Consider the following 72,089-nt stretch of genomic DNA (forward strand, 5'->3'; position numbering starts at 1 on the left):
GGACGTCACCAGCCTGCTGACTGGTCTCACTAAAAAGGGGGCACCAGATCCGGTCCAGTGGACGGAGCAGTGCCAGCAGGCTTTCTCTGAGGTAAAGGCTGCACTGTGTGGGGGGGCCACTGTTACACTCCCCTGACTTTTCTCTCCCCTTTGTTTTGCAGACGGACGCGTCGGACAGAGGGCTGGGGGCTATTCTGTCCCAGGAGGTGGAGGATCGTCCAGTGCTGTACATCAGCAGGAAGCTGTCGGTGCGTGAGGGCCGCTACAGCACCATACAGAAGGAGTGCCTTGCCATCAAGTGGGCGGTCCTCGCCTTCCAGTACTACCTACTGGGATGCCCTTTCACCCTCTGTTCAGACCACGTGCCCCTCCAGTGGCTCTACCGCATGAAGGATGCCAACGCGCGGATCACCCGTTGGTATCTGGCACTCTAGCCGTTTAAGTTCAAGGTGGTCCACAGGCCGGGGGCGCAGATGGTCGTGGTGGATTTCCTCTCCTGTCGGGGGGGAGTCTGCTGCAGGCCGGACGGCTCCCCGGCCTGAGTCGGGTAGTGGGGGTATGTGGCAGCGGGGGCGTGGTCAAGCATTGGTCTGTGAATGGAGGGCGGAGTCAGGGAAGGTAAGTGGCAGAATCACTGCACTTGATGTAAGTTAACCTGTGTTTGTGTGTCTTCCCCAGTGACCGCGCCCTATAAAAGGAGAGGGAGAGAGCAGAGGAAGGGAGCTCTCTCCCCAACCAGAACACTTGTGTGCACTGCAAAAACTAGCCATCCTAATATAAGGAAAAACATAATAAATTTGAGAACATTTTGACTATAATCAAGTGAAATAATCTGCCAGTGCAGTAAGATAATTACACTTGGTAAAACATCTTCGAATAAGTTGGTTGCAATCTAGAACTAGGTTTAATAATCTCAAAATTGGTGTCTTGTTTTCTTCTAATAAGAAATGCTAGATCGTTTCAACTATTTTCAAGATATTTTCACTTGCTAAGATATCATTTTTTGCAGTGTGTGTGCGTGCGTGTGTGGCTGGGAGAGTGTGAAAAGCTACAAATAAAGAGTTTTGAGAACTCAGCTCTGGCCTGCCGTGCTTCTGTGCTCCACCCACCCACTCTGATTCCTACAGTCGTTTTCTCATAAACAAACCAGCGCTGACGTAGGATTCAGAGGGAGGCGTCGTGCACACGACGTCATGAAAATCAATGTTTCCCAGGAAATCCAAATGACAAGTTTATTCAGAGGCAGATGAATTTGCCTCAAATGGCTTGGTTTCAACTGAATTTTTCTGGTATTGCGCAAGGTAAAAAAATTGGACAAAATGCAAAAATGTGACAGATATTTGACCAAAGTTTAATATAAAATAGGAGAATTACATTGATCTTGCTCCTGAATGTACCCGTTATATGCACTTTAAGGCAGTTCTTATGCAACCATTGCTTAAGGTCAGTGATGCAAGTCCTTAGCAGCTGAACAGAGGCTATGGAAGGGGTAATAGTGATGTAGATTTGAATGTCATCAGCATAACAATGAAAGTTAAGGCCATGGTTATGAATAATCTGGCCTATAGGAGAAACATATAAAAAGAAGGGGACCAAGGACAGAACCCTGAGGCACACATTGAGCAACAGTAACAGTGGATGATTTATGAACACCAATAGAGATTAACTGTTGCCTGTTTGCTAGATATGACTGAAACCAGGCTAAAGTGAAGCCAGTAATACCAAAAGAAGATACTCATTTCCAGACTCTCTCATGATGTACAGTGTCAAAGGCAGCTGTGAGGTCCAAGAGAACAAGGACATTGAGATGACCAGCATCGGTTGAGAGCAGAAGGTCATTAACAACTCTTGAGAGCAGATTCAGTGCTATGCAGATTGCGAAAGCCTGACTAAAAGGGTTCATAGAGATCATTACGAGCAAGGAAAGTATGAAGCTGAGAGGCTACAACTTGCTCCATTACTTTAGTTAGGTAACGTCACAGCAGGAAGGCTATCGGTCTCATCGCCATTTCCGCTATACTAAAACACACAGCTGACTGCGACGCCGATCCTCCATTTTGAGCTAATTTATCGCCATGCCACGTAGATATGTTGCTGGCGGGTGCAGCAACACGACAGAAGGTGGATTTACATTGCATTCATGGCCCAAGAATGTTCAAACTACAAAGATTTGGACGCCTTTTGCAAGAAGTTCATGGGCACACTGGGCGCCTATGAAGTGGTCTCTCCTCTGCTCGTTTTACTGAAGACTCGTACGAGACCTCTGATCTGTTGAGTTGCGTTGGCTATAAGCCCGTATTGAAAGAGGGTGCAGTACCAACAATTAAAGGAAAAGAAAACTACAAGAAAAGAAAAGTATTTATTTAATTAATTAATTTTTTAAAAAGGAAAGTGAGTTCAGTTGCACCAGTCCTCCCCGAGTGAGCCGAGGGTTGTTGCTAAAACCCGGGACGGGACATATCACTCAGGCAGTGACCTCCCTGCAATTGTTGCTAAAACTGGTAACATCCCGTTCTGTCCCGGGTTTTAGTAATTGCCTGAGCCAAGCAGTAATGGTGGAATGCACAGTATGAAGAAAAGTGAATGAGTGGAGCAGCCATCTGATTTCTAAACTGGATATTGCTGCCATCTCACCCTTGCACGGAAGAAGCGAATGAACGGAGAACTGAAAGTCAGATTGTTTGTTTCAAAAACAACTGGCCACAAGATCAGCCTTCAAGAAGCGAGAACACAGATGGGTAAGCTCTAACTCTTATTTGGATTAAAAAAAAAAAACACGTTGTTTACCTGCATTTAGATTAATACATGTAACTTGTATTGTGTGTTTAAGTTACCGGTATAAGATTATTTAATTTGCTTCAGAATGTGATTGTCTCAGTTCATCTGATTATTTAATTAGCTTTTTACACTTTATCAGTGAAAATGCATGCATGTACATGTATGTTGCATAAGTTATAACACCTATCCTGTTTTAATGAGAGTCAACCCACAATCAGTGAAGTCAAATCAGTCTTAGTTGAGCAAGTCGGTAACGGTATTTCTTACTTTCACCATAAATTTTTATTTATATGACTTTGGTCTATAGCTGTCAAAGGCCTCGGCCTTAAAACCGATTCCTGCTGTGATGTCACGCACTCAGGGCTGGCTGGCTCAGCGAGGCAGCTCGAATGCCAACTTTGCAGTCAATTTTAACTCTCAAAAATTTATATTTTTTATTCCCATTTATGCAGCATACAAGAATCAAGGATGGAGATACTATCCACTCAGAAATTTATTTAAAAATAAAGGCTCTGCATATCTCCTTTACGTACTTGTTGGCCAAGTTGTCATCCTTAATGGCAAACACTTCCCATCCACTGCAGGAGACAGTAGCAGCACTGGGCAGCTCCTTCAGCAGGGGTGTAGCTGGGGGGGGGTGTCCTGGGGTACCCGTAATCCCCCCCCCCTTGTCGGACCATACAACCCCGATTCCAAAAAAGTTGGGACAAAGTACAAATTGTAAATAAAAACGGAATGCAATAATTTACAAATCTCAAAAACTGATATTGTATTCACAATAGAACATAGACAACATATCAAATGTCGAAAGTGAGACATTTTGAAATTTCATGCCAAATATTGGCTCATTTGAAATTTCATGACAGCAACACATCTCAAAAAAGTTGGGACAGGGGCAATAAGAGGCTGGAAAAGTTAAAGGTACAAAATAGGAACAGCTAGAGGACCAAATTGCAACTCATTAGGTCAATTGGCAATAGGTCATTAACATGACTGGGTATAAAAAGAGCATCTTGGAGTGGCAGCGGCTCTCAGAAGTAAAGATGGGAAGAGGATCACCAGTCCCCCTAATTCTGTGCCGACAAATAGTGGAGCAATATCAGAAAGGAGTTCGACAGTGTAAAATTGCAAAGAGTTTGAACATATCATCATCTACAGTGCATAATATCATCAAAAGATTCAGAGAATCTGGAAGAATCTCTGTGCGTAAGGGTCAAGGCCGGAAAACCATACTGGGTGCCCGTGATCTTCGGGTCCTTAGACGGCACTGCATCACATACAGGCATGCTTCTGTATTGGAAATCACAAAATGGGCTCAGGAATGTTTCCAGAGAACATTATCTGTGAACACAATTCACCGTGCCATCCACCGTTGCCAGCTAAAACTCTATAGTTCAAAGAAGAAGCCGTATCTAAACACGATCCAGAAGCGCAGACGTCTTCTCTGGGCCAAGGCTCATTTAAAATGGACTGTGGCAAAGTGGAAAACTGTTCTGTGGTCAGACGAATCAAAATTTGAAGTTCTTTATGGAAATCAGGGATGCCGTGTCATTCAGACTAAAGAGGAGAAGGACGACCAAAGTTATTATCAGCGCTCAGTTCAGAAGCCTGCATCTCTGATGGTATAGGGTTGCATTAGTGTGTGTGGCATGGGCAGCTTACACATCTGGAAAGACACCATCAATGCTGAAAGGTATATCCAGGTTCTAGAGCAACATATGCTCCCATCCAGACGACGTCTCTTTCAGGGAAGACCTTGCATTTTCCAACATGACAATGCCAAACCACATACTGCATCAATTACAGCATCATGGCTGCGTAGAAGAAGGGTCCTGGTACTGAACTGGCCAGCCTGCAGTCCAGATCTTTCACCCATAGAAAACATTTGGCACATCATAAAACGGAAGATACAACAAAAAAGACCTAAGACAGTTGAGCAACTAGAATCCTACATTAGACAAGAATGGGTTAACATTCCTATCCCTAAATTTGAGCAACTTGTTTCCTCAGTCCCCAGACGTTTACAGACTTTTGTAAAGAGAAAAGGGGATGTCTCACAGTGGTAAACATGGCTTTGTCCCAACTTTGAGATGTGTTGTTGTCATGAAATTTAAAATCACCTAATTTTTCTCTTTAAATGATACATTTTCTCAGTTTAAACATTTGATATGTCATCCATGTTCTATTCTGAATAAAATATGGAATTTTGAAACTTCCACATCATTGCATTCCATTTTTATTTACAACTTGTACTTTGTCCCAACTTTTTTGGAATCGGGGTTGTACGTTTTTTTCAATAGCCGCATAAGAATATTAGAAAAGTGGCCACTGTAACTTTTCTAACTTTTTTTTTAACTAGATTGTCACCACAGCCTTATTAGGGTTTCTATAACCTTGTATGGACTTCCTGTGGTTTGGGAGCAAAAACCCAGTTCTGCACGAGTGCAACACGATCGCACTAGAAAGCACGGTTAAGCTGCCAGCGTAGCTAGTCTTTTTAGTTGCAAATTACGAGAATTTCCTCGTGTTAATAATTTGCCATGTCAAAACAAACAAAACTTTCCTCCTTCTTTCAACGTGAAGAGAGGTAAGCAATTCATTACATATTTTTTTCCATCGAAGTTGCATTTTGTGGCTTCGAAGCTAAGTTTTAGTGTGCCGTTTCTAGAACACATCATCAAGAAAACGTGGAAGAATGCACTATGGCAGAGCAATCGACATTGACAAGATCGTTGACATCTTTGCCATTCGTCATCCACGACGCCTTTTACTTAGAAACATTTTGGCCGATGAGCAGTAAGACAACAAGAATAGAGAGATCTGCATCGGTTGACTCAGGCAGAGGACTGGAAACCAGAGGTTTAAACTGTGATACATGAACGGTGGGGTGAACATGTCGCATGGTGAGTGGTAATGCCAGTCTAACGGAACATGGGTTGATTACCTTCTTGATGAGGAAGGGTGCAAGGGACCTGGGTGCCAGCTTGCGAGAGACAGGCCCTAAGTGGCAGGTGGTGTGTGGAGAGCATAACTCGTTGACCCACTTGGTAGGTGGGTGTCTTGGAGCGATGTTTGTCGGCCTGCTTCTTGGATGCAAGTGCGGAGCGAATGAGTCTTCTCCAGGCCAATGCCCACGTTCTCCTGCAGTGGTGTATAAAGGCCTGGGCTGATGGAACAGCAACCTCTTCCTCCTGGCTGGGGAACAGTGGTGGTTGGTACCCTAGTGAGCACTGGAACGGAGAGAGACCTGTGGCAGAGGAAGGGAGAGTGTTATGTGCATATTCGATCCAAGGTAGGTACTTGCTCCAAGAACTGGCATCCCTGGATGCCATGCACCTGAGTGCAACTTCCAAAGCCTGGTTAGCCCATTCTGCCTGGCCATTGGTCTGTGGGTGGAAGCCTGAGGAGAGACTACAGGTGGCCCCGATGAGTTTGCAGAAGGCTCTCCAGAACTGTGCAGTGAACTGAGGACCCCGGTCAGAAACTATGTCGGTAGGCAGACCATGTAGGCAGAAAACGTGGTGGATGAGTAATTCTGCAGTCTCTTTGGCTGAGGGGAGCTTGGGCAGAGGAATGAAATGGACGGTCTTAGAAAAACGGTCAATGACAGTGAGGATGCATGTATTGCCACCTGAGTTGGGGAGTCCTGTGATGAAGTCCAGGGCTATGTGAGACCAAGGTCAATGCGGAGTAGGCAGGAGTCTTAGTAAGCCAGCAGGGGATCGATTGGCTGTCTTGTTCCGGGAGCATGTGTCACAGGCTGCCACGAACTCCTGGACGCCCTCCTTGCGCTGCTGGATGAGAGCCAGGGTTCGGGCGGCTCTCGGATGACAGGCCAGCTTGGAACCGTGACCCCACTGCAGCACCTGAGTTCACACATGACAGGGAGCAAACAGATGGTTATGAGGACTATTGTTGGAGTTACCTTCACCGGGGTTCTGCTCCAGGGCCTTCTGCACGAGCGTCTCAACTTCTATAACAGCGGCTCCCGCCAGGCAGCATGGAGGAAGGATAGTCGCGGGTGGCTTGGACTCCTCTCGGTGGGAAGAGAACATCCTGGACAGAGCGTCGGGTTTGCCGTTCTTGGAACCTGGGCGGTAGGAGAGCGTGAAGTTGAATCGGGAGAAGAAGAGAGACCAATGGGCTTGACGATAGTTGAGATGTTTGGCAGACTTGAGGTACTCCAGGTTTTTATGGTTGGTCCAGACTAGGAACGGGAGGTCAGACCCCTCGAGCCAGTGCCTCCACTCCTCCAAGGCTAGTTTCATGGCCAGTAGTGCTCGGTCACCGATGTTGTAGTTTCGTTTGGCTGGGGATAGCCGGCGGGAGAAGAAGGAGGACCTTGCTGTCATTGGCCCTCTGGGATAGGATGGCTCTGACCTCGATGATAAACTGCTTGGTAGAATCGGGTATGGTGAGAATGGGTAAACCTGTGCTTGAGACTGGAAAAGGCTTTCTCCGCTTCCTCCCCCCACTTGAACTTGGTCAGGGCTGAGAGAGGTCTGGCCACCGTGTTGAAGTTGCAGATGAAACGCCTATAAAAGTTGGCGAACCCCAGGAAGCTCTGGAGCTCTCGTCTGGAAGATGGGGTGGGCCAGTCAGCAACTGCCTCCAGCTTGAGGGGGTCCATCTGGATCTTGGCTGGTGAAATGATGAACCCCAGGAACGAGACAGAGCCTTGGTGGAACTCGCTCTTCTCTGCCTTAATGAACAGCTTATTTTCCAGCAGGCGTTGAAGAACCTGCTGGACGTGACCCTGATGTTCCTCCAGGGAGTGAGAGAAAATCAAGATATCATCCAGGTAAACGAAGGCAAAAGGTGTTAAAGTCCCTCAAGACATCATTAACCAACGCCTGGAATACCGCGGGCGTGTTAGTTAGGCCAAAAGGGACTATGAGGTACTCATAGTGGCCTGTGGTGGTGTGTTGAAGGCCATCTTCCACTCTTCCCCTTCCCTGACTAGGTGATAGGCGTTGCACAAGTCCAGTTTAGTTAACACCTCAGCTCCCTGGAGTAGTTCAAAGGCTGTAGTCATGAGCGGTAGTGGGTAGCGGTTCTTGATTGTGATGGCGTTGAGACCTTGATAGTCAGTGTAGAGGCGGAGCGACTTGTCTTTCTTCTCCACGAAGAAGAATCCTGCCCCTGCTGGGGAGGAGGAAGAGCGGATGATCCCAGCTGCCAGAGACTCAGTGATGCATTTCTCCATGGCTTGTCTCTCAGCGGGGGAAAGAGAGTAGAGACATCCCTTGGGTGGCGCTATCCCTGGCAGGAGGTCAACACCGCAGTCATAGGGCCTATGAGGGGGAAGGGACACTGCTTGGGTCTTACTGAAGACAGGCTTGAGGTCCAGATATTCCGGAGGCACATGAGAAAGGTCAGGACACTCGCTGGCTGAGGTGGTTTGGTGGGAGGCAGAGCGGAGTTCAGGCAGGAGGTCAGGCAGGAAGGACTCCAGCCTAAGATGGTGTGGTCAGTCCAGTTTAAGTGGGGGTTGTGCTGCATCAACCAGGGTAATCCAAGAATAACGGGAACGTGAGGGTTGTTCATGATGTGAAGTTGTATAGTTTCGGAGTGATTGCCTGAAATCCTTAGGGCGAGCGGGGTGGTGAGGTGAGTGATAGTGGCACTGGCTTGACCACCAAGTGTCAGGACAGTGAGAGGGACCTCGAGGGCGAGCAACAGGATTCCGAGATCCTTGGCGGTGGCGGAGCAGGTCAGGTTCCTGTCCACCCCTGAGTCGACGAGTGCCTGAAGATGGTGATGCCGATTGTTGAGAGTGATGATGATGGGGAGCAACAGTTGGTCGGCAGGAGACTGGTTCCGAGCATTGCCCACCAGGGCCCCTCGATTCACTGGTGGGCTTGTCCTTTTAGTGGGCAGGCTCGGTAGATGTGCCCCTGCTGACCACAGTAGAAACAAGCCCCCGTGCTCCGTCGGCGCAGTCGTTCCTCTGCTGACACCCGTACCCGATCTACCTGCATGGGTTCGATGGATGAGGCGGGTGGTGGAGAGGGGTTGAAGTTGCGGCGGCTCCTCTCTCTCCTCCGTTGTTGGACCCGCGCGTCAATACGATTGGCAAGGTCCATCAGGCTGGAGAGGTCCGACGGCAGTTCCCACGAGACGAGTTCATCCTTGATAGCGTCGGATAAGCCGTGTAGGAACGCGTCGACCAGGGCACTCTCATTCCAACCGCATGATGCTGCCAACGTCCGGAACTCGATGGCATAATCTGAGGTAGATCAGGACCCCTGCCACAGCTCCATGAGCTCTCTTGCCGCCTCCCGGCCAGACAGAGAGCAGTCGAATGTTCGCCTCATTTCCTCAGAGAATTCCTTGAAGCTGGAACAACAGGGCGCGTTGGCATCCCAGACCGCCGTCCCCCATTCCCTGGCCTTGCCGGTGAGGAGCGTGATGGTATAGGCTACCCAGGAGCATTCTGTGGGGAAAGCCAGAGGTTGAAGCTCCAAGATCAGCGAACACTGACAAAAAAGATCTGCAGGTACCTGGTTCTCCACTGTAGGGCTGAGGCAAAGGGAGTCTTGGTTCGTGGAGAGCGGCGGTGGCGGGAGGTGAAGAAAGAGACGGCTGGGCAGGGGTAGGCACGGCTTGGGAGTGCTGGAGTTGTGTGGCTAGGAGATTGAGTGAGTCAGACAGGGTGGCCAGGTTCTGAGTGATCTGCCTGAGTTCCTGTTGGTGGGTCCCAAGGAGGGCTCCTTGCTGCTGCATAGCCGTTCTCAGATGGTTAAGTTCCGCTGGATCCATGTTGGCCAGAACGTACTTGTTAAGGGTGGCGAGATGTGGTGAGTTAGGATCCAATAGCAGAACACAAATCAGACAATTCAATGAATAAAAAATGATTTAATTAAAGTCCAAAAAGACTCAACGAACAAAAATGGCAAAAATAGTCCAGACAACAACAAGGTAGCCAAAGAGCTAATATGAAAAACATGAAAAATAGTTCTGACAAAAACTGGAGACAAAAAACATAGTGCAAAAAACTGTGTCTAAGACTAGGCAAAACAGAGAGCAAAAATCCAGGAAGCAAAAAATGGCACAGAGACGACGTGAGAAACAGACAAGCTGTTCTGGCAAAGTCCCCTTCTGAGAACGGCCTATTTATACACGGCAGAGCAGACCAGGAAGTGAATGCCGGCAAGATGGAAGTCCCGTCCCGGATCTGGATTGCGCTGAACTGGGAGATAGTAAATCTCCGGAGTGGAAGTCCGGGGCGGATCATGACAACAACTTTTTATTATTACTTATTTGCAATTATTTATTTATTTATTATTAAAATGAAACTTTTGATAACATTTTGTTTTGACATTTTGTATGGGGCTAATGTGGGAGACTGGAAGTTGAACTACCCACCCACCTACCCAGTAGCAGTTCTGGTTTAGGTTGTTCACTTTGTCACTGGGCGTCTTACCCATAATGGGACCTACAGTGGGGCAAAAAAGTATTTAGTCAGCCACCAATTGTGCAAGTTCTCCCACTTAAAAAGATGAGAGAGGCCTGTAATTTTCATCATAGGTACACTTCAACTATGAGAGACAGAATGGGGGGAAAGAATCCAGGAAATCACATTGTAGGATTTTTAATGAATTAATTGGTAAATTCCTTGGTAAAATAAGTATTTGGTCACCTACAAACAAGCAAGATTTCTGGCTCTCGCAGACCTGTAACAACTTCTTTAAGAGGCTCCTCTGTCCTCCACTCGTTACCTGTATTAATGGCACCTGTTTGAACTCGTTATCAGTATAAAAGACACCTGTCCACAACCTCAAACAGTCACACTCCAAATTCCACTGTGGCCAAGACCAAAAAGCTGTCAAAGGACACCAGAAACAAAATTGTAGACCTGCACCAGGCTGGGAAGACTGAATCTGCAATAGGTAAGCAGCTTGGTGTGAAGAAATCAACTGTGGGAGCAATTATTTGAAAATGGAAGACATACAAGACCACTGATAATCTCCCTCGATCTGGGGCTCCACGCAAGATCTCACCCCGTGGGGTCAAAATGATCACAAGAACGGTGAGCAAAAATCCCAGAACCACACGGGGGGACCTAGTGAATGACCTGCAGAGAGCTGGGACCAAAGTAACAAAGGCTACCATCAGTAACACACTATGCCGCCAGGGACTCAAATCCTGCAGTGCCAGACGTGTCCCCCTGCTTAAGCCAGTACATGTCCAGGCCCATCTGAAGTTTGCTAGAGAGCATTTGGATGATCCAGAAGAGGATTGGGAGAATGTCATATGGTCAGATGAAACCAAAATAGAACTTTTTGGTAAAAACTCAACTTGTCGTGTTTGGAGGAGAAAGAATGCTGAGTTGCATCCAAAGAACACCATACCTACTGTGAAGCATGGGGGTGGAAACATCATGCTTTGGGACTGTTTTTCTGCAAAGTGACCAGGACGACTGATCCGTGTAAAGGAAAGAATGAATGGGGCCATGTATCGTGAGATTTTGAGTGAAAACCTCCTTCCATCAGCAAGGGCATTGTAGATGAAACGTGGCTGGGTCTTTCAGCATGACAATGGTCCCAAACACACCGCCCGGGCAACGAAGGAGTGGCTTCGTAAGAAGCATTTCAAGGTCCTGGAGTGGCCTAGCCAGTCTCCAGATCTCAACCCCATAGAAAATCTTTGGAGGGAGTTGAAAGTCTGTGTTGCCCAGCGACAGCCCCAAAACATCACTGCTCTAGAGGAGATCTGCATGGAGGAATGCGCCAAAATACCAGCAACAATGTGTGAAAACCTTGTGAAGACTTAGAGAAAACGTTTGTCCTCTGTCATTGCCAACAAAGGGTATATAACAAAGTATTGAGATGAACTTTTGTTATTGACCAAATACTTATTTTCCACCATAATTTGCAAATAAATTATTTAAAAATCAGACAATGTGATTTTCTGGATTTTTTTTCCTCATTTTGTCTCTCATAGTTGAGGTATACCTATGATGAAAATTACAGGCCTCTCTCATCTTTTTAAATGGGAGAACTTGCACAATTGGTGACTGACTAAATACTTTTTTGCCCCACTGTACCTCTTGTCACATATTGTTACTAGCCCAGTGGTGGTGCCATCCTGCGTCAGGTTGCCCCATTTGGCCATGAGACTCTTACCCATCGTCAGATCAACAACTTGTCCCACATGATTATGTGCTCAGTGGCAGTGTTGTCCTGCCTTAGGTTGCTCCACTTTTGCCTTGAGAGTCTTACTCGTCATCAGATTGACACCTTGTCACACATGGGTATGGTAAAATACTTTAATCTGTATAATTTATCATCTAACAGTGCATATATTTAATTAATTTCTGTTAGCTTTTACTTTTTCATAGAAACTTCCTATTCTAATTTTAGATCTGGTTATTGGTGTTATCAATAAAATAGAAGACCTGATGCTTTTTAACCATTTACATCTAATGTTGGTCCCTGGTATCAGTCATCCCCTCAATAGATATTCATTCGTTCATTCTCTCTCTCTCAAAATGCAGTTTATCATTTTATTGAGGAAGCACAAAAGCATGTCCTTTAGACCTCATGGTGAAAAATTTTAAATGAGAGTTTAACAGCACTGTGGTATAATATAAGACATTATATGCATTTTGGGTTGCAGGCCTTGTCTTATGAAATAAAATCTGAGGTGCTGGTGCTCTGTGATTGGAGGAAGTTGCAGCCACTTGGTGCTCTGTGTTTGGATGAAGCTATATGCACTTATTATAAATAAATATGGTCTGAATTACTTTCCCTCATGTCCACTTGCCCGTGATTAACATGGTCTGTTATTACCAGATCCTATTTAGGCCAAGTTTACATTAGACCGTATCTGTCTCGTTTTCTTCGCGGATGCACTGTCCGTTTACATTAAAACGCCTGGAAACGCCGGGAAACGGGAATCCGCCAGGGTCCACGTATTCAATCCAGATCGTGTCTGGTCCGGTGCTGTGTAAACATTGAGAATACGCGGATACGCTGTGCTGAGCTCTAGCTGGCGTCGTCATTGGACAACGTCACTGTGACATCCACCTTCCTGATTCGCTGGCGTTGGTCATGTGACGCGACTGCTGAAAAACGGCACGGACTTCTGCCTTGTATCACCTTTCATTAAAGAGTATAAAAGTATGAAAATACTGCAAATACTGATGCAAATACTGCCCATTGTGTAGTTATGATTGTCTTTAGGCTTGCCATCCTTCCACTTGCAAGTGGTAAGTGATATGCGCTGGGATCACACACACAGCGGCTCAGTCCCGAATCACTGCTCGTGCACTTCACTCGCGCGCTCTGTGAGCTGCGCAGGGCCGGAGTGCGCACCCTCCAGAGGGCATTCGCTGTTCAGGGCGGAGTGATTTGGAGCGCAGGATGCCTGCGGAGCCGAGCGTATCCGTGTATTGGTGTTGCTGTGTGCACGCGAATCGTGTATTGGTGTTGCTGTGTGCACGCTAATCGTTTTAAAAACGTTAATATGATGATCCGCTGATACGGTCTAATGTAAACCCCACCTTAGTCTGCAGAGCTCGTCATGCTCAGTTTAACCCAGCTCTTAATTGCTTTTACTGATGGCAGTGATTGAAACCCGACCTCCCCTGGAGTTGGGAAGTCAAGCAGCGGATTGTTTACATGGGTGTAAGGAAAGGGTGAGTGATCAGGAGTACCATGGACATTTCAAACCTCTCCTACCCTTAGGGGCCAAGGGGCAAAACAGTTTTTCCCCCACACCCATCATTCTGAAAAGAGTCTAACACGGGGCAAGTAAATAGGAGTTGGGAGCAGACGGAGAAATCATGGAGCAAGTAAATAGCATTTGGGACAGTGATCAACAAGTAAGTGATATCAGGACACATTGTACTAATAGTACTTCTGACAAGGGCACGGTCCTCAGTAAAGTAGTCGCATCTGGTGGTTGTACACTGAAAGCAATCTAGTACTTGCGAGACACCTCCGAGCCAAAGAGTCACACTGAGTTTTTCTATATTTCCTTTCAGTGTGTTGGTCTGAGGAAGAAACCATGGCCTATGAGGTTGCCTCCCTGCTAATTACTGATGAGTAAAGAGCCATATTGGAGGGTGGACGCAGAACTAGATCTGGCAGGACCCAGACTTATTTCACTGAGAGTGGGAGACCCACCCCAACCCCACCAGAAAAGTATGCCTCTGACCATGGGGAGCCAGAGAGCACAGACAGTGAGGAGGAGCATTTGAGAACTGCTGCCTACCACTCAGGGCCAAAATACAAGGCAAGGTGCAGAGTCCACCGGGACAGAATGATGAGAGTTGCACTGGAACCCCCCACCAGTGGGGAAGATGAGGGAGAGAACACAGAGTCCCCAGTCAGTGATCAGGGAGAGGAAACATGTGGCTTCCCTGATGTCAATGATCATGAGCAGGACAGAGAAATCAGTACTGGCACCCAAGCCAGTGATGAGCACCAAGGCAGCCCTATTGCTCCAGAGGGTCATGGTGACTTGTCAGAGGAAACATGCAGTGAGCCCAGTGGCTCCACCAGTGTCTGTGAAGACCTTGACACCACCTCAGGGGAGGAAGATGGTCTCTTTACTGATTCAGAGAAAGGACTTGATCAGAGAGCATGCAACAAAGTCCGTAATCAGCATGTAACCAGGATTGAGACCACATGGCATCATGGTGGCATCAGAATTAGAGAGCGATGATGATGATGGATGGTCACAAAGTTTGAGGCACCATCAGTTGGAAGACTTCACTGGTGAAATTCCTGGTGCAGCCATCAACCTCAGTCCAGACGCCACACCACTGCAGGCGTTCCACTTGATTTTCCCAGAGACTCTGGTGCACAAACTGAAAAGAGAGACTAACAGATATGCTCGATGGGTGTGCGATAAGAAGGGAGAATTGGACAATAATTGGCATAGGACTGATGATGAAGAAATGAGAGCTTACATGGGCCTCCTGATACTGATGGGAGTGAACCAGAAGAATTCAATTCCAGAGTACTGGAGCAAAAAACAGTGCCTCAGGAATGATTTTGTGGCAAGCACCATGTTCAGAAATCGTCTCCAAAAGATAAGCCAGTATTTCCACTGCAATAACCCAGACAAAGACCCTGCCAACATCAGCAACCCAGCCAGAAGGGCAGCAGCAAAGAGGAAACACCCAGTATTCAAAGTAGAGCCTGTACTGAAGCAAGTATTAGAGCGCTCCAGAGAGTGTTACAACATGCACAGAGAGGTAACTATTGATGAGGCAATGGTGGCTTATAAAGGGCGATTTGGGGGCATTCCAACAGTCTTCCTTAAGGGCACACAACATGCCAAGGGGTTCAAAGCATATGTCCTGGCTGATGCACACACCAGCTATGTCACCAACATGAAGTTCATGACAAGTACTGGCAGCCATGAGTTGGACATGAGGCAGGCAAAAAGAACCAGAGCCACATGTGTTGACCTCATCAGTCACATCAGGGGCTTCCACCACATTTTGTATACTGACTCTTATTATACCAGTTATGACATGGTTACCCACCTCCTGGATCACCACAGCACCTATGTGGTTGGTAGTGTGCGCCAGGACAGGAGAGGGTTCCACACTGCCCTCAGAACCAACCTAAGAAGAAACCCTGACAGTGAGAGAATCAGAACCCTACAGAGGGGACAGTTTCAATCCAGGCAGAAAGGTGAAGTTGTCACAGTGGTATGGAAAGATTCAAACCTCCTTTCTTTGATGACATCCTGCATGGAAGGCTTCAGGGAAGAAGGAGATGAGAGAGTGGTGAGGTTCATCCGGAACCCAGAGACAGGAAAGAAGGTTCCATACTTGCTACCTGCCCCAAGGGTAGTGGACGAGTACAACTGCTTCACGGGTGGTGTGGACAGGGCAAATCAGATCCGATCCTACTATAGCTCCCAGCGCCAGGCCCACAAATGGTGGAAATATCTGTTCTATTACCTGCTTGATACAGCCCTGGCTAACAGCTGGATAATATACAAGGAGCTGGTTAACAAGAAAAAGTCCCACAAGGACTTCCAAGTGGCAGTGGGTCAAGCCTTGGTTGGAGGACATACTGTACAAGCAGAAAACGGGGACTGTCCAATTCAGAGCCACCCATCATGACTTACAAGGGTCATGTTCTGGTCCGCCATGGGAAGAGAGCCTCCTGCAGAATGTGCATCAGGGTGGGTAGAAAGACTCCCTCAGGGGGATATGTTACCAGCATCTATAAGTGCAGTGAGTGCTCCATCCATCTCTGCAAAGACTGCTTCCTGCCATATCACCATGTCTGCACAGGAGCTCCTGATGTCACATGTGCCACACAGACAGAGGAGGAATACCTGGCTGAGGCAAGAAGGTGCTGGGGTTCCAGGGAAGACCAGCTCCACCCAGAGGGAGAGAAGGACACTCTGCCAGGAGAGGACAGGCTGCGACTAGACAAACCAGGCAGGGAAGGAAATAATTAGATTTGCCAAATTATGAGGAAAGGACAGTATCGGGGGGGTCATCAAATTTCTGAGAGATAATTTTGAGATGAAGTAATATTGTAATCTTTGTGTCTTAACATATATCAAGATGATCTATCAGCATGTTATCTAATGGCACATTACTGATGCTCCTGCTAGCAATCATAGGTATGCATTGCTGCCAATTCCTGCTTAGAACTTTTATGTGTCTGCTTTCAATCAGTAATTACTAACATCTTGACTGCTCCCAAGTCCTAATTCTTTCAGTAAACGGCAGCCAGCTATGATGTAATATTACTAAATTTCAACGTGGACCGTGCCCTGGTGCTATTTTTTTTTTTGCACCACTAAAACTGGGACCACCCCCAGCAACTATTTACTTGCACTAGTGGGTACCCCCAGTTCTTTTCCCTACTAATGCATGACCGGTTCCAATTACTAGATGTTGATAGCTTCTCAGGCCCAGCTGTTCTGTAATTTTACACAGGCAACAACCCAAGTCCTAATTACTTTGCTGAGAAAATCTAGGCCAAAGTACTGGATTGGCATGGCAGCAAGTAAATAGTAGTTGGGAGGATAATCAGACCTTGCATAGGTCCCTATGGGAGTAAAAGGATTAATTACTCATGACAGCCTGGCTGCTCTATTTACAAGCCACAGTATACGCAAAACATGGTGAATCTACAGATGTCAGCATAAAAAAAAAGAACTGTCATGGGAAATATATACTTTATTTTATGAACATTCATATAAACAATACAAAACATTTTCAAGTTTAAAACAAAAACAAACAAACAAAAATCAATCAACCTGACTGGGAAAAAAAACTGGACCAAATAATACAACTTATTTCAGTTATTAGTCCAGGGATCTGTCTGTGCATAGCTCTATATTGTACTAACGTGTCTTACAGTCTGTGCACATTTGTACAGAATCACTGTGGACCAACTAATGTAAATTGTTCTTAATTTGCTTTACGTTTAGTCCAAAAAATTATTTGAAACTTCTCATTGTGTGTAAATCTATATAATTGATACACCTTATAAGAGAATTACACCATCATGTTTTCTACTTCACAAAATAATCACATTAATTCCACTGGAACTGAAATCCCACCTGTGTGACTTCCAAAATATTGGCCAATGGGTGAATTGTGACCAGAAAGTAACAAAGCTACTTACAGTTCAGAGAGATTCTCTAAGTGGTAATGACACTTGTATATTTATAATGAATTACTAAAATGATAATACAAGATGGGTTCATTGCAGTGCATTCATCATAGCTTGCGCTTGTTTAAGTTCTAGAAAGCAAAGGGGAGGAAAAGACATATCAATTTACACTGTATGTATAAATATTGCACTTTAAAATTGAAAACAGCATATTAATTAGTTGCAAACTCTTAATCATACCTGTTAAGAGGACTCTAAACTTGTCTGCAGTGACTGACACTACTGTGGTCTCAGTAGAACCAGACTCTGGGTCTTGAGCCTGGAGCTTCAGCTGTACTGTGGGCTCATTCACCTCCTTCAGTTCACTAGAGCTCAGTGTGTAGTCCACCCTCCAGTTCACAGCTTCAAGACACCCCACTGAATACAGACAGAGATGCACTCTGCTCATTTGTGCTACATGTGGTACTGAATATACCATATTCACGATGTGCTCAGGAACGCTGCATAATTAGGGATTCATATAAAGGGATTCTCCATGCCTTTTCATACTCACAGCGTAGACTGCTCTCCTTTAGCTTCTCCTGCAGGGCTGTGTGTTTGTCTTCGTAAGATTTACACAGTCCTGTTGTGTGCTCTGCAAAGACATAATTACTATCACTGCCTAAGTAACGGCTATGTGAAAAGGTCTGAAAATAAATGTCATGCCCACTGAACAAAGACAAGGGTAATGTTGCTATGTTAGAGGACCATGTTGTACATCACCAGTTTTTGTGTTCCAGGTCATTCTCACCTTTTGGCAAGCCCAGCTGCTGAAGTTCACTGGATAGAGATTCACTATCAACATCATGCTTTGCTGCACTGGAGAGGATAAAACTCAGTACAGCAACACTGGCTTTAATATCTCCACTCTCTGGAACAAATACACTGATCAGTAAGATTGTAGGTCACAACAGCTTGCAACAAATAAATGAGAACTGTTGGTGAAAGTAGAGATACACAGAAAAGACTTTTGATCTTTTCTAATAATAAACCAACTTCTCTGGTAATAAGTATTTTGATACTGTTAAACTTTTAGTTTCAAAATGTTAATATATACACACTATTAAATGTACAATACTCAGTCTTTAAATATATAAAACAGCCATAAATACTGCCATTTCTGTATTTACAGTTGCAGTCAGAAATTTACATACACAGTAGGCATGTAATAATTCTTGTGACGATAAATTGCAACACAAATTTATGACTATTCAAATCGAGGAAATAAAAAAAAATGACATTGAGCCTATTATCAGGCTGTGTAATCTTCAGAATTTTTTTTCAAGGTGTTACTGCATTGTTTAATGTACAATAATGGGAATACACATGACTTCACCATAGGAAGAAGTAACACAGCTTTGTTTTCACAGCATTACACAAAAGACAGACCTAAAATGGGAAAGAGATGTTTTGCGATTGACTGTACAAATAGATTTAACAAGAAATTGGAGCTCTCTTTTTATAGACTACTGAAAGCTAAAGAAAAGAGAAGAAATATGGTCGGTAGTAAAATGTTCATAAAAGTTTATTAAGGGCTATTTGTTATTAACTTTTTTTCATTTTAATAAGAGGAATATTTTTGGTTAGTAGGCCAGTATATTTTACTCCAACCTTTACAAATGTGGATAAATTATTGTTTATTAAGAAAATAAAAAAAGTTTTCTTTTTATTTAACAAATGGAATATTTAAGTTGATAAAGAATAGGAAAATGCTGCATTTTTGTAGTAAATTTTTCTTCATTTATTTTTATTTTTTCAAAAATAACGTGAGGAAAATCAAATCGGTAACCCAATCTATATCATGAATGGAATTATAAATTTGGAGAACTATTACATGACTAACACACAGACGTGAATGTCATCTTGGGCATTTATGCTATGCCAGTATTGGGCTTTCAATGATTTCTTTGAACTGTTCTTTTCTGTGGCAGAATGATTGTACACCATACAATCTATTATACAATCTATTTCTTTCATACAAACAAACCAAGAATCTGTTGCACAGGTTTTAATTTGAGTTTTCTGAAAGTAACACATCATCAAAATTATACATACAGGCTCAAAAATTTACACACACCCAATTAGATTATAAAATTCGAAAAGGTATTTTAACTTGCCAAGGCCTCTTAACTTCCTCTTAGTGATCATGACTGACTACAGCTACTATCTTCTCTGTGCCAACAAGGAAAAAAAAGGGGTTTGTTTGACAGCACTCACTGGACTGACCAACACACAACACAATGGGAAAGTTCAAGGAGCTCAGTGCAGATCTGAGAAAGAGGAACATAGATTTACACAACTCAGGAATAAGTCTTGGAGCCATTTCTAAACAGATTCATAGATCATCAGTTCAAACCCCTGACTATAGAAAACATACAATGGTGCTTGAAAGTTTGTGAACCCTTTAGAATTTTCTATATTTCTGTATAAATATGACCTAAAACATCAGATTTTCACACAAGTCCTAAAAGTAGATAAAGAGAACCCAGTTAAACAAATGAGACAAAAAAATTATACTTGGTCATTTATTTATTGAGGAAAATGATCCAATATTACATATCTGTGAGTGGCAAAAGTATGTGAACCTCTAGGATTAGCAGTTAATTTGAAGGTGAAATTAGAGTCAGGTGTTTTCAATCAATGGGATGACAATCAGGTGTGAGTGGGCACCCTGTTTTATTTAAAGAACAGGGATCTATCAAAGTCTGATCTTCACAACACGTTTGTGGAAGTGTATCATGGCATGAACAAAGGAGATTTCTGAGGACCTCAGAAAAAGCGTTGTTGATGCTCATCGGGCTGGAAAAGGTTACAAAACCATCTCTAAAGAGTCTGGACTCCACCAATCCACAGTCAGACGGACTGTGTACAAATGGAAGAAATTCAAGACCATTGTTACCCTCCCCAGGAGTGGTCGACCAACAAAGATCACTCCAAGAGCAGGGCATATAATATGTTGGCGAGGTCACAAAGGACCCCGGGGTAACTTCTAAGCAACTAAAGGCCTCTCTCACATTGGCTAATGTTAATGTTTATGAGTCCACCATCAGGAGAACACAGAACAACAATGGTGTGCATGGCAGGGCTGCATGGAGAAAGCCACTGCTCTACAAAAAGAACATTGCTACTCATCTGCAGTTTGCTAAAGATCATGTGGACAAGCCGGAAGGCTATTGGAAAAATGTTTTGTGGAAAGAAATGACAACATGTTTTGGACAAATGAAAACACTGCATTCCAGCATAAGAACCTTATCCCATCTGTGAAACATGGTGGTGGTAGTATCATGGTTTGGGCCCGTTTTGCTGTATTTGGGCCAGGACGGCTTACCATCATTGATGGAACAATGAATTCTGAATTATACCAGCAAATTCTAAAGGAAAATGTCAGGACATCTGTCCATGAACTGAAATCTCAAGAGAAGGTGGGTCATGCAGCAAGACAACGACCCTAAGCATACAAGCCATTTTACCAAAGAATGGTAAAAGAAGAATAAAGTGAATGTTTTGGAATAGCCAAGTCAAAGTCCTGACCTTAATCCAATCGAAATGTTGTGGAAGGACCTGAAGCGAGTAGTTCATGTGAGGAAACCCACCAACATCCCAGAGTTGAAGCTGTTCTGCACGGAGGAATGGGCTAAAATTTCTCCAAGCCGGTGTGCAGGACTGATCAACAGTTACCGGAAACGTTTAGTTGCAGTTATTGCTGCACAAGGGAGTCACACCAGATACTGAAAGCAAAGGTTCACATACTTTTGCCACTCACAGATATGTAATATTGGCTCATTTTCCTCAATAAATAAATGACCAAGTATAATATTTTTGTCTCATTTGTTTAACTGGGTTCTCTTTATCTACTTTTAGGACTTGTGTGAAAATCTGATGATGTTTTAGGTCATATTTATGCAGAAATATAGAAAATTCTAAAGGGTTCACAAACCTTCAAGCACCACTGTAGACAGTGCATCATCTCTAAAAAGTGAAGCCACCACAGGTCTAGCACCCCTGCTGGCTGGCTGCAGTACAATTTTTAGCACCACTCAATCCTATTTGTTTCAGAAACAAAATAACAGCCCCCCCCACACACTTTTCTCATCTAAACCGTCCTTCCATCTTCAGTGTCTAATTTGAACAGTTTCCCTATGCTGATATCTGCACATCTTTTATTTTCCTTCAGAAATTAGTTTTTAAAAGGTGATTCTACTATATCATAAGAAGGCGTGGCTACACTTAAAAAGTGAATAATTGACAGTCTTGACCAGAAAAGATCAGCTGTGGCACCTGCATCACCCCCTGTTTGTCTGCTTGTTACATACACTTCCTTAGTTGAGATTTTCTGGATGCATGCAATAATGCAAACTGGTAGCCATTTCTATTATAAACATCAGAAACCTTGAGAGATTTAATAAGTAGGCACTAGATACCTAGCCATATAGCAACCTTGATAGCTATATTATTTCAGTATTAACAATATCCAGCCAGCCAGCCAGCCATCAAAGTTTGTGCAAAAGCCATGTGTTCATCAGTGAACACATACACTACCTATAACATTAGGACAGATTTTATAAGTAGGCTAGTTAGTTTACAGTGCACTCAGAATAGCCATGTGTCCCAAATAATGAGTTACTCTCTGGTGATGAATGGGTAACAGTCAGATCAATGTCAGCAAATTTCCAGTTCATGTGATAAATTTCCTTCTTAGATGCATCCATATTAATGAAATATCCCCAGGTGAAACAATTTAAGCTCTCTGAGTAGATGTAATAAAGAGAATTTGAGAATGTGCCTGTAATCATCTGATCATTTAATCCTCTGTACATTGGTAGAAGGGGGTGGGCTGACCAGACTTCAGTGCTCATCTCTACTGCTTGGACTCCAGTAGCAGAACGTCCCTACTGCACAGACTCTGGCTCCAAATTTGTCAACAGGGCGAAATATTTTGGCTTCATTTTTTACAGAATGGAAGGCAATTGAGCCACACGGTCTGTTTTCTACAATCGATGGTTCAAAGTTACTGAGAGGTGTTACTGTAATGCAAATTACTTTGCCAAGCCACTTTGCAGAATGAAGACTCAAACTGTCACCCTCAGCTGAAAGGAAATTGATTTGAATGGTCAGGAACAACCCAGAAACCACCAAAGCACAGGCCTGCCACGAACTGGAAGCTGCTGGAACACTGTTTACAATCAAGTGAGTTTTACATTACTCTAGACTGAGAGGCTGCCATCCAAGAACAAAGTCCCTGCTCCAAAATCAACACCTTCAAGCATGACTAAAGTTTGCAGTTGACCACACGAACAAAGAAAAAAGTCTTCAGGAGTAAAGTTTTATGGCCAGATGAGAAAGACTGAGTTGTTTCTCCACAATGACCAGAGGTACAGAGGAACACTGTACCAACTGTTAAATATGGTGGTGGTAGCATTAGGGCTGCACAATTAATCGAATTTAATTGAAAATCGCGATTTTGGCTGCCACGATTAAATTAAATGAAAATCGCGATTTATTTCCATTTTAAATGCGAGCTCTGCTGCATATCTGATCAAGCACTTTTTGACCAGTACTCCGCCAAACCACTAGGGGGCGAACCGACGCATGTAAGGTTTCATTACTCCGCCTAAATAAGCAAGCAAGCCAAGTGCGCAGAGCTTCAGTGCAGCGGTATCCAGTGTTGCCAGATTGGTCGGTTTTAAGTGCATTTTGGCGGATTTGAACATATTTTGGGCTGGAAAACGTCAGCAGTGTCTGGCAACACTGGCGGTATCTTCTTCAAGGGGTGACAGCGTGAGAGTAGGTAACAGATTGAGCGTATTTAGCACTGGAGGCCATGTTGTGACCTGCCTTCAATCATGTTTAAAGCCAGAGCATGTTGATAGGCTGGTCTTTCTAGCTAAAAACTTGTAGGCCTCAGTATAATGCTATGTAATTGTTGCAATTGAGTTTTCAGTTCCTTCATCCTTTGGTAATTTCTTGGATAAATTTCATTTATTTGTCATTTGGAAATCAGAATTTCTCTTTTAAATTTCATTCTGCACTGAAAGCTGTTCATATTGTTTGTTTGAATATCTCATCTCATCTCATTATCTCTAGCCGCTTTATCCTTCTACAGGGTCGCAGGCAAGCTGGAGCCTATCCCAGCTGACTATGGGTGAAAGGCGGGGTACACCCTGGACAAGTCGCCAGGTCATCACAGGGCTGACACACAGACAACCATTCACACTCACATTCACACCTACGGTCAATTTAGAGTCACCAGTTAACCTAACCTGCATGTCTTTGGACTGTGGGGGAAACCGGAGCACCCGGAGGAAACCCACGCGGACACGGGGAGAACATGCAAACTCCACACAGAAAGGCCCTCACCGGCCACGGGGCTCGAACCCGGACCTTCTTGCTGTGAGGCAACAGCGCTAACCACTACACCACCATGCCGCCTTGTTTGAATATAGTGAAATAAAATTTAAGTGATTTCCCCAACATCAAGAATAATCGTGATTAATAATCGTGATTACAATTTTGATCAAGATAATCGTGATTATCATTTTTTCCATAATCGTGCAGCCCTAGGTAGCATCATATTCTCAGGCTGGGTTGTTGCCAGTGGAACTGGTGCATTGCACAAAGTGGACAGAATAATGAAGAATGAAGACTTCCTCAGAATTCTTCAGCATAACCTCAAACCATGAGAAACTTGGACACAATTGGGTGTTCCAACAGGACAATGACCCCAAATACACAGCAACGCTGGTTGTGGAATAAATAAAGCAGGCTCACAGTAAGCTTTAAACAAGTCCTGACCTCAACCTAATTGAAAATATCTGCACTGGCCAGGAAACACACAAATTTAACTGAACTCTACCAATTCTACCAACAAGAGTGGTCAGATAACTCATAACAATTCTGCCAGAAACTTGTTGATGGCTACCAAAAGCACCTGATGAAGGTGAAACTTGCTAAGGGACATTTAACCAAATATTAGAATAGAATGCCTTTATTGTCACTATACACATGTGCAATGAGATTAAAGCATCTCCAATAACAGTGCAAACAGCGTGTAGAGAGGGAGAGAGAGAAAGGAAGGGAGGGAAGGGGGGGTGTAAGGTGCACAGTCTGAGGTGTATGTGTTGTGTAAAGGCCAATTTATGCTGACAACCCAGTCCTCGCAGAAGGCGTCGCAGAAGGCGTCGCAGATGGCGTCTGCGAAGCCCCCCCCTTTGCAGATGCTCTGCACGCACCTCCCAAAAATTGTGACCACCGCAGACAGCCTCGCAGACAGCGTCGCAGACAAGAGGGCTCTGATTGGTCCACTCTACATCCGCTGTACACGCACTTCTGCTTCCCTACTTTCCCGGTTTGTTTTGTTTTCAGGACCGCCATTTTTAAAAACACGAACGAAGATGGAGCAGCACGAAGAGCGGTTGATCGAGGAAGTGAGGAAGTACGTACATCTATACGACTCCAGTTCTAGTCATTATAAGTAACCGGAGGATAAACACTCCACTAACCACACCCACCAACTACTCCTAGCAATTTTGCAACTTCGTGCCCCCTTGCGTTGTGGCGGTGAATAACATCACGCACGCCTATTACTCCCCACTCAACAATAAATTACAACTGTCTGCGAAAAGCTATCTGCGGAAGCCTTGTCACAAGAGCATGCAGAGCCCCTTACACATTATGGAGTGAGGTATTGCACATATAAAAGTATTGCACAGAGACAGTCACATTTTAAATTATTGCATGCGAAAGTCACATAAGATAAAATATTACACATTATGAATTATTGCAAGGTAAGGTAAGGTGCACAGACTTGAGGTATATGTGCTGTGTGTAAGGTGCACAGTCCTGAGGTGTATGTGTTGTGTGTAAGGTGCAGAGTCCTGAGGTGAATGTGTTGCGTTTCACATTATGGAGTGTGGTATTGCACATTATAAAAGTATTGCATAGAGAGTCACCTTATAAAGTACTGCACATTTATAAATTAGTAAAATAGTAAAATAAAATAGACTATAAAGTCAGAGCATATCCGAGTTCAGGGCGGTTATGGCTTTTGGAAACAAGCTGTTTTTTAATCGATTTGTCTTTGTCCTGATGCACCTGTAGCGCCTCCCTGAGGGCAACAGGTCGAACAGATCAAAGCCAGGGTGGGAGCTGTCCTTGATAATATTCTTAGCTCTGCTAAGGCAGCGGGAGGTGTAAATGTCCATCAGGGAGGGGAGAGGGCAGCCAATGATCTTCTGTGCTGCCTTAACTACCCTCTGGAGCCTCTCCCTGTCTACAGCAGTGCAGCTGCCGTACCATACTGTAATACAGTATGTCAGTATGCTCTCGATGGATGAGCGGTAGAAGGTCAGCAGCAGGTTGGAGCTTAAGTTGTACTTCCTGAGGACTCTCAGGAAGTGTAGCCACTGCTGAGCCATCTTAATGACTGCTGTAATGTTTGCTGACCAGGAGATGTCGGTGGAGATGAGGACACCGAGAAACCGGAAGGTGTGGACCCTCTCCACACACACACACACACACACACACACACACACGTTGTTGATTTAGAGGGGGACTAGGTCGGTGCTGTGCTTCCTGAAGTCAACAATGAGCTCTTTGGTTGTCTTGGTGTTCAGAGCGAGGTTATTTTCTGAACACCAGGCTGCCAACTTCAGGACCTCCTCTCTGTAGGCTGCCTCGTCTCCCTTTGAGATGAGTCACCAGTCACCCACACTGCGGTGTCATCAGCAAACTTGACGATAAGGTTGTTGTTGTTGTTGTTGTTGTGGGTCGGACTACAGTCGTGGGTGTAGAGGCAGTACAGGAGGGGGCTCAGCACACAGCCCTGTGGAGAGCCGGTGCTCAACGTGCGGGTGGAGGAGAAGTGGGGGCCAAATCTCACAGTCTGGGGTCGGTTAGTAAGAAAGTCCTTTAACCAGGCACATGTGAGAGGGGGGAGGCCGAGAGTGTCCAGTTTTCTAATAAGGATGTCCGGGATTATTGTATTAAAAGCTGAACTGTAATCCACAAAGAGTATGCGGACATAGCTCTGCTGCTGCTCCAGGTGATTTAGCGCAGAGTGGAGAGCTACGGCAATGGCATCCTCTGTGGATCTGTTTGTGCGATATGCGAACTGGTAGGGGTCGAAGTCTGGGGGGAGGTGGTCCTTGATGTGCTGAAGAACTAGTCTCTCGAAGCACTTCATGATTACCGGGGTGAGGGCCACAGGACGGTAATCATTCAGGCTGGTGACGGGAGACTTCTTCGGCACTGGGATTATTGTTGCAGATTTTAGGCAGGGCGGGATGACTGCCTGAGCCAGGGAGAGGTTAAAGATCCTGGTGAAGGTAGGGGCGAGCTGGTGGGCGCACGCTCTGAGCACCTTACCAGATACACCATCTGGGCCCGCAGCTTTCTTGGGGTTCACTGCCAGGAGCACCCGTCTGACATCGTGCTCCTGTACAATGAAAGTTGTGGTGTAGGAACTGTGTGATGGTGGGGGCAGGGCAGGAGCAGATTGCTGCTGAGATGTTTCAAAGCGAGCAAAGAAGTGATTTAGCTCCTCTGCTAGCGGCACACTCCAGTCTCCTGTTGGCGCATCACAGTCTCTGAAGTTTGTGATGTCCTAAATGCCCTGCTACACCTCCTGTGTGTTGTTGCTGGAGAGGTGGGACTCTATGCGCAGCCTGTGGTCCGCCTTGGCTTTATTTATTCCTCTTTTCAGATCAGCTCGAGCAGCTCTGTACAGAGCTCTATCACCTGACCTGAAGGCAGCATCGCAAGCCCTGAGGAGTGAGCGGACCTGGCTGGTCATCCAGGGTTTCTGGTTTGGGAAGACCCGGATGTTTTTATCCACCGTCACATTCCCGATGCAGAACTTGATATAGTCCAGCACCGTTCCTGTGAATGTCTCCAGCTCCTGGTGTTCAAATGAGTCCCAATCTGTCTGTTTAAAGCAGTCCTGTAGTTTGGAGAGTGCGTTGTCAGGCCAGGTTGTGATAGTCCTTGTGGTGGGCCTGGCTCTGCATCTGAGGGAGGTGTAGGCTGGGGAGAGCAGGAGGGAAAGATGGTCTGACTGGCCGAGGTGGGGGAGGGGTATGGCTCTGTACGCGTGCTTGATGTTAGAATAAACATGATCCAGAGTGTTCTCCCCTCTAGTAGAACACTTAACATGTTGGTAAAACTTCAGCAGTACAGTCTTCAAGTTGGCCTTATTAAAGTCTCCTGCGATTATGTGAACACCGTCAGGGTGGGCCCACTGCTGTTTGTTAACGGTGTTCAGCAGGAGAGAGAGCACTGTGTTTACACTGGCATCAGGTGGAATATACACAGGTGTGACAATCACTACAGTTAGCTCTCTCGGTAGAAAAAAAAAGGCCAGCATCTTACAGACATGTACTCAAGGTCCTGGGAACAGTGTTTATCTATAATTGTTCTGTTGTTACACCAATTATCATGCACGTAAATACAGAGCCCTCCCTCTCTGCTCTTACCAGAATTCTCAGTCCTGTCCCAGCGGAGCAGAGTGCGGCTTGCTAGCTGCAATCTAGCATCGGGTATTTCCGGATGAAGCCAGGTTTCCGTGATAATTAAAACACAGCAGTCCCGAAAATAACGATTTCCAGTGAGTTGTAATTCCAGATCATCCGTTTTATGTACCAAGGATCTAGCATTAGAGAGATACAGGCTCGGTAGAGGTGGCTTGTGTGGTTGTTTTCTTAGCCTTAGCATAGCACCGGACCTGCAGCCCCGCTTCTGCTTCCTCTCCCTCCTCCATCTGCGCCGCCTCCTAGACCCGACAACAATCCACGGAGAGCCCGGCGGTCTCGCTATGTCATCTGGGATGTTATGCGTGAAGAGAAAGTCGCTCGAAACAGATACCTGATGTTGGTCACCGATGGCTAAAAGTGTCTGGCGGGTGTACTGGATGTTTGCACAACCGATGTTGCACAAACAAGCAAGAAAGAAATACAAAACAAAAAAAAGAGCACTGAAAAGGAGAGCCGTAAGCCGCTGCAACCACGCGCACCGCCATCTTGGATCATGTGTGGTGTGCTGTATGTATAATTTTAATCATGTGTTGATTTCACAAAACCCAAAATAAAGTAAAACTTGTGCACCACATTCTTGTTTTTTAATTCTATTAAAGATGTAAGCTGTACAATTATGCTGCCACAGAAAAAGAACAGTTCAAAGAAATCAGTGAAAGCCCAATAGTGCCATAATATTCATGTCCATGATGACACTCATGACTGTGTATGTAAACTTCTGACTCAACTGAAATGGAGAGCCATAGGGAAGTTCATCTCATTTCATCATCTGTAGCCGCTTTATCCTGTTCTAGATGGTCGCAGGCAAGCTGGAGGCTATCCCAGCTGACTACGGGCGAATGGCGGGGTACACCCTGGACAAGTCACCAGGTCATCACAGGGCTGACACATAGACACAGACAACCATTCACACTCACATTCACACCTACGGTCAATTTAGAGTCACCAGTTAACTTAACCTGCATGTCTTTGGACTGTGGGGGAAACCGGAGCACCCGGAGGAAACCCACGCGGACACGGGGAGAACATGCAAACTCCACACAGAAAGGCCCTCGCCGGCCACGGGGCTCGAACCCGGACCTTCCTGCTGTGAGGCGAAAGCGCTAACCACTACACCACCGTGCCGCCCCTAGGGAAGTTCAATTCAATTTTATTTAGATAACACTTCTAACAATAGATATTGTCACATAGCAGCTTTACAGAAATCCAGATACAGATTTACAGTCAGATTGCAAATGAGCAAGCCAGAGATATGAGAAGAGGAAGAAACCACGAGAGGAACCAGACTCAGAAGGGAACCTATTCTGTTCTGTCAAACAATTCTATTTCTGTTTAAAGGATGTTTGGTATTTGTCTACATGCTCACATTTAACTATCAATTTGACTAATATACACACACACACACACACACACACACACACACAACTCCGATTCCAAAAAAGTTGGGACAAAGTACAAATTGTAAATAAAAACAGAATGCAATAATTTACAAATCTCAAAAACTGATATTGTATTCACAATAGATCATAGACAACATATCAAATGTCGAAAGTGAAATATTTTGAAATTTTATGCCAAATATTGGCTCATTTGAAATTTCATGACAGCAACACATCTCAAAAAAGTTGGGACAGGGGCAATAAGAGGCTGGAAAAGTTAAAGGTACAAAAAAGGAACAGCTGGAGGACCAAACTGCAACTCATTAGGTCAGTTGGCAATAGGTCATTAACATGACTGGGTATAAAAAGAGCATCTTGGAGTGGCAGCGGCTCTCAGAAGTAAAGATGGGAAGAGGATCACCAATCCCCCTAATTCTGCGCTGACAAATAGTGGAGCAATATCAGAAAGGAGTTCGACAGTGTAAAATTGCAAAGAGTTTGAACATATCATCTACAGTGCATAATATCATCAAAAGATTCAGAGAATCTGGAAGAATCTCTGTGCGTAAGGGTCAAGGCCGGAAAACCATACTGGGTGCCCGTGATCTTCGGGCCCTTAGACGGCACTGCATCACATACAGGCATGCTTCTGTATTGGAAATCACAAAATGGGCTCAGGAATATTTCCAGAGAACATTATCTGTGAACACAATTCACCGTGCCATCCGCCGTTGCCAGCTAAAACTCTATAGTTCAAAGAAGAAGCCGTATCTAAACATGATCCAGAAGCGCAGACGTCTTCTCTGGGCCAAGGCTCATTTAAAATGGACTGTGGCAAAGTGGAAAACTGTTCTGTGGTCAGACGAATCAAAATTTGAAGTTCTTTATGGAAATCAGGGACGCCGTGTCATTCGGACTAAAAGAGGAGAAGGACGACCCAAGTTGTTATCAGCGCTCAGTTCAGAAGCCTGCATCTCTGATGGTATGGGGTTGCATTAGTGCGTGTGGCATGGGCAGCTTACACATCTGGAAAGACACCATCAATGCTGAAAGGTATATCCAGGTTCTAGAGCAACATATGCTCCCATCCAGACGACGTCTCTTTCAGGGAAGACCTTGCATTTTCCAACATGACTGCCAAACCACATACTGCATCAATTACAGCATCATGGCTGCGTAGAAGAAAGGTCCGGGTACTGAACTGGCCAGCCTGCAGCCCAGATCTTTCACCCATAGAAAACATTTGGTGCATCATAAAACGGAAGATACGACAAAAAAGACCTAAGACAGTTGAGCAACTAGAATCCTACATTAGACAAGAATACATTCCTATCCCTAAACTTGAGCAACTTGTCTCCTCAGTCCCCAGACGTTTACAGACTGTTGTAAAGAGAAAAGGGGATGTCTCACAGTGGTAAACATGGCCTTGTCCCAACTTTTTTGAGATGTGTTGTTGTCATGAAATTTAAAAATCACCTAATTTTTCTCTTTAAATGATACATTTTCTCAGTTTAAACATTTGATATGTCATCTATGTTCTATTCTGAATAAAATATGGAATTTTGAAACCTCCACATCATTGCATTCCATTTTTATTTACAATTTGTACTTTGTCCCAACTTTTTTGGAATCGGGGTTGTGTATATATATTAGTGCTGTCAAAAATGTCGCGTTATTAACGCGTGAACTTGACTCAATTTTAATGGCGATAATTTTTTTATCGCGAGATTAACGCTCTGTGACATGATGTAGGTTTTTCATAAGCTTTTGAAACTGCCAGGAACTTGGAACAGAGACTTTGCTTAGAAAAACGATAGCAGCTAGACTGTAATGCCGCGCCCCGCACAGCCAGAGTCCTCTGCCCTCCCCCCAAAGAACCAGCGCGGGCAGGGCGCGCTAGTAGAGATGGGATTTATGGCTCTTTGATGGGATCCGCATCTTTGTGATCCGTTCTTTGAAAAGAGCCGTTCAAAAGACTGGCTCATTTGGCTCTTTTTAAATATTTATTCAGTTTTAAGAAGACAGTGTCTAAAGAAGCCAGATCCCTCTGAACTGTAAACTCAATGCTATCCCAGAAATCCTTCCTGTAATATGCAAATTTGGCCGCCTCTGATTGGACAGCGCGACGCATCAACAGGCAGAAAGTGTAAAAGTACAAAATGTGTTAAGTGAGCTGAAACAGTAAAGATCAGATTCAATGCAATATTTATCAACGAACAACTTAAAGTTAATATAATAGTGTACTTTATATTATAATCAAGCATGTCAAGCCTACCGTCACTGTGTAACCTGTCTCTCTGATTAGACTAACTCAAGCAGTAGATCACTTCACTCATGGTTCTTTTGCTAGCCCCGGTGCTCGGCTTAGGTTTCACTTTGCAGTGGCTGTGTCAAGACGTGTTATGCTTTGCAATAAAAAAAACATTGGCACAAAGCAAGCCCATTCACATTTTTATGCTGATAAGAGAATTACAATGGTTTTTCATGTGACAAAAATGTGCGATTAAATTGCGATTAATCGCGAGTTAACTATGACAGTCGCGACATTAATCGCGATTAAATATTTTAATCGCTTGACAGCACTAATATATATATATATATATATATATATACACACACACACACACACACGTCATGTAGCCAAGCAAACAAAGGAAGTCCGTGTGCGCATGCACAGGTTTACCTTCTTCTTCTGGGTTTTACGGCAGCTGGCATCCACTGTGTTGCATTACTGCCATCTACAGGTTTACCTTTGACCGTGCACTGACAGTTACATCATTCTGTCACTAAACGAACAGCTGATCACACCAAGGTGCTCGCTGACCGCCGATATTTATTAGTTTGGTCCTGCGTTTCCTTTCCTTCACAACATAACATTTTTTTTTCCTCGCTTTCCATTACTGTAGTCAGTCTTTCACGTTTCATTCACACACTCACATCCTCCATTTTTCTCTCCTGTTTCAAATTTGTATCCCACAATGCCTTGCACGAACGGGGAAAGCCCACCACGTGATCCATGACGTAGTATCTTGAAATGGGTCATGGTGAAGCAGGAAAAAATTGTGAAGAATTTAGGGCCATGTGGCCCTACAATGTAGGGCCTACATTCATTAATTGTTCTATTTAAAAAAATAAAAAATAAAGTTGGAAGCTACAGTGGTGATTAGGGCTGAACGATCTATCGTTTTCGACCGAAAATCGCGATCTCAGACAACACGATTTTGGGATCGTCAAAGCCGCGGTTTTTCTCAGTGCTCCTAAACTGACCCATGTTTTGTTTCGTCAATAATTTCACACATGTATGCTCCGCGTATTGCCCCAGCATGGTGTAAAAACACTCTGTGTCAGCTACCACTCTGTGTCACAGCCTCTCTGTGTCTCTGTGCTCAGCGCGCGGGTGGGGGAGGGGCTGCTCGCTCTCACATACACACACACGTGAGGGAGGGGCTGCTCCCTCTCAGAGAGACACAGGCTTGTAGCATCAGGGCAAGTCACACATTCACACAGTTCAGCTCAGCTCCTGCAATAGCGACTGCTGCGTGCACTGCATCACTCTCACAATTTCCCACAGGGGAACTGTTGGCTCCAGTTATAATTTATAATGCTTATGTACATTCTTTTACAAAAGTGCAATATTTTGATGCTGCTGAGCCATTGATCAACCTTTTTTTTATGTCTGATATGTTGTAGATGGGAAAAGTAAAAGAAGCAAAATTTACTTAAGAAAGATGGCTCTCTTTTTATTTTTATTTTAAGTTATTATAACTTGTTCCTCAGGCACTCAATGTTAATAAACAGGCCTACATTTGAAATCTGTTGACCTCAGTTTTCATTCTTGCATTAGCTTTATGGAATTCATTGTATTAATTAATTTGCGCTGAAACTCGATTTAAAGAAAAAAAAATCGTGGTTGAAATCGAAATATCTGCCAGAAAAATCGCAATTCAATTTTTTCTTAAAATCGTTCAGCCCTAGTGGTGATTGAAAGTTTGTGAACCCTTTAGAATTTTCTATATTTCTGCATAAATGAGACATAAAACAACATCAGATTTTCACACAAGTCCTAAAAGTAGATAAAGAGAACCCAGTTAAACAAATGAGACAAAAATATTATACTTGGTCATTTATTTATTGAGGAAAATGATCCAATATTACACATCTGTGAGTGGCAAAAGTATGTGAACCTCTAGGATTAGCAGTTAATTTGAAGGTGAAATTAGAGTCAGGTGTTTTCAATCAATGGGATGACAATCAGGTGTGAGTGGGCACCCTGTTTTATTTAAAGAACAGGGATCTATCAAAGTCTGATCTTCACAACACATGTTTGTGGAAGTGTATCATGGCACGAACAAAGGAGATTTCTGAGGACCTCAGAAAAAGCGTTGTTGATGCTCATCAGGCTGGAAAAGGTTACAAAATCATCTCTAAAGAGTTTGGACTCCACCAATCCACAGTCAGACAGATTATGTACAAATGGAGGAAATTCAAGACCATCGTTACCCTCCCCAGGAGTGGTCGACCAACAAAGATCACTCCAAGAGCAAGGTGTGTGATAGTCGGCGAAGTCACAAAGGACCCCAGGGTAACTTCTAAGCAACTGAAGGCCTCTCTCACATTGGCTAATAGGTAATTCCGCCCCAAATCAGAGCAATTCCAGCGTTATGGACGTGACACTTGAACTCAAAATGGCAACAAATGACCCAGTGCATGTTTTATTGTCTCCCAGTATTTAAACAGGTGTTGCATATTTTAAGGCTGTACCATACTGGAGAAGTGATAGAACAAGAACAATTCCCATATTACATCTAGGGCATGCCAGAAAATGCCAATAAAAGATGCGTTATGGATGTGACAGAAAAAGTATCACTTTTCTTGGGTGACTGTACATTTTTATCAAACTCTGTGAAATTGTAAACCTAATGTCGAAATGGAGATATCCATTTGATAGAGGGGTCCAAGGTGAATATTAAAAAATCTTTGTTTAAAATATTTTGTATTTCATGCAGAGTTTCGGAAGGAAAAGTCAGCGTTATGGATGTGACGAAATTCCGTTATGGATGTGACGCGTCTGAAATAGACATGGCATATGTTTAGAAAATCAGCAATTTAACCACCATAACCCTTTGAAAAACTCTCTAAATATCAGCTAAAACTATCAAAGTTCTTAAATAATATTTAGGATGGCTATTGTTTTGCTGTTTTGTGGATTTTAGCATACATTTCTGTGGCTTGTGGCAATAATATAGAATTGTACATGATCAAAGTTGATTTTAGCTTGGGGTTTACATTATAAGAAAGAAAGACTGACAGTGACATATTAGGTTGGTTACAAATTGGTTCAACTTATTCACATCTGTAAAATACAGGCCTAGGTGAGATCTCTGGGAGTGGTTTTGATGTATTACATGTTGCTTAATTTTTGCATGGTGAGGTTGACATTTACATGGAATTGCCCATCACCAGATTTAGAAAAATGTTCGCCACTGACCATCTCAGATTTGCTTCATACTTTTTGGAAATATTGGCAGTGTGCCCAATAAATAGTGTACAAAATTTTAGGCTTTTACCTTCATTAGTTTCTGAGATATAGGGGCTTTAAAAAAAAGGGCATGGCCCCGATTTCACTGTTGAAACGCATGCTACAGAAAACGGACCTAACTTCCATAAGTCTCTCATCTCATTATCTCTAGCCGCTTTATCCTGTTCTACAGGGTCGCAGGCAAGCTGGAGCCTATCCCAGCTGACTACGGGCGAGAGGCGGGGTACACCCTGGACAAGTCGCCAGGTCATCCCAGGGCTGACACATAGACACAGACAACCATTCACACTCACATTCACACCTACGCTCAATTTAGAGTCACCAGTTAACCTAACCTGCATGTCTTTGGACTGTGGGGGAAACCGGAGCACCCGGAGGAAACGCACGCGGACACAGGGAGAACATGCAAACTCCACACAGAAAGGCCCTCGCCGGCCGCTGGGCTTGAACCCGGACCTTCTTGCTGTGAGGCGACAGCGCTAACCACTACACCACTGTGCCGCCCTCTTCCATATGTCATTACTTTTAAACTATTCATGCAAGATATATAAAATTTTCAAGGATTGTTCTTCAATGCAAGACGCCTTTAAATACTATAATAGAAAGTTCACAGTTCAATATTTCCCAAGTTATGGCTTGCTGAAAATCATTTAAAAAAAAACATCTTCTATCGTGCTTTGGAGCAACTTTGACCCCCCATATCTTCACATTAAAAGTTTTCTTATTTATTACTCATGTTATAGTACTCTTTAAGCAACTAGGTACGTGTTCAAAAGAAATCAAACTTTCTGATTTATTAGGCTTTAAAAAAAAAAAAAAACATTTTGCACCTATAATTCAAATGCATATTACAAATGTATGACAAGGTCCACCATAAAAACAATTATACCACTGGAAAGAGCTTGTTTTGATTAGCAAATGCACAAAATATGAAGTTGGTACCCTAAACCAAACTATAAATATTAAGGTATCAAGTACGGCATGTTTTACGATAGACGGAAATGCTGTTTTAAGGCATATAATCTACTTGGATGCATCCAGAAGTGCATAAAAACTGAAAAACCACAGGATTCTGCCCAGGGATACCACTGGGACAACAGCCAATGCACTCTTCATCCATTTGCAGTGTACATTAGAGCAAAGAATGAAGATGGTACAAAAGTAACAAAATGCATCTCTATCTGCATAATAAGTGACTGCCTTAAGCATGATACAGTGGCCGTGCATACATTCTTAAAAAAGGTTTTACCATATGTATGCCATTTACATCCCCAGCTGAAAAAGGTCATTTACTTTAGTGACGGATCAGCAACCCAATACAAAAACTATAAAAATTTCACAAATCTAATAAAGCATGTAGACGATTTTGGACTTTTGGCAGAATGGCATTTCTTTGCCACTTCTCATGGTAAATCACCCTGTGATGGTACTGGAGGCACTATAAAGCGGTCAGCAACTCTAGCTAGCTTACAGGCAGTCACGAGTGATCACATACTAACCCCATCTGATCTGCTTTTGTGGGCATAAAAACATATCAAGAACATCCATTTCATCTGAGTTGGTACAGGGGAAGTTATGGAGAGTGGAAAAGCATTGGAGACAAGATTTTCAAAGTCAGCTACTATTCCTGGAACAAGAGACAACCACTCATTCATTCCAATCATGTCCAACCAGCTGCAGGTCAGCAGGGTGTCAGGTGGTCCTAGCTTCATTGTGGATATGAGTGGGAATCGGCCACAAGTAATGCATAAAACCCCTGTTAAATCAGCAGTCTCTCTGGCAGATACAATTCCTGGTAAATATGTTGTACGTTTGCATGACAGACAGTGGTGGATAGGCAACATTCATGCATTATCAGAGGAGGAACAAGATGTACAAGTAACATTTATGCATCCTCATGGTCCCTCTCAGACTTACAGCTGGCCCAGGAGAGAGGATAACTATTGGGTCCCTCTGGTGCATGTCATGAAAATCATTGATGCCCCACTTACATCAACTGGCAGGCAGTATAAACTTCCATCTCATGTGGAAAAGCAAATCAATACACTGTTTAAGCTCTTCAAATAAAGTATTTTTAAGGTTATTTTTCCTATACTGTAGGTTTGTAGTTGTATTGTAATATGCCTTAAAACAGCATTTCCATCTATCGTAAAACATGCCATACTTGATACCTTAATATTTATAGTTTGGTTTAGGGTACCAACTTCATGTTTTGTGCATTTGCTAATCAAAACAAGCTCTTTCCAGTGGTATAATTGTTTTTATGGTAGACCTTGTCATACATTTGCAATGTGCATTTGAATTATTTGCAAAATGTTTTTTTTTTAAAGCCTAATAAATCAGAAAGTTTGATTTCTTTTGAAAACATACCTAGTTGCCTAAAGAGTACTACAACATGAGTAATAAATAAGAACATTTGAAAGATCTGGTGTACTTTAATGTGGAGATATGGGGGGGTCAAAGTTGTTCCAAAGCATGATAGAAGACATTTTTTTTTATGATTTTCAGCAAGCCATAATTTGGCAAATATTGAACTGTGAACTTTCTATTATAGTATTTAAAGGTGTTTGGCACTGAAGAACAATCCTTGAAAATGTCATGTATCTTGCATGAATAGTTTAACAGTAATGACTTATGGAAGTTAGGTCCGTTTTCTGTAGCACGCGTTTTAACAGTGAACTTGGGGCCACGCCCCCTTTTTAAAGCCCCTATATCTCAGAAACTAATGAAGGTACAAGCCTAAAATTTTGTACACTATTTATTGGGCACACTGACAATATTTCCAGAAAGTATGAAGCAAATCTGAGATGGTCAGTGGCGAGGCCTCTGGTGATTTCACATGGATTGACCCTAATGTTAATATTCATGAGTCCACAATCAGGAGAACACTGAACAACAATGGTGTGCATGGCAGGGTTGCAAGGAGAAAGCCACTGCTCTCCAAAAAGAACATTGCTGCTCATCTGCAGTTTGCTAAAGATCACGTGGACAAGCCAGAAGGCTATTGAAAAAATGTTTTGTGGATGGATGAGACCAAAATAGAACTTTTTGGTTTAAATGAGAAGCGTTATGTTTGGAGAAAGGAAAACACTGCATTCCAGCATAAGAACCTTATCCCATCTGTGAAATATGGTGGTGGTAGTATCATGGTTTGGGCCTGTTTTACTGCATCTGGGCCAGGACGGCTTGCCATCATTGACAGAACAATGAATTCTGAATTATACCAGCGAATTCTAAAGGAAAATGTCAGGACATCTGTCCATAAACTGAATCTCAAGAGAAGGTGGGTCATGTAGCAAGACAACGACCCTCAGCACACAAGTTGTTCTACCAAAGAATGGTTAAAGAAGAATAAAGTTTATGTTTTGGAATGGCCAAGTCAAAGTCCTGACCTTAATCCAATGGAAATGTTGTGGAAGGACCTGAAGCGAGCAGTTCATGTGAGGAAACCCACCAACATCCCAGAGTTGAAGTTGTTCTGTACGGAGGAATGGGCTAAAATTCCTCCAAGCCGGTGTGCAGGACTGATCAACAGTTACTGGAAACATTTAGTTGCAGTTATTGCTGCACAAGGGGGTCACACCAGATACTGAAAGCAAAGGTTCACATACTTTTGCCACTCACAGATATGTAATATTGGATCATTTTCCTCAATAAATAAATGACCAAGTATAATATTTTTGTCTCATTTGTTTAACTGGGTTCTCTTTATCTACTTTTAGGACTTGTGTGAAAATCTGATGTTTTAGGTCATATTTATGCAGAAATATAGAAAATTCTAAAGGGTTCACAAACTTTCAAGCACCACTGTAGTTCAGTAAGCTTTCGGTCCACTAAACAAAAATAATTGGGTGTCAGAGAAAATCCTTTTTATGACCTACACTTGAAAAATCTGAAAGGCAGTCTAACTTTAATTCTGTGATTCAGCCCTTCTGTGTGATAAGTGCTTATATTTTGTACTATAAGGGGCACGGGAATATTGTTTTGGGGCTCACTCACTCACTATTTGGCAGGTCACTGCAATGACATGGCTGCTCTGACATCCATCAAAGTTAATAAATTTGCAGTAGAAGTTTCTCATTGCCTTCTGCTGGATTGTTACAGAAAAAGATCCATTCACACCTATGGGCAATTTAGAGTAGCCAGTTAGCCTAACTGCATGTCTTTGAACTGTGGTAGAAATCAGAGCACCCAGAGGAAACCCACACGGACACGGGGAGAACATGCAAACTCCACACAGAAAGGCCCTCCCCCATGGGCTGCTGGGCTCGAAACCAGAACCTCCTTGCTGTGAGGTGATAGTACCAACCACTGCACTACCATGCCATCCTGTTTTGGGGCACTTTATGGAAATGTATATGTATGACACCGTTCAGTTCAAACCCAACTAAGCATGAACAGCTTACAACTTATTTATTTACAGGACGTCAAAAAGGTATATAGCCCACTTTTAATACTGAAATAAACAAGGCGTGAACTCACCAAATTTTGCATCAGAGGTTAGTTTTGCCACCTTGTCATACTGAAAAGAAAAGCTAGTATTAATGATGTCTCCAGATCTGATCAAGCATGTACATTACAGCAACACCACGATAATGCTGAAACTTACATCAATGCCTTCATCGAGGATGTCTTTTATCACTTGTACACACAGAAGTTTCATCTTGACGCTTGACTGTGGTGTAAATAAATAAAAAATAAACTAAAATCACTGTTCCTTTGCTTCACTAATACACTGAGATCACGTGATGCAGTATGTACTGTATGTATGCATGCATGCATTTTATTATAAATGAAAACTGTTACTCAACTATTCGTGCTAAAGTGCTGATTTCGGCTAAGACCCAGTCCGGACAGTCCAAATCACCACAAAATCGGAACCGCTGAACAAATATGAAATGAATGAACAGATTTTTTAAAAATGGCAGAATATGTGGGATAAGAGATTAGCACTGCTAACTTAGCCAGTTAGCTAACACCATATTTAACCCTGACAAGCAAGAGTTACAAGATTTTTTGTTTTGATTGGATACTGGTTTTTAAATACTGGTAGTTACGAGCTAGAATAAATATTCTATAAAGACAAAACAATGTTATAGCACCATCTTATCCTGCAGTCAGCTGCGTAAACACTCTCCTTCGTCTGTTAGCCTCGGGTTGTGTCCCAATCGGCTTTTTTTTTTTTGCTAAGGAAGGTTCCTAACTGAGTGGAATAACCCGGAAGTATCTAAGTGGCAACAATGAAGAGCTGTTCGAACTCTCTAATGCTCAGGAAAGGTGTTTCTTTTTTTTTTTTTATTTCCAAAAACATTCAAAATACAAACAAATAGAGCACCATATATATACAGATCCAAAAAACATCAAAGAAGTAAAACACACACATAGCAAGAAAGTAAAAAGTATGAACAAGAAAGGGGCTACTTAACTATCTTTACATATGTTAATCGAGTAAATCAAAGTCATCCAAAAAGGATATAAAATAACCAACATCCTTATTTTCAACTAACTTTAAAGATTTGGCAAAAAGCTTGAGGTCATTCTTCCAGTGTGTAACATAAGGTTTAGTTTTAAAAAAAAACGACATTTGTGAATAAAGTGTTTACCTAAAAGTAGTAAATTATTAATACCATATTCAATTTTGTTATTATTTAAAAACACTCCAAATTTAATTTCTTTAATGGATAAAGGGGCAAACTGAATCCCCCTAGACTGTAGCCAAGCCTGAAAATCAATCCAAAATCTTTGTATTAAATCACATAGAAAGAAAAGATGTTCCAAATCCTCCTCCTCTGTTTCACAAAACACACATTTACCAGTTTCAAATTTAAATTTCTTCTTAAAAAATTCTTTGGTTGGGTAAATTCTATTCAAAATTTTGAACTGTATTTCTTTCGCTTTGAAGGGAATTAGAAAGGAGAGATATTTAGTTCTAATCTTTTTAATTTCTACTGTTTCAAGGAAAGGTGTTTCAGTGCCTCCTTTGCTAGCTTCTTTAGCAGAGAGTACACTGAACCATCCTTTCCTTGCAGAACAATCCCACAAATCCTTGTGGCAGCGAAGGTAAAAGCGACGCACCATGAGCGCGCGCGCCACTCAAACTAGCAGCTCCTGTTCAGTAACTGTGATCTCACAGAAAGTCACTTCTAGTGATGGGAATTTCGGCTCTTTTTCGGGAGCCGGCTCTTTTGGCTCTTCTTACTATAAGGAGCCGGCTCTTTCGGCTCCCAAACGGCTCCTGAGATTTTATTTTTGATTTAATTGCTGTAATTAACTAGTTAATTAATTACATTATTATTTATACTTTATCAATAGGATGTTTTCCATTTTATTTTTTAGTTTTTGTAGCCATTGTAAAGCTTTGTAAAGTATAGCAGTGTAACAATGTTCTAGCTATAGAAATAAAACTTACTTACCAATTAATAAATTATTTTCTCACAAACATAATGCAAAACTGTGTTATATTACCAATATAAAATACACAGAAGACATAAACTGTTTATCCTTTATGGCTTTATTTCACACTCGACCTTGAACAAAATGCCACAAAATAAATTATGAAGTATAAATCAGGCCTAAGAAACTATGAAGCAAAGTTGGAAATTATTTTAACAAACACAGAACAATGTGCAACAAAATATTTTATTAAATAAAATATTAAATAAAATATTAAATAAGTATATAAAATAAGTAGGTGGCACGGTGGTGTAGTGGTTAGCGCTGTCACCTCACAGCAAGAAGGTCCGGGTTCGAGCCCCGTGGCCGGCGAGGGCCTTTCTGTGTGGAGTTTGCATGTTCTCCCCGTGTCTGCGTGAGTTTCCTCCGGGTGCTCCGGTTTCCCCCACAGTCCAAAGACATGCAGTTAGGTTAACTGGTGACTCTAAATTGACCGTAGGTGTGAATGTGAGTGTGAATGGTTGTCTGTGTCTATGTGTCAGCCCTGTGATGACCTGGCGACTTGTCCAGGGTGTACCCCGCCTTTCGCCCGTAGTCAGCTGGGATAGGCTCCAGCTTGCCTGCGACCCTGTAGAACAGGATAAAGCGGCTAGAGATAATGAGATGAGATAAAATAAGTATAAAAAGTATAAAGTACAATGAACAAAGAAGTAAAAATTACAAAGAAGTGTCAATAACAAAAAACTATTTACATTAAGGCTGCACAAACTCCCAGAATAAGTCTTTAGTGGAGATTGGCATTGAGGAAAACCAAGTGTCTCAGCTTGGAAGGGCTGATTCTATTTCTCCTCTCAGTTATAATCTGTCCTGCTTTTGAAAAGATCCTCTCTGAGGGGACAGATGTTGCCACTATACACATCCTCCGTGCCATCACGTGTGTAAGCCGTGGATAGAGTGCAGCCTTGGTCTCCCACCAGCTTAGTGGGTCTGCGTTTCGCTGTAACAGGGGCTCCTCAAGATAGGACCGTAGTTCCATTATGGAATCTGCCGTGGGGTTCCTGCTTGCAGTGTCTCCACTGGCCCGCTCTTCAAAAAACCTCCACACAGCAGATGCTGGCTCCTCTGGCACATCCTCTGCTGCTTCTTCTCCCTCTTGGCCCCCTTGTAGTGACCTGGGATGAAGTTCAGGGCACACGTGTAACTTGAGATGAGAGGAGACAGTGAGGCTCCTGAAATGGGAGGGGGGCTGGGCTGAGTGGCACCTTGAGCACATGTAAAAAGAGAAAAAAGTGCCGCACTCTGCTCTACCAGTAATGAGAAGCCGCTGGAACAGCAAATATGCTCCTGTTATAATGACTGCTGTCTCGTTGTATACCGCAGATTAATCTGGCCATGCCAAGGCGGTTGCCGACCGAACCTGTCAATTTATGAGCGACAATTTATATCATGAGCTTTAGGAATTCACGGCAACAAAACAATGATCATGGTTGTCAAATAGACAATCATCCTTCAGCTGAGCTGAACTCTCTCTCTCTCTCTCTCTCTCTCTCTGAGGCACCTAAGGACAAAAAACTAATTCGGCTCCCCAACTCGGCTCCCACCGAAGAGCCGGCTCCCGTCGTTCACTTCAAAGAGCCGGCTCTTTGAACCGGATCGTTCGCGACCGACACATCACTACTTCACACTGTAATTCTCAGCATAGACACCTCTTGTAGTAAAGTCCTTTTGGTCTTCTTTCATGGGTGATATACAGGCCTGTTATCTCATCTCATTATCTCTAGCCGCTTTATCCTGTTCTACAGAGTCGCAGGCAAGCTGGAGCCTATCCCAGCTGACTACGGGCGAAAGGTGGGGTACACCCTGGACATATCTGTGACGAATTTCAGTCATCCAGGTACATAGTAGTCTGTGGTTGGTTGAAGAGAGCAACTGGACTTGCTTGAAGATTCTTGAAAACGTTTCGCCTCTCATCCTAAAGGCATCCTCAGTTCTCATCTCATCTCATCTCATTATCTCTAGCCGCTTTATCCTTCTACAGGGTCGCAGGCAAGCTGGAGCCTATCCCAGCTGACTACGGGCGAAAGGCGGGGTACACCCTGGACAAGTCGCCAGGTCATCACAGGGCTGACACATAGACACAGGCAACCATTCACACTCACACCTACGGTCAATTTAGAGTCACCAGTTAACCTAACCTGCATGTCTTTGGGCTGTGGGGGAAACCAGAGCACCCGGAGGAAACCCACGCGGACACGGGGAGAACATGCAAACTCCGTACAGAAAGGCCCTCGCCGGCCACGGGGCTCAAACCCGGACCTTCTTGCTGTGAGGCGACAGCGCTAACCACTACACCACCGTGCCGCCTTCACTGTAGTCATGCAAATGTATTTTTGCCAGATATGCAAAACTATATAAATAGAAAAATGGGTAGTAATATAGGGCGGCACAGTGGTGTAGTGGTTAGCACTGTCTAGTGGTTAGCGGCCGGCAAGGGCCTTTCTGTGTGGAGCTCGCATGGGTTTCCTCCGGGTACTCCAGTTTCCCCCAAAGGCATGCAGATTAGGTGGGTCTAAATTGACCCTTAGTGCGAATGGCTGTCTGTGTCTATGTGTCAGCCCTGCGATAACCTGGTGAGGTCCAGGGTGTACCCCCGCCTTTTGCCCATAGTCAGCTGGGATAGGCTCCAGCTTGCCTGCGACCCTGTAGGACAGGTTAAGTGGCTACAGATAATGGATGGAGGGTAGTAATATACGGATTAATGTATTTGACATGATGATATATTTTGTGTTCAGTAGTTTGGATCGGGCCTCACAGCAAGAAGGTCCTGGGTTCGAGCCCCGTGGCCGGTGAGGGCCTTTCTGTGTGGCGTTTGCATGCTCTCCCCGTGTCTGTGTGGGTTTCCCCCACAGTCCAAAGACATGCAGGTGTCTGTGTCTATGATGACCTGGCGACTTGTCCAGGGTGTACCCCGCCTCTCGCCCATAGTTAGCTGGGATAGGCTCCAGCTTGCCTGTGACCCTCTAGGATAAGCGGTTACAAATAATGGATGGATATATTTTGTGTTCAGCGGTTTGGATCGGGCGGTACAGTGGTGTAGTGGTTAGCACTGTCGCCTCACAGCAAGAAGGTCCTGGGTTCGAGCCCAGTGGCTGGCAAGGGCCTTTCTGTGTGGCGTTTGCATGTTCTACCCATGTCTGCATGGGTTTCCTCCAGGGGCATCACTAGGCCTTTTTTACTGGGGCACGTGCCCCAGTAAAAATCAGCTGTGCCCCAGTAAGAAAATGTTGAAAGATTTTCGTAACAAACTAGTTTCTTTGGCAGATCATTTATCTACTGTAAGTTGTAGGACAGAGTGTGTTTCAAACTTCTATCGCCTCTTCTTTCTAACTAATTTTCTGATTGGTCCGGGAGATTCTCACTGTAAACATAGTGTGCGTGCAGCGTGCCATGAGTCCATTTAGCCTACTGGAGTGATGAGTCTACTCTTTGGATGAGTCAGAGAACGGGCTCTGGATGAGTTAAGGTAGCGCAAAGTTTTTGCAACAAAACTAAGCAAACCATATTCTAACAAACCCATTAAACTACATAGAATTAAACGATATTAAATTACTTTTCCAGATGGATATCAGACAATTCTTCTCATGAAGCAAAGACAGGGGCAGGGAAACAGTGACAGATGAGGAGGAGGGTGAGAGACATAAGATTAAGGTTGTAGGCTATGTGCTAGTCAGTCATAACTAACCAGCTAAGTTCGTGAATCGTGAGAGTTGAGGTGACACGTTTAGCATCAGCATGCATTAAAAGCCCAAATGCCAACAATAAATTTTTTGGGGACTGGGATGTGTTTTCCGTCTTGTTGACCTATTCCTCGCATAACTTCATCCACGAGAGCATAAGAATTATCCACTTTGCATAGGTCGGGGACAGGAACGTTAAGGTGCATTGTGCGGGGGGGGCAGTGCCCCAGTAAAGCTTAATTCCTAGTGACGCCCCTGGTTTCCTCCGGGTGCTCTGGTTTCCCCCACAGTCCAAAGACATGTAGGTGGCTCTAAATTGACTGTAGGTGTGAATGTGAATGGTTGTCTGTGTCTATGTGTCAGCCCTGTGATGAGCTGGCGACTTGTCCAGGGTGTACCCCGCCTTTCGCCCGTAGTCAGCTGGGATAGGCTCCAGCTTGCCTGCGACCCTGTAGGATAAGCGGTTACAGATGATGGATGGATTGTGTTCATAATACAGTGAAAGAAGTATCTTCAAGATTTTACATGTTTTTTTTGCAATTTAGACAAATAAATAGTTCTTTTTTTCACTGTAGTCATTCAAATGTATTTTTGCCAGATATGCAAAACTTTATAAATAGAAAAATGGGTAGTAATATATGGATTAATGTATTTGACATGATGATATATTTTATGTTCAGTGGTTTGGATCGGGCGGCACGGTGGTGTAATGGTTAGCACTGTCGCCTCACAGCAAGAAGGTTCTGGGTTTGAGGCCGGCGAGGGCCTTTCTGTGCGGAGTTTGCATGTTGTCCGCGTGGGTTTCCTCCGGGTGGTCTGTTTTTCCCCACAGTCCAAAGACATGCAGGTTAGGTTAATTGGTGGCTCTAAATTGACTGTAGGTGTGAATGTGAGTGTGAATGGTTGTTTGTGTCTATGTGTCAGCCCTGTGATGACCTGGCGACTTGTCCAGGGTGTACCCCGCCTCTCACCCATAGTCAGCTGGGATAGGCTCCAGCTTGCCTGCAACCCTGTAGAACAGGATAACCAGCTACAGATAATAGATGGTTTGGATCGTAATATTGGTTATATAATTCAGTTTCTGATTGTTTTGGGATGATTTTACATTCATAAGTCATGCTTTGTTCAGTTTATAGTTGAATTGAAGCACTATGGGATCTTGGTTGAAGTTTTGAAAAAAAAAAAGAGCAAAGACTGCCAATAAAGAATGGACACTCACTCCTCCACAAGTGTGTGTGTGTGGGGGGGGTCTCGCGCAAACAATGATATATGTACAGTAGTAGATCTGTAGGCCTAACCTGTAATGTCAATATGGCATACATTTAACAATTATGTTCATACAATAATTCATGTCGATAAATCTGAGTGGACAAAGGTGAGCGTGAGCACCCACTCTCAGTATGACAGTCATTTCGTTTCAGTTTTGTACAGAAAAAAAATCAGTATCATGTAATAACGTGAAAAGATTGTTATAACAATATCTTTTTCATGCTATTACATGAAACGTTTCATATTATAACGTGATAATTTTAAACTCATGTTTGAATCTATTGTTTGAATGAGGTGTGTGGAGAATAAACTGGGTGATATGGAGAATAAACTGGGTAATATGGGGAATAAACTGGGTGATATGGAGAATAAACTGGGTAATATGGCTCATTTGCATGATTTAATCAAGTTGTATTTCAGTAAAGTTGGAAATATATTTACAGGCTCAAATTCCCGGATCAGCAAAAGGTTAAAACACAATAGGTGCCTCTTTCCTACTGTACCAAGGTAGACAACGAGCTACAATCTGAGTTTAGTCATTCTATTGATGTTTGCAGTGATTTTGGTGACACTACAGTGAATAAGGGTGAAGTTATTGAATGTTGTCGTAGCATCTCTTTTCGGTCTTGCACTTTTTAGACGGCCCGTCTCACAGCCAGCTGCACACAGAGACCAGTGTTATTAGTCCAGCTTGGAGAACAACTCATCTTGATTAAAATCAGTTTGTTTCATGTAATAGCATGAAAATATATTGCTATAACATGAAAAATATATTGTTATAACACGAGCAATATATTGTTATAACAATTATATTTTCACGTTATTACATGATACTGTTTTTTCCCCCGATGTGGCAGCAAGACGCTTTCGTAGTTTTGTGACTGGTAGCCTATACTACTTTTTCATTCCAGCCTTGGTAATGAACTAATATATTTTTCACTGTGTATATAGCCTGCATGAAACAACATGGTAAAGGGCCCAAGATGCGCTTTTTGTCGCCCATCTTCAGAACTTTGTAGTTTCACACGACAGACCTACTTCAATAACATCTTCCATCGCGTAATTTGTATAAGTGAAGCCGGATTGTCTTTTTTATTAGGCGTATTAAACAAATTCCTTATTTACAAACAATTTGGCTTGCAGTCAGATTCTCTGAGCACTGTACTTATCTTTTCTTACGTCATTATAGATTCTCCTTCACGTCTTCCTTTGACCCCATGACAAGGGATTAGGCAAGGACACAGGACAGACGATTGGGATGACCGAGCCTGTCATTATTATAGTGATTATTTCTCATAATAAACCTCCACTGCCTAAATAAACAAAGGATGAGTCATTCTCAGAAAAGAACTGAGCCATAAGACTCCCTTGAGTCATTATTCCCATAAAGCTCACTCAACCCATTCACACACAGTCTTTTTATAGTCTGTAATGATTTAGATTTTTTTCTTTTTTCCCTTCTAACAAGATTACACTAAATGTGGAGAAGTGATGTGCATTATTCATAACTGCTTATCCTGTGCAGGGTCACAGGCAAGCTGGAGCCTATCCCAGCTGACTATGGACAAGAGGCAGGGTACACCCTGGACAAGTTGCCAGGTCATCACAGGGCTGATACACAGAGACAAACAACCATTCACACTCACATTCACACCTACGGTCAATTTTGAGCCACCGATTAGCCTAACCTGCATGCCTTTGGACTGTGGGGGAAACCAGAGCACCCGAAGGAAACCCATGCAGACACGGGGAGAACATGCAAACTCCACACAGAAAGGCCCTCGCCGGCCACTGGGCTCAAACCCAGAACCTTCTTGCTGTGAGGCAACAGTGCTAACTGCCTGTGGCTCATCCAGATTACGATTTTTTAAAGCAGGCTCCAAAATAATTTGAAAATGATCATCGATTTCTACAGACTAGATTTAGCAGGAACAGATCATATTCTGGTCACACAAATTAAGCTTAGAAAAATCCAGACCTATTTGACAAAGCAGCCAGGCATCAGTGCGTGCCTTTAACTAAATCCAGGTGCGACCTGTCCCTCTGGGCCCTGCTGACTCAAATCTAACTGTTCATTCATAGTCCTCCATCAGTCAGATTTTGACTATGGATAACATCCATCCTCTATCTATCCATGGAACTTTGGCAGCTACGGCTGTGGTTGTAGAGCCCTATGCATGAGTGGCAGTCCCTGCCGCAAAGGTTGCATAGGAAGGTGTCCCAAGACATTCATCTTCTTCAAACTGATGGAGAGTCCGAAGTCCTCACATGCCAGAGCAAAATGATTGATCAGTGTCTGTAGATCCTGTTGGGTGTGGGCTACTAACGCTGTGTCGTCAGCGAGCAACATGTCTCTCACAAGAGCTTTGCGTACTTTGGTCTTAGCTCTAAGTCGCTTGAGGTTGCAGAGCCTGTCAGCTGAGCTGATTCGCAGATAGATTCCCTCCGTCATTGTGCCAAAGGCATGTTTGAGAAGCAGGGCAAAAAAGATTCCAAACAGTGTGGGGGCAAGGACGCAACCTTGCTTGACATCATTGTGAATGTCAAAGGGCTCAGAAAGGTTCCTGTTAAATAACACTGTCCCCTTCATGTTGGTATGAAAGGACTCAATAATGCATAACAGCTTTGGTGGGCAGCCAATCTTTGGTAGGATCTTGAAAAGGCCCACTCTGCTTACCAGGTCGAATGCCTTTGTAAGGTCTTTGAAAGCAACATAGAGTGGCATCTGTTGCTCTCTACACTTTTCTTTAAGTTGTCGAAGGGAAAAGATCATATCTACTGTGGACCGTCCAGCCCGGAAACCACATTGTGACTCAGGGTAGACGCGATCAGCTAACATCTGCAAGCGACTAAGACAACTCATAATAATAATAATAATAATAATAATAATAGGTGACACGGTGGTGTAGTGGTTAGCACTGCTGCCTCACAGCAAGAAGGTTCTGGGTTTGACGGGGCCTTTCTGCGTGGAGTTCGCATGTTTTCCCCGTGTCTGTGTGGGTTTCCTCCGGGTGCTCCAGTTGCCCCCACAGTCCAAAGACATGCAGGTTAGGCTAATTGGTGGCTCTAAATTGACTGTAGGTGTGAATGTGAGTGTGAATGGTAGTTTGTCTCTTTGTGTCAGCCCTGCAATGACCTGGCGACTTGTCCAGGGTGTATCCCGCCTCTCACCCATAGTCAGCTGGGATAGGCTCCAGCTTGCCCGCGACCCGTTCGGGATAATGGATGGATGGAATATCTCGTCTCATCTCATTATCTCTAGCTGCTTTATCCTGTTCTACAGGGTCGCAGGCAAGCTGGAGCCTATCCCAGCTGACTACGGGCGAAAGGCGGGGTACACCCTGGACAAGTCGCCAGGTCATCACAGGGCTTGGATGGAATATAATATAATCAAAAATTAAGTGTGGATTTAACAAAATATCAGTGGCAGATCTATTCCCACCTCTCAAAAATAAAAATAAATAATAATAAAAAACCCTTATTGTAAGGTAGATTGGCTATGGTAAATTGTGTGTGTGTGTGTGTGTGTGTGTGTGTGTGTGTGTGTGTGTGTGTGTGTGTGTATATACTACTGGGGACCAAATGTCCCCACAAGGATAGTAAAATCTGACAATTTCGACCTTGCGGGGACATTTGGATGGTCCCCATAAGGAAATTGCTGTTGTGGATTTTTTAAACAAACAAACACATGAGCCAAAAAGTTTCCTTTTCATTTCATCGTCCTTTATTTGGCAATTAAATCTTGTGTCCCGTATTGAACCGATACGGGACGCGATTTGTTCCGTATTTTCATAAATGTCCAATACACATGTCTGTCTCACACATATCAACACTAAATCTAACAATAATGAACAAAATAAAACAGGAAATACTCCGTTGCGGGATCTACCCAGGACACAAACCCCGCCCCTCTGTGTCCCGCTCTGTGCGTCTGTGCCTGGCTGCCTGCGGCACTGCGTGTGGCGCTGTCACGGTTGTCTACAGACAGACAACACACACCGGCGCTGCTCAAAAAACCCGAGTTTTATACAACAGCGCTTTGAAAGACAAAGAGTTACTCAGTGCAGCAAGGAGTCACAAGAAGTACACTTGGAAAAAGAAGTGAGGGAAATCTGTTGACTGTTTAAATCTGGTCTACTCCACAGACAAGAGAAACACAACAGTTCCTGATGAACTCAGGACTGTTGAGGGAAGGAGTAATGTTTTGCACTTTCTTGTTTTCTGCATTCTTGAATAAGCAGACATACATGTTTGTTTTGTTTTTGTTGTTTTTTGTTCTCTTTTTTCAAGTAAAAATGTCCCCAAGGTTCACAAAGAGAGTCCCTACACCAAGAACAGTTATGCACTTACATTTACAGTGATATTAAGTTCTCAGTATATTTAGATTATATTTTAAAAGTTCACTGTTGCCCACTTGTACATTATACATTTTTACAGCATTTGCATTAAAGCATTTCAAGCTTTAAGTATGAGTAATTGCTTTCTTGATCACTTCTTTACTAAAAACACCTACAAAATAAAACATACCACTGCTGCGGGCACCCCACCCCATGGGAGTCGTGCCCGTGGTGGTCATGGCCCCAAGGAGCCGTGGTGGGCGTCCTTTATTTTCATTTCTGAATGGTGGCAACCCTAGTTTGAAGACTAATCCTACACTCATCCGCTCTGTAGGGTTTAGCTAAAAACCGGTTCTTCGGAATCTTTGACGGACATCTCGCTAATTGCGCAATTCATTATCGGGGCTGTTTATAGACTCCTTAACGTGCACGCAGACTTAAATCAGCAGGGACGATAAGCCTAATAATCCTGTGTGGCGAATTTAAGAGAGGTTTTTGATATTTTTAGATCTACAGTCTACCCGGCTGGCCTGAGATGAGGGATGGACATCAGTAGGTTATCGGCTTTGCACTGCGGTCACACTGTCTGTGCTTTAAAAAGTTATTGCTGCGTCTACATCGGTTTTTACGGTAAAGCGGATGGACGCATTCAAGTACATCCCATATATAGTACATATAGTCAGCAATGCGGCAGGGTGGTCTAAGTGGTTAGCACTGTCACTTCACAGCAGGAAGGTTCTGGGTTCGAGCCCGGCGACCTTTCTGTGTGGAGTTTCTCCCCGTGTCTATATGGGTTTCCCCCAAAGACATGCAGGTTAGGCTAATTGTCTCTAAAGTGTCCATAAGTGTGAATGGTTGAGAGAAGAAAGCCTCTATATTAATCCAGTAGAACAGGAAACCACTACTATGATATTCATAGTAGAGTCATATCCTAGACACTTGATGGCTGAAGCCGTCTGAGCGGCCACGTCACTGTAGTGATATGCCAAAATAGATGGATGGATAGTCAATAATTACATGTTAAAACATACATATATATTAATAGAGGCAGATATTTTTAAAAATCAAATGGTTATCAGCCATCCCCAGGTACCTCTGTGATAAATTACTACTAATTTTACTGTGGCGTTTTCTAATTGCATTTTATACAGTAAAAGTACACAGTAAAAGCAGTAGTGAATTATCACAGAGGTACCTGGGGATGTGTAGTACATGTGTAGTATGGAAGAATTGTCTGATAACAATTTGATTATGATTTTAATGAATTTTTGAATATCTGCCTCTATAGCAATATATGTGTATTACATAAGATAAGATAAGATAAGATAAGATAAGATAAGATAAGATAAGATAAGATAAGATAAGATAAGATAAGATAAGATAAGATAAGATAGCCTTTTATTATCCCACAAGGGGAAATTTGTATAGGTAATCGTATGGGGACGAGTAAAATTAAGGATTAATTTCACGAGTGATTTCGAAGTTTTGAAAATTGCCTGAGTTAGCGACGAGGGCAATTTCAAAACTTCGAAATCACGAGTGAAATTGATCCTTAATTTTACAAGGAACCATATGATTACTTGTTTATAATATACAGGCCCAAATTCATACTTCGGAAGCCATTCAAGTTCACAACATTTGTCATTCATGTTTTCTGAACCAATCAGGGCGCAAGACTATCTTGCACGTTTGAATCAGTTTCTAAAGCATTCCTTGTTTTCACAAATCTCTCGCTTTTCCCTCGAGGACTTTTCGTGATTCTTGGAAAGTAACATCCTTCAGGATTGATTCTGGATATTTCTCTTGTCTCAGATGCCGATCCAATGCTGCCTGCATTACTTTGAGAGAGTCTGGTTCGTAGTTTTCCCCATTTTCTTTCCTCACTTCTGCATAAAACTGCGATAGCACCTTGTCTAACTCACAGCATTCATATGCCACTAGAGAGTCGTTTATTTGCCTTTCTGCGGCCATTTCTTAAACACTGAAAGCCAAAAATTCGTACTTTTTTTTGTATTTTCATTTTCGCTTGCAGCTTTCAACTGGTTTATCATTTCTTCGTCAAATATAGTGAAACTCGGCATTGCTGAGTCAGCAGAGTCAGCCATTTTGTTGACAAAATTTGCTAATTTTTGTAACCATAACCAAGCAACGAACTAGCCAATAGCATTTCAGAAATACAGCCCCAAGGAAAAAAGCCTTCCTTGTTTGACCAATCAGAATTGAGTAATTTGGCCGCATGTATTATAAACATTGTTACAGCAGCAAAATACATAAAGAGAAAAAGATAAGGCAGTGAAGGAGTAGTGCAAAAGTACTAAGTATACAAGAAATAAACTACAAATTTAGAGATAAAAAATTAACAAATTTACGTAAATTAACAGGTTTGTAGACATACAGTTAACATAAGTGTATTACAAAGGTGGTATTGCACGTGTAAGTATTGCACAGGTATTATTACCCAGGTAGTATTGTACAAGTAAGTCAGTATATTGCACAAGAGCCATTTTAACCATGTGTAGCTAGCAGTTCGCTGTATAGTACTAATGCTGATAGTCAGTGCACACAGTATACTGTACATTCAGAGGGGTTTCTATGGATGTAGAAGTGATCTGGACAGTATATATATGTTATTTCCCAGCTGGGAGGTCCGTATCGTGAAATACCGTGACCGAGGTCTTGAAAGTACTGAGCGAGGCCCTCTGGGCCGAGGTCAGTATTCAAGGCCGAGGTCACGGTATTTCACCATACGGACCGACCTTAAGCTGGAAAATAATATATTAATTTTTTTCTTTACCAAATTCTAACAGAAAACGAGAGCGCCCGAAAGGGAAAACCGAGCCAAGCCGCCATTTTGAATCCTCATTTACAGCTGTAATGCAAATGGCTTCCTCCTCGGTATACAAGTGCACTTCCATGGCAGGAAAAAAAAAACTACATTTTGCTGCCTATGTAGTCCCCTATTTATACAAATAGGAGTCATTCAGGATTTTTTGCTTGGCGTTAGCAAGTTAGAGGTTTTTAGCTTTCTCCTGAAATGTTTTCTTTTATTTCTTTTTCCTCAGGGCAGTAAAACTCGCTTTCGCTGTGAACACTGTCGTTATCGCTATCCATGCTGTAAAATTAATGCTATTTTGAATCCTCATTCACGGCTGTAATGCAAATGGCTTCCTCCTTGGTATACAAGTGCACTTCCATGGCAGGAAAAAAAACTACATTTTGCTGCCTATGTAGTCCCCTATTTGTACAAATAGGAGTCATTCAGGATTCAGCCATGTTTTTGCTCGGTGTTAGCAAGTTACAGGTTTTTAGCTTTCTGCTGAAATATTTTATTTTATTTCTGTTTCCTCAGGGCAGTAAAACTCGCTTTCGCTGTGAACACTGTCGTTATTGCTATCCATGCTGTAAAATTAATGCTATTATGCTGAGAAATGCTGGCAAAAATGTATAAGATTTTTGATAATCTTATAAATAAATCTTATTAAAAAAAGATAAATGTTGACAAAAAAATGCTACTATGTTTGTTGTTGTTGTTGTGAATGAGCGAGTCGCCAGAGGTCTGTAACCGGGTCCGTATTGTAGGATACAGACCCGCTCGCCAGCCAATCAGAGCGCAGGATTTGATGGAAACCGCACCCCGAAAAAAATAATGTTCATTATTGTGAGGAGTGACTGGTGCTGTGACTGGTGAGGTGCTGGTTGTACAGTCTCACAGCAGTGCATATGATTTTAAAATGTAATTGTTACAAAATGCCACAGTAAAAGTAGTAGTAATTTATCACAGACGTACCTGGGGATGTGTACTTGAATCTGGTGAAGACGGTTGATAACCATTTGATTAGGATTTTTAATGATTTTTAAATATCTGCCTCTCGTATCATGGGAGGGACTTGAATACCGTATAACGCGATGTAGACGCCTCAACAGATTTTTTTTGTGTAGAGCAGTCATTTTACACAGTGTCTCTGAGCTGGGAAGAGGGACTCTGACTGATACAGAAATGAAATTGCTGTCGAAGTTGCTTCTTTTTGGCTCGTGTTTTCTGTCTGTTTTTTGTTCGTGGCCGATTCCCAGATTAACGTTGCGACAAGGTATGTTGTTTAATCAATAATCTTTTATATATATAGGATAATGAAGGATAAGGTGAATGAACCTGCAGAGTAAAGGAGAGCCACCAATGACAACTGCAGCAAAGCAAACCTTCTTGGGCTACGACCATGCACATTATTTGGTTTATTTTGTTGAGATAACCTTTTTTTCTCCTACAGAAAATACACGTCCGCAGATAATCTATAGCAAAAATGTAAGCTTTACAGTCTTCTACCTTCGAAAGGGATCCGAGAACCTGCTCTTGGGGAAACTAAATGAAGTGCTAGAGGTGAACGATGATGGTGTAGTGGAGGTAATTATTTATAAAGATGTTTGAAAAGTTCAAAGCAGTCAAGCCGAGACTGTTACTACGTTGCTAATACACTTATCTTAAGAACCGCAACTGACAGCATTAATTCACATTTATCAACCAAGTTTATGAAAATAAATCTTAAATACAGAAATTTATGCTTGAATCTATCAGTACATCAGTAACACATCAGTAAATTAGTTTTTCCCTTTATTACTCATTGTGAAAGGGTTTACAGATTCTGTATTATTAAGATAAGGACATAAAGTTTCATGATAAAAGTGATACAATAGAAATGATGTTATAAAACTGAATTTTACTTTTTTTGTTTGTTTGTTTGTTGTTGTAGACCTTCACCCTGACAGATAAGAGCAGTGATTCTTGTCATGGGGTATGTATGCCTACCATGTTCAGTTAACATCTAGGAACCATCTCAGATGATGATTTTAAAAAGTCCAAATTTGGACTGAGTTTTATTGATTCTTTGTGATTTATTACAGTCTTCTTTTTTTAATACTTTTTTTGTACTGTATATATGTATTGTATGTGTGTATATATGCATAGCATAAGTATTTGTATATGTATGATTTGATTTGGGCGATATTATACCATGTTGGTATGTCTTGGTATGTTGGTATGTTTTTTTTGTTGTTGTTGATTTTGCTTTCTTTTGTATATGTAGTTTATTATGGTGGAAAGTGACGTTTGATTAACGGTGGTATAGAGGGTTAGGATTTGATAAGTTATTTACTTCTTCCTAATCCTTTCTGAACATTATTATGTTACTGCCTTGTGGCTATGCTATTCTGTTTATGACGATGTTTTGATGATTACATTTTTAATTTTATTATTATTATTATTATTTGTTTGTTTTATATATTCTTTACTGTTCGGAATCAATCAATCAATCAATCAATCAATCAATCAATCAATCAATCATGGGTGGTGCCAGGGAAGGGCTTGGTGGTGCTGCAGCTCAATCAATAGTCCATAGGCTCAGGGGAAGAAAAAAAAAAACCCTTGGTACTTCATTTTCTGATGTTTACCACTGCCCTCTACTGTTCTCAAGCTTGTGCAGTCTCCGTCATTTAGTAAAGGGTCATATCTGTCCATTCTGTGATGTCATAAATCCATGCTCATCTAGTCCACCCCTTTCTGTTGCTTCTATCAACCATACCAAGCATGATTATCTTCAACAACTGGTCGTCATTAATTCTACACACATGCCCAAACAGCCAAATTTTCATGCTCTTGATGATAGTCACAACATTATCTTCCAGGTGTGCACGCTGCCTGATCTCTTCATTCATCACATAATGGAACCACTTCACATCAAATAACCTTCTATAACACTTCATCTCGAATGCTTTCAGTTTTCGTTCATCATCTTTCTTCAACGTCCAAGTTTTGGAGGAATACAGCAACACACAAACACAAACACGTTGCAGTTGTAGCTTCATCCATCTACATTGAAACTTCAACTTCATGTTGTAGCTACGCCGAGGATAGCCATTAGCACCCTCAAGAGATTTCATTGCATGCATTGAACTTTTGACCTTACTTTCATGTCCTGTTAGCCAGAACACATTTTTTTTTAACTTAGCAATAGCAATATCACAGTGGATCATTTTTTACTTCATAAAATCCAAGTCTGAAGACTCAGTCAACAGATGCATTGTTTTGAAGATATCGAATGGTAAGTGCATGATTTTTTTCCTCTGTTGCCAATTATAAATTTAATGTATTTGGCTATTGAGGCACAAATTCTCACACCTTATAGTTATCTCTGTGCCATGCTCATTCATATAACATTAGGTCTAGGAAGAAAATATTATTGATTCATTAGTTGAGGTGTTGTAACTGGCAGCGTGAGTTTATTATCTCAGAAGGCCATGCCATATTAACTTAACCGCATGTCTTTGAACTGTGGGGGGAAACCGGAGTACCTGGAGGAAACCCACGCAGACACTGGGAGAACATGCAAACTCCACACAGAAAGGCCCCAGCCGGCCTCAAACTTGGAACCTTTTTGCTGTGAGGTGACCGTGCTAACCACTTACACCACCGTGCTGCCCTAAGACAATTTGTCAAGCTGCCCTGTGAGTCAGATCCGCTCTAACATTTGGGATCTTCTTTTTCACTACACTTTTTCACCAAGTTTCATGAAAATTGGGCCAGTAGTTTTTTTTTATTGATTGTAGTGTTTGTTTCGAATATGAAAACCAAAATCATAAAAAGAAAAATAAAACAAAACATTTAAACATAATACATAGAAATACATATTCGAAAAGGAGTGAGAAGAAGTAAAACTTATAAACTCCCACCCCTTCTCCTTAAATAATGAATAACAATAACAAGCTTCCTTGTGGGCGGCATGGTGGTGTAGTGGTTAGTGCTGTCGTCTCACAGCAAGAAGGTCCGGGTTAGATCCCCGTGGCCGACGAGGGCCTTTCTGTGCGGAGTTTGCATGTTCTCCCCGTGTCCGCGTGGGTTTCCTCCGGGTGCTCCGGTTTCCCCCACAGTCCAAAGACATGCAGGTTAGGTTAACTGGCGACTCTAAATTGACTGTAAATGTGAGTGTGAATGGTTGTCTGTGTCTATGTGTCAGCCCTGTGATGACCTGGCGACTTGTCCAGGGTGTACCCCGCCTTTCGCCCGTAGTCAGCTGGGATAGGCTCCAGCTTGCCTGCGACCCTGTAGAACAGGATAAAGTGGCTAGAGATAATGAGATGAGATGAGACATATACACATATACATCCCTATGTACACACACCTCCCCATACATACATACCTACATACATATACCCATAGAAAATATATCTTTTATAAGCATACACTTTCACATACAGTACGCACGCACAACACATGCACACAGACACGAAAAGTAACAGAAAAGTGTTCTCATAACACTTAGTGCTACCCATTACCTCCCTCATCCCTGTACCTCTTGAAAATAGTGTCTTTGAACCTCATTTTAAACTGTTTCATGTTTGGACACTGCTTCAACTCCATGGTGAACCTGTTCCATAGTCTCACCTCGCTAACTGAAACACAAAAACTTTTCCTGTTTGTACGAAATAAAGTTAAATTAAAGTTAATTTTTCCCCTTAAATTATAACTCCCCTCATGGATACTGAATAATTTCTGTATATTTATTGGTAATAGATTATGTTTAGCTTTGAACATTATTTGAGCTGTTTGATAATCCACGATGTCTGTAAATTTTAGTAATTTGGACTGTAGAAATAATGAGTTTGTGTGTTCCTGATAGCCAACGTTGTGAATGATCCGTATTGCTCTTTTTTGAATGATGGTTAGTGGCCGTAGTGATGTTTTGTAGTTGTTGCCCCAAACCTCAGCACAGTATTGAAAGTATGGTGAGACTAGGGAACAGTAAAGAGTGTGGAGTGATTTCTAATCCAAAACCTTTTTTGCCTTGTTTATTATTGCAATGCTTTTTGAGACTTTAGTTTGTACATGTTTGATATGTGATTTCCAACTGATTCTGTCATCTATGGTTACCCCCAAAAATTTAATTTCATGAACGCTTTCTATTTCAGCTCCATCTATTTTTATTAGTACCTGTGTACTATTAAAATACCAAATAACCTGTGTACAGTTACCAAATAACATTATTTTTGTCTTGCTCAGATTTAGTGATAGCCTGTTTCTGTCGAACCATTTTTTTAGTTTGTTCATTTCTATAGTGATGTCCTTCTGTAATTTTTGTAAGTTATCCCCAGAATAGAAAATATTTGTGTCATCAGCAAACAACACAAAATGCAATACCTTAGTGACTTTACATGTATCATTAATGTACAAAATGAAAAACTTAGGGCCCAACACAGACCCCTGGGGGACCCCACAAGCAATGAAGAAACACAGTCACCCAATTTCACAAACTGCTGTCTCCCACTTAAATAACTTTTCACCCAGTCCAACACTATTTCCCTGATACCATATCTTTCCAGTTTTTTGATTAATATTTCATGGTTGATTGTGTCAAAAGCTTTTTTAAATCAATAAATACTCCAATAGCATATTGCTTGCGATCTATAGCATTTGTGATTTCTTCTATTGCCTCTATTATTGCCAGTAATCCTGCTTGCACTCAGGCAGCCAAACAAACTGAGAGCACAACCTCTTTGGCAGAGGTAGTTAAATTGTTGTGACATGCACATTTAATGGGAAACCCTACATTTCAGAGCGTTCTCAGTGAAAAGTCAGGCAACCCCATAGCACCAGCAAAAGAAAATCTCTGGCGCCGCCCCTGAGTATAATTCAATTCAAATGCCAGACACCATAATTACAAACTTATAAACATGTGGGTTTATTTAACAGGACTGGCTTAGAAATGTGTAAACCAGAAGTTTATTACATGGTTTAATGAGCCAGTGTCAAGTACCAATTAAGTGAGCATTTTCTAAATGTTTCAGAGCTCTTGTGACAATGACATAACTATAATTGAAGAACTACGGGGTTGGCTTTTTGTTTGTGGGACAAATGGAAAACAATCACAGTGCTGGATGCTGGTAGGTTGACTATACAACATCCACCAGTATTTTCTTTGTGCTGTTGAAAAGTTGGGTGCATTTAGCTAGACTCATCTAATCCTCACTGTTCCCATGAACTGTTCTTTTTCTGCTTCACAGGATCCCAGAAAAAACAATCACTCTACTGTGGTTGTGGAAAGTATTGATGGCAGTGGCATCTCACCTTACACATATTCACAAAACTCTCTGTCTCTTGTTGTAGGTATGTGATATGCATAACTAAATAGCTAAATACTTGGTATGCACAATTACTAGCAATATAACTTGAAATGCCTATGGCATACTTGGCAAACATAAAAATTCAGAGGTTCAAAAAATATTTGGTATAAAAAGCTGTTCCTTTTGTCAGATTTCTCGCATGTATTGTGCTGTTTCCTCCTCGGCAGCCTACATTGCCTTATAATGCTGAATCTCACAATTTCTTAACAGCACTTCAGAAATGGAGTACCGTTTGCAATTTTAATGCAGATTGCTTCCAGCATTTGTAATCATTATAAAAATACTGACAACATTTTTCTCAGAAAAGTGTATTGACATATGTTATCATAATATACCTTTATAATGACGAGCCATACTGTACATTCTTTTTTCCCCCTCCCTAAGATGGAGACCTTTATGCTGCAGCTCCACTATACTCAGATGGAACGTCACTACAGTTTCGGAGGCAAGCTGGCACCCAAAATGTATGGATGTATGATCCATGGATTACAGGTTGTTAAAAGAAATTGCACACCTGCCCCTGAACACACACAAATACTATACAGGGTTAGTCAAAATTATGTTAACACTTAAATGGTATAAACTGTTTATTCATAAAACATACATCGTATGTGCAAGGTGATTTACAGGATGTTCTCAAGCTGTTTGCCATCGTGATCAATACACAAAAACCAGCGAGCAACAGTACCATTTAATCTGTCACCCATGACGTATGTCTATCTGCAGGAGAAAAATAATCCATTAGTGTTAACATAATTTTGACTAACCCTGTATATTACATGTGAAACTGATGGGGGCTCCATTGGTATTGTACAAAAATATGCTACATTTAACCACTTATTGGGTGTTTTTGTACTGATTTAATTAAAACCACTGAACATTTATGATGGCAATGTTTAAATATACAATATACTTTAAATGGGTTTGCTATGGTAGTCATTCCTCTCTTGGCTTCTTCGCTTTCAGAACCAACATTTATCTCAGCTTTTGTGGCCAGCAGACCTGAGGACCAAATGAATGAGAAAATTTATATTTTCTTTCGAGAGAAAAACTCAGACACCAGTCCAGAAGCTGACCCCTGGATCTCACGAGTGGCCAGAGTATGCAAGGTGCAGTATTAATATACAGTATACTGTACAAATATATAACACTTAATATGAAACACAATTACACGACAGATAGTATACCAAATTTCTTAGTGTTGGAAGACAATGAAATATGACCTAAAATATTATGTGATTTTTTTTTTTAACCATGGCATATAATGATATCGATTGTCAAGATCCTCAGTGTTTTACTGGAAAATGAACATTCCTGTGAATCTGCACTGGGTTAAAAGTGCTGATGTTATGTTATTTAATAATACTGTTAGACTGCTTTGAAAGCGTTTTGCTTGAGTTTGGTTTGTAATATAAGAACAGCTCTTATTTTGGCAGCTGCAGCAAGCAGATTCTTTTTATTATTATCATTCCTGGCAATTTGTAGGTTGACAAAGGTGGGCCCAAGAGATTTTTCCAAAACATTTGGACATCTTTCCTGAAGGCACGCTTTGTATGTGCGATTCCTGGAGAGTCGCTGTACTTTAACCGTTTGCAAGACATCTTTGTGCTACACTCTGACGACTGGAAGGAATCGCGGGTTTATGCTCTTTTCTCAAGCAGCTGGTAAACATCTTCTACCTCCATATAATTTATCCAGCAGACATCCTGCTTTATTTGTGTACAGCTTAGTCAGTAAACATCCTCTTCCATCTGCATGGGTGTTCCACATCCTTTATTCATATACAGCATGACACTAATTCAATAAATTATAAGTAGAAAAATAAAGTTTTCCTTATTGTCTAAAATACCCATATGAAGATGCTGTATGGTGAATTCACATTTTTAATGGACCACCTATTTGTATTAACATGCCTATTTGTTAACCCATGGCACAGGAATGCTACGGCTATTTGTATATTCTCCTTAGCTGAGCTTGATGACGTTTTTGGGAATTCCAGCTTCAAAGGATACAATGGAGATATTCCCAACCCAAGGCCAGGAACTGTAAGAACTTGTTTATCTTTTTACCTCTCTTTTTATTGTTGTGGAAACTCTTAAAACTTAAACTCTCCCAAGCAAAAATGATTCAAAATCAAAGAGTTTGCAGAAAAGTTTAGACCTTTGTTAAATCAGTTAACAAAGGCTGAGTTTGGTATGTAGAGTGAACCGACTCAAAAATCACAAAGTTCTCATTTTGTACAGTTTCAAAATAACAGTGTATACAAATAATCTCATTGGTTAACATGTCACGTCATACCACTTCAGCATTTTCTATTGGGCAGTACATCTCATGCTTCTCATATTTTGTATCAACAGAGCCAAATTTTCCAGTATGAACGGTCCTTTCAGAAAGAATCAAAGCATATGATAAGAAGTGATATGTCGTGAACAACACAGCATTCAGAGCATACAATACATGATTCAAAATGACTGGAGTCAAATCAGCTTAAAGATTGATCCAGGTTGCAGGTGCAAACGACCACAACACTCGATAGGGTACAATCGTGGCCTTGGCCAGTCTACCACAACATAGGATAAAAAAATGATGCACATTGCAGCTGTAGAACTTGTATTGTAACAATAGCCTATTCACAGTGAGCAATTGCTCGATTCAGCATGACCTGTGCTAGCTCACTACAACATATGATAACACTGCAGGTACTGGAATTCAAATAATACCCTTTTTGAATAGGCCTGTGATTTAGCAGAAAACAACTTTTCAGTATAAGCAATCTCAATGTCTTTATTGTATTTTACTGTAATTATGATCATTCATGAATCATTATTTTAATCGAATCAACTTCATTTACTCTTTACTGAAAATCAACATGACTGGCTTTGAATCAAAATGCAATCATCATAGACCAAATTATTGCTTGTATGATGACATCAAGGCATATGTGTGTGGTTACATTAAGGATTTAAAATCACCACATCATCTGTAGCTATACTGAGTTAAGTTTATACTATTATCTGTCCATCGCAACCTGAGGTAATCAAGGGAACAAAATCAAGCAAGCTCATGGAAAATTCATGTATAATTTGGTTTTGGATGGTACATTTTAACATGTGCTTTTAAATCATTTGACTTTGAATGTTTTATTATATCCCAAATCATGACCAAAACACACTGTTTCCATGTGTGTGGAGCAGTTTGTGTGTCTCACCATCTAGAGTTTCCACTTGTCATTTTGTTATCCTACACTATGAGTAGCTATGTTAAGTAAAGTATTTTTAATAATGGCAGTTATGACTGGTGTTATTGTTATTAATATTCATACCAGTCCTCACCTCATCATCTCTAGCCGCTTTATCCTGTTCTACAGGGTCACAGGCAAGCTGGAGCCTATCCCACCTGACTATGGGTGAAAGGCGGGGTACACCCTGGACAAGTCGCCAGGTCATCACAGGGCTGACACATAGACACATATGACCATTCACACTCACATTCACACCTACGGTCAATTTAGAGTCACCAGTTAACCTAACCTGCATGTCTTTGGACTGTGGGGGAAACCGGAGCACCCGGAGGAAACCCACGCGGACACGGGGAGAACATGCAAACTCTGCACAGAAAGGCCCTCGTCGGCCACGGGGCTCGAACCCGGACCTTCTTGCTGTGAAGGTCCTTCTTGCTTGCTAACCACTACACCACCGTGCCGCCCCATACAAGTCCTCTAATGGTTAATTTTTTTCCAACAATTTCCTCCATCTCTTTGTCCTTTGACCTAGCGGGATCTACAAGCCTCTGTTTTATATCTCAACAATGCCTATTGTTTTTGCTTCACAATGGTCCGGATGTACTGAGGAATTTCTCCCACTATAGAGGGCGGCACGGTGGTGTAGTGGTTAGCGCTGTCACCTCACAGCAAGAAGGTCTGGGTTCGAGCTCCCTGGCCAGCGAGGGCCTTTCTGTGTGGAGTTTGCATGTTCTCCCCGTGGGTTTCCTCCGGGTGCTCTGGTTTCCCCCACAGTCCAAAGACATGCAGGTTAGGTTAACTGGTGACTCTAAATTGACCATAGGTGTGAATGTGAGTGTGAATGGTTGTCTGTGTCTATGTGTCAGCCCTGTGATGACCTGGCGACTTGTCCAGGGTGTACCCCGCCTTTCGCCCGTAGTCAGCTGGGATAGGCTCCAGCTTGCCTGCGACCCTGTAGAAGGATAAAGCGGCTAGAGATAATGAGATGAGATACTGTATAGAAACACCTCTCTACATACTTACCTTAGTTTAACTCCATTAAACTATATAGTATATCAATAAAACCTCATATGATTGCAGTTACAAATGGTAGTGCAGTCTGTAAATAGTAAAAAAAAAAAAAAAAGATGCACTATTTTCCTCACCAAATAGTTCATATTTTTGAAGACATTTTTGCCTAGTATTTCTAAAGCCTTTTAGATTGCTGCCCATTTCCATATGTTGCTTTCCTTGGCATCCAAGACAGCTTAAGAGAAATCTGGCGGATGTAAAAAAAAAAAAATTCTGTTTTGGAGGGATTTCATAGCTAATTCTTACCTGTCTTTTTTTGTGTATTTTCCAGTGTGTGAGGGACAGTAGGTCTCTGCCCATTCACACTATGAATATTGTTAGAAACTATCCAGAGATGAGTGACTGGGTCCATCCTATCCAGAAACATGCTCCTTTCTACATCAGCAATAACAATTACACCAAAATCACAGTGGATAGAGTGAATGCTTCGAATGAAAAAGTGTACAATGTGTTGTTGCTAGCCACAGGTATGGACTAATACTTTATATTACATTATTTTGGGTTTACACAGTGTTATGTTTCAAAGTTCTGTTTTCCTTTCAGCTCTGCAGTTTAGTTTATGTAACAAAGGGTTCACTGAGGCTAAGAATACATTTGCAGGAAGTTTAATAATAGGAGTGGAAGGATCAGAGCAATCAAGGCCGACACCAGAAAGACTGGAAAAGGCAGATAAATCCAAAACACAATCCAAATCATAATTGGTGAACAAGGCAAGGGCACAACGCCAGAAATGAGAGGCGGCACTGAAAACAAAAGGCCAAAGCAAAGGCAGAGACGAAATAAACAAGGCAGTGTCGACTATCCAGTATAACAGATTGACCATCCAATATAACAAAGGCTCAGCACTTACACAACTGATGGCACAAAATGCTATCATTTGCAATTTGTTTGTGTCCATGTGCTTTTATAGTGTCTAGCCAGAAATTATGGGCATAAGTGGGGAATTGGTTCAAAACTCTGGAGAGGGTGACTTCTGGTGCATTAGGGGTGGGTGTGTGTTTTGTAACTCAGTTGTTCCTGCTCTTATGATTTGAATAAGAATAGTTTAATCAAATGACTTATTCCATGTTGAGCTTCTTTTCATAGGTGAAAACATGGTTAACATCTCAAACACTTAACACTAATTATTTAGTGTTCTTAGATTATACTGTGAAAATGTTTTGGAAATTCATCACTTGTTTTTATTCTTTGTTGTTTAGTGGACTGTCCTCTTTCCTGTAGACTGTTGTGTTTGGCTCAGATGCTGTAATGCATTATTTAGTGAGTCATTAAGGGTCAGGTGCACATGAATAAAACATTTTCAGGCTCTCCACAAGCCTAACAACTTCACCACCAAAGCTGAGCTCTCCCAGTTTTAATACCCCACATGGGCTTGAGTTGCATTATCTCATCTCATCTCATTATCTCTAGCTGCTTTATCCTGTTCTACAGGGTCGCAGGCAAGCTGGAGCCTATCCCAGCTGACTACGGGTGAAAGGCGGGGTACACCCTGGACAAGTCGCCAGGTCATCACAGGGCTGACACATAGACACAGACAACCATTCACACTCACATTCACACCTACGGTCAATTTAGAGTCACCAGTTAACCTAACCTGCATGTCTTTGGACTGTGGGGGAAACCGGAGCACCCGGAGGAAACCCATGCGGACACAGGGAGAACATGCAAACTCCACACAGAAAGGCCCTTATATACATGAGTTGCATTATATATATATATATATATATATATATATATATATATGAGTGATTCCACGCTTATGGGTACTGAAATGGGGACATGAACTTATTTTTAAAAATTCACCTAAAACCATTTCTTTTTTTACCATCAGGTCACAAAACATGTAATCTTTAATGAATGATATGTTAAAAGATAACTTTAATTTTCTGAGATGTAATAAAAACATATTTATATGCCAAAGTCAAGCCTATGAGTTCCAAAATGATGTCTGTTACATTACTTCTGTTACGATTGTCCATCTCGCGTCTGTTACAAATTAATTGCAATCTTGCTATATACCATGTTAATCTTATTGAAAGAATGTGTATGTTTATTCTACTACACATGTTTATTAATTATATTTGCTAAAACATCACCTTCCTATGTTTCAAAAAGTAATTCTACATTGTTAAAATTGAGAATATATATGTCCACAACACTTCTGTTACGTTCTGACTTTGGCATATAAATATGTTTTTATTACATCTCAGAAAATTAAAGTTATCTTTTAACATATCATTCATTAAAGATTACATGTTTTGTGACCTGATGGTAAAAAAAGAAATGGTTTTAGGTGAATTTTTAAAAATAAGTTTATGTCCCCATTTCAGTACCCATAAGTGTGGAATCACTCATATATATATATATATATATATATATATATATATATATATATATATATATATATATATATATATATATACACAAAATAAAGCATTTGCCCTATTGTGGGGAGATTGTGAGTTCAGATGTCTGGGAGCCAGTGGAGAAAAATTAATCAAGCTCTCTAGGTGGGAAGGGAGGCCATACTCTCTTTACCCTGATAGTCAGAGGGACACTAGCCAATCATAGGTATCTGTGATCTGATGTATGAGGAAGAGGGTAGGCAGTGCTTTCTTTCAAGTGTGTTATGCAGAACCGAGGTTTTTTTCCTTCCAAATGTGAATTATCAGTAATCAGTAGAAGTGTGACGATTAATCGATCCCCGATCTATTGATCCATTTCAATCCGTGATTCAAAAATCAATTAAAATCTAATGAATCACGATTCACTGACAATTCACTAACAATACCTAATTTCATCCCGATAACCCTAGATGCATAACAAATTTCGACAAACGGCATAATTCTGATATTAAAAATTCAATTTGGTATCCGGAGCTGTACATGGGCGCAGCCATGTTTGTGGTTGCTGTAGCAATCTCGTGAGATCACGTGTTGCTTTGTGAACAGCATGGCGGACGACTTGGAATTCCTGAAGCCACTGGCTTTTGAAAGCCCAGTTTGGTGACATTTCTTACTGTCTCATGACAGAAAACAAGTGCTGTGTAAGCTGTGCAAGTCTCAGTTTCCTCATCATGGCAATAAATTATTGCTATCTCAGAACTTATTGAATCTCAGTGCCTTATGTACTCTCTGGACAATGAATGTTGTGTCTCAAGAGGTGGTATTCCCTTTAACACAAGTGACTGTATTTTCGTGTTTTAAAAGATTGAGACAAAAGTCATGAAGTTTTCATAGGTTTTTTTGTTTCTTCATGTTTTGCAGTTTGAAAATTAAAATGTGCCAAAAATGACTGAACTGTGATACATTCATAGTTGCATTCAAAATCAATGGAGTGACTGGAGTCTGAATAAAGACTACAAAGGCAACACTACTTGCTTGTTTTTTATTGCTCTACATTTCTAGGCTGACAGTTAGCAGAATATTGGCAATAATTTGCATCAGTTATAAAATAGCGGACAAAAAATGTGAATCGTGATTTGAATCGAATCGGAAGGTCAAAATTGTGAATCGAACCGTGAAAAAATTGAATCATCAACACACCTCTAGTAATCAGGGATGGGACCTGTTAATACATTAGTTTTCCCTGAGTATTTGTTTGCCATGCCTTTGATAATACTTGTCGTATGCAAGATAGGCTATCATTTTAGTAACAAGCTTGTAAGAGCTGTGGAAATGTAATGGTCCGTATAACTTGAATGGTTCAAAGGAAAATCTATTTTGCATACATTCTGCACACATTCTTTGCTGCTCTAAAGCTTCCATCATTAAAGGGTAAAGGAGTTATGGGATGAATGATTGTTGCAACAGTTTTCAGCTTTGTAATGTACTTCAGGCAGCAGTTTGTCATACAGCTGTGTGTGATGACTTCAACATGTAGTTCACATGATGCCACTTAATGGTTATAAACTGTCATTATCTCTTAGCTAGATTTGCCTCTTGTTGTACTGCAAAACTGAAAAAAGTGAAATTTGAACATCAGAAGTGTCTTGGGTGGTTAACTGCATCTCAGTTTGTCTCCTCTTTTAATCATTGATTGCCTCTGTATGTGTATAAACTGCAGACACTGGAATGATCCATAAGATACTGGAACATGATTCCAAAGCCTTTATAATTTCTGAGACAAGTCTTTCCAATGGCTCTGCTCCTGTTCTATCTATGAAACTACACTCTGAAAAGGTACAGCCTGGTTCTTCTTCAAATGTTGGTTTGTTTATGGAATTCTTGTTATCTAGAATTCTTAAAGGTGCTGACTGCAAAGTCATTTGAAAGTTTTTTTTCTTGCACATGGCATTTTCCTATGTCTCACAAGAACAATCTCATGCAGATGAGATGTGATCATTTTGATGTGCTGAGGGTCACTTTTTTTCCATTTTGGGACTAAATATCTTACCTCTTGGAGCCAAACAGTATGGCCCTACAGAAATAGCCGAACGCGAGCAGCTTTAACGAATTAGCATAACTATGGAACTGTGTTACACCAAGATGGTGATGCATGGAAAACACTTGCTGTGTTCACACTTATACCGGTACGAAAGTGGTATAACTGTATCGATACAAAGTATACCGGTACAGTTTAGTGCATCTGTCCACACTAGCGAGAAATGTTTGCGGTTTTCTTTCACGGTAGTTGAAATGTGCGTGCGCGAAATGTTTCTGTGGTTACCAAGTAACTTCCTTCCAGCAGATGAAACAACGTGTGTGTGCTTTTTGTTGTCAATGTACAGTCTGTATTTCTGGTGGTCATTTATTCAGTCGAATCGTATAAAACACGCGAGGCAGTTGAGAAAGAAACAAATGAATCTCCGTTCTTCACTATTTTATTCAGCGAAGACATCGATTGAGGTGTGAGACTTTGCGCATCCGCATTATATTTGTATCGATACAGAGCCACTTCATCTGTCCACACTACAGCGAAGTGCTACAGTACTGATACTGTACCGGTACGAAACCCATACATTTGTGGGTTTCATACCGATACAGTTATACCGCTACAATACCGGTATAGTTGCTAGTGTGGACAGGTGTTGCGGTACGAAAGTAGTTTCGTATCGGTACAAAATCCCTAGTGTGGACAGGGTAGTTCACTGTGACTCTGCATTAACCTCAGAGAGTTTTGAGCCACAGGTATGTAATTTGTGGTTGATATTCGCGAATAGATCTGTGAAACAAAAGAAGAATAGATCTTTTCTCTGTTACTGCTTTTGTATTATCGTTTCTTTCTCTGTAAGATCAAACATTAGGTGAATAATTCCATACTCGCTACCATGGAGTCGAGTCCATGCATTCTAAGGCTAAGACAGCAAAGCACTAGCTAGAATAATTTAGTCATCTGTCCGGAAAAATGACGTCATCTAACCTTGCTGTATCTTGCAATTGCACTCACTAGGCAGGCTTTCCTTTTGTTTCCCGCTGGCTTTTAGCTGGTGGGAGAGCTGAGTCCGCCATGTTTACCCATGCCGACTTGTTTTGGTTAAAAGGTCAAACACGCCCCACAGTGGTCATGTGATATTGTTGCTCATTTGCTTTGACAATCTCCAGAATTGTAAAATGTGGGACGTATTTTATCTCAGCAAAACATTTACACAGAGGATACATAGTGTGTGCAGCAGCAAAACATCTTGAAGCTCCAACAGCAATAGAAACAGAGCATTTTGCCCAGAATTCAACTTTGCAGTCAGCACCTTTAAAAGTCTCTTAATCTATGTATCACTACGAATGCAGTCTGAATATAATACATGTTAAATCATACATTGTATTCACTCTTTGCTTTTGACACTTTACTTCCTCAGAAAAAGTTGTTTGTTGGATATCCTGGGCAAATGTCCGTCTTAGACTTGCAGAGGTGCCAAGACTATAATACATCCTGTGAAGACTGTGTTCTTGCCAGGGACCCATACTGTGCTTGGACTGAAAATGGCTGCACCTCACAAATTAAGTATGTTTTCCAAACTTTTTCATGAAGTTTGCATATTTTGATAGCCTGTCAAATGAAAATTGTGTCCACAAAAATTATAAATGAGTAATGCATTGTAATTTAATTGCAGAGGGGGAATTCAAAATATTGCCACTGGCGAACCGCACATATGTTCTAATAATTCAGGTAAGATTTTGCATCAGTTCCCTATTGGTGATATTGTTCCCAATGTAGCTCTGGTTTCAGTTACTTTCAAGTGCTAAATTCATTCAAATAACATTTTTTTCATAGATACAAAAAGACGCAAGCGGGATGTGCCATCTTCATTTCCAACCCCTCCAATAGTCTACACTGTGCCCAAGGGTTTCCCTTTTTACCTTTCCTGCCCAATTGACTCCCACCATGCCACCTACAGCTGGGAGCACAAAGGTGAAAGCGAACCATGCCAGAGGACTCAGTCTGATTGCCTCTATCTAATACCAGCTGTCAGTACACATGACTATGGAATTTACAACTGTATGTCAAGTGAGCGTAACTACAACAAAATAGTTAAAGCATATCAACTACATGGTCCCTCTGAGCCAGGGATCCGAAACAGAGCCTACAAACTCACAGCTCAGAAAGAATGCCTGCTGGCTGTATTCACTGCACTTCTTTTCAGTGTACAGTCATCTGTTTAATGTATGTCTATTTTTTTGTCTTTAAGTTTCTTTCCCTCTTTTTAGTCATGCAGTTCATCAAAGGTTGGAAGTGGGTGTGCATGAAATGCACATAAAAAGAATGGAAACCAGACAAAAGTATGCATCAGTGGGTGTGATGGGTCAGGGAAATACAAATCAAATGAGTTTCCTTCCGTGATAGCTGGGTCATCCTGTATTAAGGCTAGTCATCGAGCCATGTGTGGGAGAGGATCTGAGGTTCTGTGGCAGACCCACTCCTTATATAGATATGAAGGGCTCATTCTAAGCTTATGAAAACCAAAATGATTCATAGTTGCAGGCGATTACCGGGTACATACGAAGGAAAACATAACTGTTGACACTGTATTCCATTTCTGCTAATAGAGCCCCTTAAATCCTACATAATGCACATTTAAAATGTTAGTCATTCAAAATACTGTATTTAATTGTATGTGTTAATTAATTTATTATATTTTTAAATTTATTTTAAATATTTGATTAATCTGGGGGAGGGGGAAGATGAGTGACAGGAAACACCCCAAAACACTGAAGCTATTATTATTATCAATAATTATGGTAATAATTGTCAGAAAAGTGGTTGAGTGGAAAATGCAAAAGAGTGTTTATTATAAAAATAATTATCAGCAAGCATACAGTTCAAATCAGCAGAAATCATGAACAATTGACAGGTCAAGTAAGGTACAAACAGACTATACTAGGCAAAACAAAAACGGAATCCAAAAAACACAGAGCATAAGTCAAGAATCAGGATGGCAATACGGTAACATGGCTCAGTAATGGTGACAGTCAATGCAATACTTCGCACCTTGTGTGAGTTCTCAGAGTCTTTATATGCATGTGCACTTTAATCTGGGACAGGTGCAAGTACTTAGTCTTTGTGGCACGTGCTGCTCCTACCACGCATAAGTGGAAATTGGATGCATGCGTGAATGTGCATGGATGTGATAGAACCCCCCCAAAGAGTTCCTCCAGGAGCTAAAACCCCTCTTGGATGGCCCCGGGGATGAGGACCTGGTGCCAGACACCGTGCCATCGGCGTTCCACTCTGGTTCGGGAGGAATGTGGCACTGGAATAAGGGTCTAGGCAGGGATTTGGGCTTGGGTTGGGCCTTCAATAAGGGCAAGGACACAAATGGAGGCTTGGGTTCTGGTCGAGGCATGGGCTTTGGACAGGGTATTGACATGCACTCAGGCTCTCGACAGGACTTGGGCTCTGGACTGGACATGGGCTCGGGCTGTAGACAGGACTTAGGCTCTGGACAGGACATGGCAAGGGCTTGGGTTCTGGACAGGACCTGGGCTTGGGCTCTTGACAGCACTTGGGCTCCAGACTCTGCTGGACTTGGGCATAGACATAAGCTTGAGCATGGGCATGGATGCAGGTGTTGG

At 42.1% G+C, this 72,089-nt stretch overlaps 2 protein-coding genes across 2 annotated transcripts in view; one reads left to right on the forward strand and one right to left on the reverse strand.

Moving 5' to 3' along the window:
* Nucleotides 1-16,924: 16,924 nt before the first annotated feature.
* Nucleotides 16,925-40,046, reverse strand: commd4 (COMM domain containing 4). Its single transcript, XM_060914897.1, has 8 exons — nucleotides 39,967-40,046; nucleotides 39,676-39,747; nucleotides 39,474-39,539; nucleotides 39,347-39,386; nucleotides 18,172-18,291; nucleotides 17,935-18,015; nucleotides 17,622-17,798; nucleotides 16,925-17,512 (listed from the first exon to the last, which is right to left on the reverse strand). Exons 1-8 carry the CDS (start codon nucleotides 39,967-39,969, stop codon nucleotides 17,472-17,474), a joined length of 600 nt encoding a protein of 199 aa, XP_060770880.1. The 5' UTR covers nucleotides 39,970-40,046; the 3' UTR covers nucleotides 16,925-17,471.
* Nucleotides 40,047-54,548: 14,502 nt separating this feature from the next.
* The window catches only part of sema7a (semaphorin 7A), a 21,195-nt gene continuing 3,654 nt past the window's right edge, over nucleotides 54,549-72,089 (forward strand). The window contains exons 1-14 of the mRNA XM_060914898.1: nucleotides 54,549-54,688; nucleotides 54,866-54,999; nucleotides 55,346-55,387; nucleotides 59,433-59,528; nucleotides 59,649-59,751; nucleotides 60,153-60,260; nucleotides 60,735-60,877; nucleotides 61,254-61,432; nucleotides 61,705-61,813; nucleotides 64,352-64,547; nucleotides 68,146-68,261; nucleotides 69,875-70,020; nucleotides 70,130-70,185; nucleotides 70,291-72,089. The exon at nucleotides 70,291-72,089 is cut by the window's right edge and continues 3,654 nt beyond it. Coding sequence (XP_060770881.1) covers nucleotides 54,598-54,688; nucleotides 54,866-54,999; nucleotides 55,346-55,387; nucleotides 59,433-59,528; nucleotides 59,649-59,751; nucleotides 60,153-60,260; nucleotides 60,735-60,877; nucleotides 61,254-61,432; nucleotides 61,705-61,813; nucleotides 64,352-64,547; nucleotides 68,146-68,261; nucleotides 69,875-70,020; nucleotides 70,130-70,185; nucleotides 70,291-70,679 — 1,908 coding nt within the window. The 5' untranslated portion in view covers nucleotides 54,549-54,597 and the 3' untranslated portion in view covers nucleotides 70,680-72,089. The remainder of the gene's footprint in view (nucleotides 54,689-54,865; nucleotides 55,000-55,345; nucleotides 55,388-59,432; nucleotides 59,529-59,648; nucleotides 59,752-60,152; nucleotides 60,261-60,734; nucleotides 60,878-61,253; nucleotides 61,433-61,704; nucleotides 61,814-64,351; nucleotides 64,548-68,145; nucleotides 68,262-69,874; nucleotides 70,021-70,129; nucleotides 70,186-70,290) is intronic.

The sequence above is a fragment of the Neoarius graeffei genome, chromosome 2 (genome assembly GCF_027579695.1).
Source record: "Neoarius graeffei isolate fNeoGra1 chromosome 2, fNeoGra1.pri, whole genome shotgun sequence".
Taxonomy (NCBI): Eukaryota; Metazoa; Chordata; class Actinopteri; order Siluriformes; family Ariidae; genus Neoarius; species Neoarius graeffei.

What these genes read in the sequence shown, in the direction of transcription:
- commd4 (XM_060914897.1), bottom strand. An exon ending in TCCTCGATGAAGGCATTGAT is followed by an intron (nt 39,387 to 39,473) that starts GTAAGTTTCAGC and finishes TTTTCTTTTCAG; the next exon opens with TATGACAAGGTGGCAAAACT. An exon ending in GCAGCTGGGCTTGCCAAAAG is followed by an intron (nt 18,016 to 18,171) that starts GTGAGAATGACC and finishes ATGTCTTTGCAG; the next exon opens with AGCACACAACAGGACTGTGT.